Source organism: Lactuca sativa, chromosome 6 (assembly GCF_002870075.4).
Source record: "Lactuca sativa cultivar Salinas chromosome 6, Lsat_Salinas_v11, whole genome shotgun sequence".
In the NCBI taxonomy this organism is placed as follows: Eukaryota; Viridiplantae; Streptophyta; class Magnoliopsida; order Asterales; family Asteraceae; genus Lactuca; species Lactuca sativa.
The window spans coordinates 163,033,078-163,105,166 of NC_056628.2; the positions used below are offsets into that span (position 1 = coordinate 163,033,078).

General features: G+C 36.2%; 4 protein-coding genes and 1 long non-coding RNA gene across 6 annotated transcripts; 3 read left to right on the plus strand and 2 right to left on the minus strand.

Annotated features, from left to right (window-relative positions):
* Window positions 1-12,271: 12,271 nt before the first annotated feature.
* On the plus strand, window positions 12,272-13,265 carry LOC111904468 (uncharacterized). Its single transcript, XM_023900230.1, has 2 exons — window positions 12,272-12,359; window positions 12,439-13,265. Exons 1-2 carry the CDS (start codon window positions 12,272-12,274, stop codon window positions 13,263-13,265), a joined length of 915 nt encoding a protein of 304 aa, XP_023755998.1.
* A 4,101-nt stretch (window positions 13,266-17,366) lies between these two features.
* Window positions 17,367-21,971, plus strand: LOC111904132 (O-fucosyltransferase 29). Its single transcript, XM_023899910.3, has 9 exons — window positions 17,367-18,068; window positions 18,986-19,076; window positions 19,187-19,263; window positions 19,545-19,633; window positions 19,727-19,916; window positions 20,026-20,207; window positions 20,361-20,463; window positions 20,550-20,878; window positions 21,293-21,971. The coding sequence occupies exons 1-9, from the start codon at window positions 17,742-17,744 to the stop codon at window positions 21,675-21,677; spliced, it is 1,773 nt and encodes a 590-aa protein (XP_023755678.1). The 5' UTR covers window positions 17,367-17,741; the 3' UTR covers window positions 21,678-21,971.
* A 370-nt stretch (window positions 21,972-22,341) lies between these two features.
* LOC111904141 (uncharacterized) lies at window positions 22,342-23,432 on the minus strand. Its single transcript, XM_023899917.3, has 3 exons — window positions 23,242-23,432; window positions 23,052-23,167; window positions 22,342-22,605 (listed from the first exon to the last, which is right to left on the minus strand). The coding sequence occupies exons 1-2, from the start codon at window positions 23,307-23,309 to the stop codon at window positions 23,056-23,058; spliced, it is 180 nt and encodes a 59-aa protein (XP_023755685.1). The 5' UTR covers window positions 23,310-23,432; the 3' UTR covers window positions 22,342-22,605; window positions 23,052-23,055.
* On the plus strand, window positions 23,211-24,434 carry LOC122194742 (uncharacterized). The gene is made up of 2 exons (XR_006184460.1): window positions 23,211-23,349; window positions 24,161-24,434. It is a non-coding gene; the product is annotated as an uncharacterized LOC122194742 (long non-coding RNA).
* Window positions 24,435-25,479: 1,045 nt separating this feature from the next.
* Window positions 25,480-35,327, minus strand: LOC111904150 (uncharacterized). Of its 2 annotated transcripts, none has more exons than XM_023899938.3 (15): window positions 35,017-35,327; window positions 31,019-33,404; window positions 30,474-30,896; window positions 30,041-30,366; window positions 29,605-29,954; window positions 29,476-29,528; window positions 29,263-29,370; window positions 27,634-29,165; window positions 27,448-27,556; window positions 27,192-27,372; window positions 27,021-27,088; window positions 26,835-26,944; window positions 26,012-26,755; window positions 25,830-25,923; window positions 25,480-25,695 (listed from the first exon to the last, which is right to left on the minus strand). In XM_023899938.3, exons 2-15 carry the CDS (start codon window positions 33,393-33,395, stop codon window positions 25,676-25,678), a joined length of 6,495 nt encoding a protein of 2,164 aa, XP_023755706.1. In that variant the 5' UTR covers window positions 33,396-33,404; window positions 35,017-35,327; the 3' UTR covers window positions 25,480-25,675. The 2 variants fall into 2 exon arrangements, with proteins under 2 accessions (XP_023755706.1, XP_023755699.1); XM_023899931.3 differs by having other exon boundaries at window positions 35,020-35,326.
* Window positions 35,328-72,089: the final 36,762 nt, after the last annotated feature.

Here is a 72,089-nt window from a genome sequence, read left to right on the forward strand (position 1 = left end):
ATTTAAGACTACACACCATTCATTACGGGAGTTTTCTCAAATCAGAAAGGGTTTTTACGCCAATTTGAAACCACTTTTATATCTTTAAGTATGAAAATATCTGATCATTTTCGGTCCTAGTATTTAGGACCACATAACTTTTATAAGGAAAATATTGGATTTTCCTTGGTAACATACATCTCTTTACAAAGATCGATTTTCAAACTCTTCCTGTCAAAAGCTTATGAACTCACCAACCTTTGTGTTGACACTTTTCAAAACTACTTGTATTCTCAGGAATTCAGTGAAACAGGAAATCAACAGCGTTTTGAGGATGGGACGATAAATCGTCAAACAGTTCATTTTGTATCATAATGTAATTGATTTGAAATATGTAAACATATACATTGGTGTAACATTTTCAATTATATTTATGATGGTTGTATTTACTTTGTGCACTATTATACACGTCGTTGTGATACTATACATGAAGTCCTCCACCCTCGGACGTTTCCGTCATCCTTGGTTTGGGGGTGTGACAATATGTATTTTATACCTATAATTATGTTGGGTAAAAGATGGATAGATTAAAGATGAGATGAATGATGAGTGATGAAAAATAAGATGAATGATGAGCGATGATATATGAGTGGTAAAAGATAGTGAGAAGCGATGAGCCAAACGATGGCCCTATAATCTATCAGAGTATAGATGACAACCACAGACTATTCTAGACAGTCAAATGGAACACTAGCAGGCTCGCAACTTGTAGGTGTTGTGAACGATATGTTCACTCTGTGTACTCTAAAAACCCATTGACATGTATTACGGGTGGACTGCCAAAAATAATATTGTAAATAAATGAGATAAACCCTAGCAGCTATGGACTTAGCGCTTGTTGGATGAACCCTTGAAACTATGGACTTAGTGCCTGTTATATAAACCCTGGAAACGATGGACTTCGTGCCTATTCCTTAGGACAATTCTTAGGAATAAATAATGAGGAATAGACAAATCATAGAGAAGATACTTAAGAATAAAGAAGATAAAGGGGATGGGTAAATGGGTTAATTGTTTGATGATGAAACATAATAACAATATTATTGTGGGTTGAAAACCCTATGTACTCACCAGGTTTCCTAACCTGACCCACTTAGTTTATTAGTATCACAGGTGTCGATATGAAGCTACATTGCACAGAAAGATTAAGGAGATGTAGATCACTAGTGTAAATGAATGTAAGGTCTGTTTATGCTTATGCTTTTGTATTGATGATGAAATCCCAAAGTTTTAAAATAAATAAAATACATTTCTTCGGAAAAGCTTGGATAACATATTTATCATGTTTTTTCTGGGAACAAATTCCGCAATGCTTTTCTTTAAAAGGTTACTCTGATTTGAAAATAAAGCATTATGCAAATCGGTCTTTTCTGGACGTGAAAATGAGGATGTCACAATAACCGCCCGGTTCACTGTGTTCGCTACTCCAACGTTGCAAAATACAAGTATTTCGTGGTGTCGTTATGGATTGGTACAAACAGTGTTACAACCACATAAACCTCCCATATCCCACGTGATGTTTGCACTGACTTTCCACTTAAAGCCAACATCTCTCCAGTGCAAACGTCATCAGGACAATGTTTCAAAATGGTTGTCTAGAAAATGATTTGACTCTGCTATGGCTTAAGATCTTTTACAAAACATATCTTTCAACACATAGGTCACCAGAAATTCCGGATATGGTATACACCTACTTAAGGTAATTACCCTTGCCCCTCTATATATATTCCTTGCCTTTTATTTAATCATATATATATATATATATATATATATATATATATATATATATATATAGAGAGAGAGAGAGAGAGAGAGAGAGTTAGGTTCAAATGTTTTCACTATCTGTTGTGTGTCTGTATGATTGATTCTGGACCAATCATTTTTGTTATTTTAAGAAAGTAATTAATGCTTATTAAATGTTGAAGATGTAATTAATACCTATTATATCTTCAACATGTAATATGCATTAATTACTTTCTTAAAATAACTAAAATGATTGGTCCAGAATCAGTCATACATGCACACAATAGATAGTGAAAACAAAATAACCTAACCCTATATATATATATATATATATATATATATATATATATATATATATATATACACACACACAAAGGTCCATTTTTATTCTTCCATATTATTATGCATAATTTTCATCATTTAATTATTATATAATACATCATTAGCATGCAATTGTCCTGACACCATAGAAAATCTAATATTATAAAAAATAGTGTGCAATTAACTCCACATAACACAATAATCCAGAGATTATAAACTAGCATAAATATTTTACCACAATTCATAACAGGTTAACAAAAATATCATCTAGCATACAATACATCCTACCACCCATATCACGTCAAGATAACATGTCTAGCACATAAAAATAACATGACATTTCATACACAAGCTAGACTAATTTGGATCAATCTACTCGTTATCAAGATTTGTAAGTTCTCAACAATGTACTAGAGTTGTAAAGAGGATTGAGTCGCCTTAAATCCAAGAGTAATGTGCAATGAATAGATAAATATCCTCCAACACCACTATTGAACACCCTAAACAATTATATAAAATCTTGATCGGAAATTAGCAATCAAAACAAAAAACAGAATCAAAGTTTCATATTTCTAAAATTTCACAATCTGATCAATATTCAATGTTTTGAGCATAAAACAAAATCTACAACTACAAATGGACTGTTATCGAAGTCACTCGAAACTAAAATCGATTTCCTACAACCTTTGTTGCTCTGTTTCATTGTCTAACTCAGATCATATTTGACTCTACGGCCCTCGTAAGACAGGTTAATAATTCTATCCAGATTTCTAACTTTTTCCAAAATCACCATATTTGTGCATAAACTCTAGGATACATGTTTCCATTGAATCCAATGTAGAAATTAGAGTTGAGGAATCGATTGATACCTTTTGGAAATCTTGGGAACTCTAGGAACAAGATGATGAGGAAAGACCACTATTACACCACTTCAAAAACCACCAAAAAGCCGCAAAATTACCAACACACCTTACTGATTACTTTCAATCTTTAAGCAAGGAAACCTCTCCCACAAACTATCTAAAATTAGGTTACAAACTCAAATTTTAGGGTTAGTGTCACTCAAATACCGCATAAATTATAATCTAGGCCCTCAAAATATGACAAAATGACTCATAAACCCATGATATTACACATTGGCTCTCATAATTCAACTTTAAACCAAAGAAAATGTTAGTTTAAGAAGAAAACTTAACGGAACACTAACCTTGTCAATGATAAGAAATTTGGGTTAACTAAATCGTATTTTAATAAGATGTTACTATAACACATATAAGCTCCGTGTATTTTCGATTGCATTTTGGTTAGGTATGTTATTGGATTATTAGTCTTATAGAACGGTGTTTTGTTATTATATATTACAAAATTCAACAAAAAAATTTATGTTTTCATGGAATTTGACTTCTCAAATCCATGTATTTGATTGTTATTTTTAGGGTTAACTACATATAAGTCACCGTATTATGTCTTTTTTGGTTTAAACAATATATTTGTTTTTATTAAAGCAGTCATATTTAAAAAAATCCACATCGACCACTGTGACCCGTATGGTTGGTTTAGCAGGTGGTCATGAAGAGGTGGCTTTATTTTTTTCATTGAAGCTACCAAAATGAACAACCTTTTTCTAATTTGACAACAATAACAACAAATTTGTGTTTTTTTTCTTTTGCAAATATGAGATTTTTTTGTTGAAAAAAAGTTGTTAAAGGCAGGGTTATTTTGTCCTTTTCCATTTTTTTGTATTTTTTTGTATAATTTGTATTTTTTTGTACAATAACAAGTTTTTATAATTTGACAACTTTGATATATAATAACACTAGTTTATAACCCGTTGGGAATCACGGTTATAAAATTAATTAAACTTTAATAGTTAAAATTTAAAATTATTAATAACTTATTTTAAATAAATTATTAATTAAGAGGTTTTTTCAGTTGTATAAAATTATAATCATTGATTTAAATAAATATGTAAAATTATATTACTTTATAATTTGTATTAATTTTATTTTAATTTTTATTCTAATGTTGTTAATTTAATGTAATTAGAATGAGAAATTTAAAATTTGAAATTTAAAATGGAGAATCAATATGTTGACAAATGATATGCATTAATTATAAGACATAATAATGTGAAACATGGCAAAAGAAAAATAAAATTTGCATTAATTATGAGGCTTTATATGGTGACACATGTCAAAAGGAGATTAAAAACTACTCTTTTATTAGAATAGGGAGATCAGATTTTTCGTCTTATGTTGCATTTTTCTATGATTGAAAATAATATGTGTCATTTTTAGACGATTTGGTATTGAAATATTTTTAGTGTGTCATACGCCCCAAAACAAATACCATATCCTTCGTTTGGCTCTTTCTCTTGCAGGCTAAAACTTTCTCCACTTTATAGTCTTACAAACAAATAAATTGCTAGGTATTTCACCTTTAAATAAACAAGTAGATTTAAATCTATGATATTTACTGTTGGAAGAATTAGGGTTTATGTTGGAGATCCTATGTCTGGGTTGCAAGAAATTTAACTTATGATAATCCAACATGACACTTACGAATATAGGCACATAAATCGTAAGCCAAATTGCTAGAAGGATTCTATGTTCATCTGAAGAAAAAGAGAGCTAATAATTTGCGTGTCCCTCTTCTCAAAGAGAAGAGTCGTTTATATAATAAACGTGATTAGGGTTTGCCTTTTAGGGTTAGCCGTCATGGGTAACTTTGGAAGCAAGTCAGGGAAATCCGAAATTTAATGAGGATTTAGGGTTTCCAAAACCAACAAATTTCATTAGTTTTACCATAATCACCCTAAAGAATTCGATTTTCCCACTATGTTCCCATATTTAAAATTCAGAGAGTTTTTTAGGCGCTGCCCCTCGACCCCGCCCGCTGACCCCAGTCAGGGGCTCTGCCCCTTGGACCCCGCTAGGGGCGCTGCCCTAGACCCCGCCAAAGGGTTGTTGCCTTTTTGGAAACCCTGGACCCAGGGGTGCTGCCCACAAACCCCTGACTTGTCGTTGAACCAACTTCTAATTCGATCTTATATGTGTGCACTCTGCATGCATATATTATAGTACAAAATATGAAGCCCCTTAGTTCACTTGTTAGTTCCAATTACATAAAATGACATGGTGACACTAAAATCGTCGACATTTACTATAACAACTATACATAAAGGCTAAGGTGGTAAAAAAACATGCAACACCCTAATTTCGATATAAAATACACCTATTGAAAAACAATAATAATTTAAATGCAAGCATGACTTGATACTTTACAAGTGAGGAGGACATAAGATATGAAATCATAATTATTAAGTGCTAATTTAACTAAGATCATATAAGAGAGTTTGAGTGTAATCTTATTATTTTCTTTAACTATAAACTTTTATTAAAAGAAAATAACAAAAAGATTAGAACTAGTTTGTTCAATAAGTAAATCTTGCAAATTACTATTTCAAAACGAAAATAAAATCTCACAATAAATTTTTTATATTCATAAATATTAGGAGTAATTTGTTTGATTAATAGGTTTGTTTGATGAACAATAATTGTCTAATTCTAAAAGAAAATGTAAAACTTAGAAATATGTGTATTGTAATGTGGAAAGACAACAACCATAAAGATACAAACATTTGAAAAAAATTTAAAAGGTAGTTAATTTTTTAAAAAAAAGTTCAAAAATTTTGAAAAAAAAAGAACTAAAAATCATTTTAACATCTTTTTTTAACAAAAAAATATTGTCTCTAACAAAAAAAATTAATACAAAAAAATTATTATTGTTGTCAAATTATAAAAAAGTTGTTAATTTGAGTGGTTTTAGCAGGAAAGAAAAAGGCATTTCGTCATAATGACTCGTTAAATCGGCAACAGAAAGTTGCATTGGATTTTTTTTCTCTCCAAATTGGACGTTTTTAATTAAAAAAAATAAAATATAGTGCCTAAACTATAAAAGTGTACAAAATATGAAAACTTTTTGTATGGTTAGTTCTGATTTTTATTGATTTATAACTAAAAGAAGAGAATATCAATTAATCAATCCGTCTTTAACCTAGAACCGAAGAAAAAAAGAAAAAAATCTCAAAAATGAATTGTAATTTTAAGCTTGAATAGTCTTTTAGGCAAAGGCCAAAACCAAAAAGCATACTCACCTTATTGTATGAGCTCATATTATGAATTTTTCTTCATCGATGCCCATGTCCTAAACTCTTACATACATAGTGATTATAATAACGTCTTTTGGCAACCATACTTCACGTCTAAACATGTACCAACCATTGCTTAGTTTGTATGAGGCAAGGGCATAAATGGAAGGGGATTATAGCTTACCAAAACCACCACAAAAATGGTGCACAACCATAATAAATGAATAAAGGACCACTTAACAAGACCATTGTTATCAAGGTCCCCCACCAAAGGCCTCTCCGAAATAAATTGACAATCTTTTGAAGGTGTGCCTGTCTATTACACTGGCCTACAATTTGTCAATTTTGGAATAATTAATGACATCATCTTTTTTGTTCTACTTTAAACGTTTCAATCTTAAACTTCATTTTTTTCCTCTTGATTCTATGATATAAATTCATGTCGATAAAAACCATAATCACCACCCTATGCTTGATAGATACTTGTTAAAAAGAATATATGCTTTAATCTTGGAAGTGACATTTATTTTTAATGAACAACTTTCAATCATTCAAAAGAGAGTAAGCATGTCCATTTAAGTGGAGTAAAAAGAAGGATCCACAATCTCCCACCACTCGAGTTTGAGGCCAAATAGAAAGAAGCAACATGATAGGAATTTAAAAGATGGTCATATATAGTCTCAATATGTCCACTCTTTTTTTTTTATCTATATTAACTATGATAGGAAATTTATGTCATACATTTCATTGATGCTCGAATTTTGGTCATTATATAGTTGTCAAAAAACATGATGGAACAACATTGTACCCATAAAAGTAAATAAATATTTGGTTGCCAATGACCAAAGTTGCTCCAAAAGGTCAAATAATTTCACTCAATCCTTCCTATTTTATTGAGACAATGTTCTTCCATCAAGTTTTTTGGTTGTCGATTACTAAAGCTTGAACGACGATGAAACATATGTCAGAAGATATCGTATGGATTCCATCCGGGTCTAAATCATGAACTAGTCTTTGATTATCAAAGACCAAACGTCAAATAAGGTCACGCAATCCCTCCCATTTTATCTACACATATGTTATATTTTTATATTATAATTAATACTAACTTTTTAATAATAGTAATAAAGAAACTAATATGTGCATAGACTTGATAGAAAAAGTACAAGCATCCCTGTGTAATTTGTTCACAAATAAATCAACTTTAAACAATTCCAAAAGAAAATTTTAACATGACGAGTCTTGTCGAACTTGGTCAGTTGGTGGTGAAATCCTTGTATCGTCCAAATATCGTATCTTTAAATTATCATATCAATACAGTAGCGTTTTTACCCTTAACAAATATTCCAATATCACTTTGTCTCACATGTATACATACAAACGTGAGAAGGACATAGAAACAAACACACCATTCTACCTTGTCTCGAAAGAAAACAATTAAATATGTCACATTTTTTAATACAAGCAGCTTTATATATATACACTATAGTACAAAATATAACATATTTTATTAATAATATTTAATAATAAAACAAAACACTATATAAAGTATATAAATCTTTCTGTACATATATACCGTTGGTTGCTTGTCAAAAAGCATCACATTTCCTTAAAGAAATGTTACTCACAAACTTCCAAATAGTGTGCATTGATGCTTACAGTTTGATCCATTTCATGTCAAAAGCAAACTGCTTTAAAAGAAAACTATATTTTTGACCACTTATTATTTTTACAAGTATATATTTATAATATAAATTAACATCTTAGAGTTTATAATATAGTTTTATAATCATATAATGCAATAGGTATCAAATAAGGTACATTAATTTACCAACTAGTCGATTTATATTTTGATTGTATAGTGCATGTGTTTAAAATCTAAGTTAACTGAAAATATATTCTTTACATGCAAATTATCCACATGAATAATGAGTAATAAAATATTTAAATGCGAAGCTAGATGTTTCAAAGCATTTTTATTATAATTTTTTTATTTTCTAAAATATTTACTCTTCTTCTAATATATGAGACGAAAATAACTTTTTGGTAATCTTTAATTATTATTTATTTCTTATAAATAAACATTTGTTAATTTGTGTACTATAATATATGAATAATTAATTTAAGTTTATTTTATGTTAGTAAATATATTATAGATATCTAATAAACAACTAAATAAGACTATATAAAAGTATTACACGAAGATAGCAAGTTCCACATGCAAATGTGGCCATATAAGTGGCACAAACAAATCTCAGGCCTCGAGTCTCAAATCCCAAATTTGGTAACTATGTTACTACGTCTCAACCCATCTTAAGTGGATATACATTATCATAATCAAAGTCTCATTCGAAAACGAAGTAGTTTGTCCTCGTATCAAAACTCTTTACAAAACTATTTTAATGTACATGTATTACATTTACTCATTCATATAATATTATTATATAGACACTCAAACAAAGGTAATTTTCAAAATACCACATATAGTAAAGAACATGTGTTATTAGATAATAAACTATCCCATAAGTATTTTAGACCTTCTAAACATGTGTTATTAGATAATAAACTATCCCATAAGTATTTATTTGTCACATCCGTTTTTGTCTCTTTTTTTTTCTTCATCTTTTCCAACTCACAACACACGGAAATTCTATATTTCTCAACTCACTCAACCCACTCAATTAAAAAAATACAAAACAACTAAGGTACAAGTTTTAAAACACATGGTACAAGAGAAAATGAGAGAGAGAAATTAGAGAGAGGATGAAATGGGTTAATGAAACCAATTAAACAAGGGAGTTGTATCTTGGAGGTACCGACAGTAACTCTACTGTTAATTAAGATTTTACCTTGATTGTTTTGTATATTTTTTAATTGAATGGGTTGAGTGAGTTGAAAAAGATAGGGTTTCCATGTGTTGTGGGTTGGGAAAGATGAAGAAAAATAAAATAGAAATTTTGATGTGACAGTAGGTTGAGTGAGTTGGGAGACAATGACTCCCTCATCTCTAATAGATGAATGTGAGGTCAAGTATAACCTAAGGAAAGATAATAACTCCAAACCATTATCATTAAGAGCATAAAGAGTCACTAGTGGGTTGGGTTGTAGGATGTACCGGCATCGGCAGTACCATTTGTTTAGGACACCTTGCATCAAGGGATGAGCGGTTTGGAGTATTGACTTTGATTCTCCAGGTTTGTGAACCCGTAAGTTGCATGCATGTGAAAAGTAAATATGATAATTCAAATGTGAAAAGTAAACCATCAATTGCTACTTTTTTGTATTTAATGCATCCTTTGCTTTTTTTTAAGGGTAAATTACACGGATGGTCCCTGTGGTTTGGAGTAACCTGCGTGCCTAGTCCCTGAGCAAGATTTTTAACTCGGGTGATCCCTAATGTTAAAATTCGTAACCTGCCTGGTCCCTCATTTAACATTCCGTCTAGTTGCTTCGTTAAAACACCCCACGTGCAAGGCATGCAGGGGCATTTTTGTCTTTTTAATATTATTGAGTTACCGCCATGTTGTATACAAAGAGGCGATCATTTTCTCAGTACTCCATCTTTCCGTTGAGAAAACCCAGACAAAAATTTCACAGTCAAGATAAGAAAACCCTAATCATGATATCTTCGTCTCTGAAACACAATGGTGTTGTGGCGTATACGTGCAAGTATGGAGGAAATCGATGTTGGACGTCGTTACTGTAAGTATTCTTTCACTCTCAATCTTCTATAACTTTGATTTTGTTGAAACCTAAGATGAAGTGGGTTATTTCATAGGAGGGGGCATCCGACAATCTTTTCCATTAGCTTGTATCATGGTGGAGAGTTCACCAAATTTCCTGGAAGAAAGTACATCAAAGGAAAACAAATGTATGTGGACTTACTCGACATGGATACTTTCTCAGTGCATGACATTGATGAAATGATGGAACAATAAGGCTATGTTGATGAAGGTATACCTTTGTACTATCACTTTAAATGACCTTTATCAGATTTAGATTTCGGGTTATTTGCTTTGGGTAGTGATCAGGATGTGAGACATCTGGGTACCTTCATTTCCAATCATAAGTTGATTGAAGTCTATATTGAGCATGGAAAAACCCAATTACATACGTACACAATGTCCCCAAATCAATCAAAAATTCAAATAAAGGAAATTATTGAACCTCCAACATGTTCTCGTAGGCTTTTCTTAGATTGGTATGATAGTAGTGAAGAAAATGTTGTTGGGGATGCTTCTAAAGAGGCTAATGTAGTGGACCTCACTGGAAATGACAATATGGAGTTAACTGTTATTGATTATGGGGATAATAACAATGAAGAAAATCCATGTGTTGATTTTGAAATTGGGGACAAAATTGACCACACAAATGAAGTTGAATTTGAGGATGGTAACAAGGATGGAGAAGATCCATGGGCTGAATTTGAAAGTGGGGAAAAATTTGAGGACATAAATGAAGATGAATTTGGAAGCGGGGACAAATTTGGGGATGATAGTGGTTATGAATCTAGTGAGTTCGATGACATAGACTTTTATGTTGACAATGACAACATATTAGATGATGTAGAAGTTGACATGAATTATTTCAATGATAACATTGATATGGATGCAGAGTAAGTTGGAGGTAAGAATGGCAATGTGGTAGAAGAAGAGAATGAAGTTGGGGAGCTTAATGAAGTACTAAATAAAGAGGTTCTTATGTCAGGCTCATCTTCGAATGAAGGACCAGTTGCTCAACGAAAGAAGACCATCAAAGCTATCCAAAGAGCTCACGAGAATGATGAAGCAAATGTTGCTAAACCATTTTATATCCTTCAAACCTTTAATACAGCCCAAGAGTTTAAAGAAATAGTTAAACTCCATGCTATTGAGACAAGAAGGGAACTTGATTTTGAAAAAATGACAAGAATAGGGTAAGAGTTGTGTGTAGGGGGACAATACCAAAACTGGGAAACTTAGACAATAGTGGGGAAGGTCAGCAAGAAGTCAACAATGAAGAAGAAGAAAAGTGCCCGTGGAGCCTCTATGCTAGTAAATGGAAACGTGACATAAACTGGATGGTCAAATCTTACAACAAAGAACACCGGTGTCTCCAAACGCGGAATGTTAAAGCTTGTACTTATAAGTTTCTTGCCAAACAAATTGCAAGTCAGGTGGAATCTAACCCAACTATTCCAATTCGTGCTTTACAAGAACAACTACAACGTGATTACCAAGTGGGACTTTCCAAGATGAAGGTGTTTAGGGCTAGAACTGAAGCTCTCAATCAGGTGCGAGGGGATTATGTTGTTCAGTATGCTTTATTGAGAGATTATGTTCTAGAACTTCAAAAACATAACCCAGACACGACTGTGAAGATTGATGTAGAGAGTGAACCAAATCCAAATGCAGAAACTAGAACTTTCAAGCGCATTTACATCTGTCTTGGTCCTTTAAAAAAGGGATTTGCTGCTGGAAGAAAAGACTTTCTTGGTCTCGATGGTGCTTTTATGAAGGGTCCATACCCAGGACAAATACTTTCAGCTGTGGTAACCTTTTTTCATATGAACTACATTTATATCCATTGAATTATATTATAAAAAGTTGTATTTTAGGTTAATTGTGAAATATTTACTTATGTAGGGAATTGATGGTAACAATGGAACATATCCATTGGCTTATGTTGTTGTGGAATCTGAGAGTACCAACTCATGGACTTGGTTTCTAGCTTATCTAGGGGATGATTTAGGTTTAGGAACCAACTCGAATTTTACATTTATGACAGACAGGCAAAAGGTATTAATTCGAAGTTGTTTACATTTACATTCAATACATTATATATGGTATACTTTTAATACATATTTTCCATGTATAGGGAGTGTTACCTGCTATAGCAAAGTTGTTTCCATGCGTTGAGCATCGTTATTGTCTTCGTCATATCCATGAAAACATGAAAACTAGTTGGAGGGGAAAGCAATTCAAAGATTTGTTATGGGATTATGCAAAAGCATCTACTGTTCAATAGTTTCAACGATCAATGGAGGAAGTAAGAAAACTTAATAATGATGCGTATGAGTGGCTTAAAAACATTCCTCCTCAACATTGGTCTCGTTCACACTTTACAGGTAGATTTTAATGTTAGATCATTAGTTTGTAACAAAGACTGATGCATTATTATTGATTTATCTGGTAGAGCTCATACAGATGCTATGCTTAACAATATGTGTGAATCTCTAAATAGCAAGATTGTTAAAGGTCGTGATGTACCAATCATTACATGTTTGGAGTACATTAGAGAGTACTTAATGAAGAAAATTGTAACTATGCAAAAGGAAATTGATAAAGCTACAGGCCCCTTGACTCCTACAGCTACCATATGGGTTGGAAAATTGAAGAAAGAGGCTACACAATTAAGGTATGTTTTCTGTGGTAATGGGAAATATCAAGTCAGTAAAAATCTTATGGAACAGTTCGTGGTAGATATGGGCCAACAGATATGTTCATGTACAAGGTGGGAAATAATAAGGATACCATGTGCACATGCAATAGCAACTATGTGGGAGATGTTGAAGAACAAAGAAATTGATAAGATACCAGAACATTGGGTGAATCGAACATATTGGTTAGAAACATGGAAGAATATGTATTCTTTTACAATTCAGCCAATCAATGGAAGGAACATGTGGGAGAAGTCTACATGCCCTACAACCTTATTCCCTCCAAAACACCATGTGCCCATTGGAAGACCAAAGAAAAAAAGAAGGAGATCTGCCATGGAGGTTGAGGATTTGGTGAAAGGTAACCAATTGTCAAGAGAACAAAAGTCAGTGACATGTTCTAAGTGTAACAAAAGTGGTCATAATGCAAGGACTTGCAAGGGACAGAAGGCTGGTGGTGTTGGAAGTGCTAAAGTGAAGGCTAGTGGATCACAAACTTCAAGGAATGTTGGTGGTGCTAGAAGTGCAAAAGTGAAGGATGGAAGTGCAAAAGTGAAGGCAGGTGTTAGCAAAAAAGGGAAAGGTGTCCCATAAATGTGGCTTTTAGGTGCTTATGTATTGTTTTGGTTGATGTTGACAAACATAGTCTTAATTTGAACTAGGTTATATGTTGTCATGGTTGTGTTGATTGCTTTTGAAAAACAATGTTGTAATTATAGTATCTAGTTTTAGCAATGTACTTTGCCTTTGACAAACAATGTAATCTTTTGATTGCTTTTGGCATTGCTTTTATTTTGGTCACCTATTTTGCTCATTTTTTGACAAACAATGTAATCTTGTGATTGCTTTTAACATTGTAGTTTTACACGGATGGTCCCAGTATACCTCACAAATTGTAAAATACAATGAAGTTCAACAAAATATCATTTTCATTGATAAAAGGGTATACCAATAAGATTCATTACAATGCATTGATAAAAGGGTACCATTGATACAAATAACATTCATTACAAAGCATTATAAACAACAGCAACTACATCAATTGATCTTAAACCTAACACTACAACTTGTAAACAATTATCCCAAAAAACAAAACCCAACTGATTATTAACAATGTCTTCAGATTCCGATTTTGGACCTCAAGTTCTTGAATTCGGACTTCAAGCCCCTCATTTTTTATCTCCGCCTCATCATCATGCTTTTCATCATCTACCCACTTAATAAAGCCAGACCTTGGTCCCTGTACTGTCAATGGCTTCGATTAGCACATACACATACTAGGGTTAAAATAGAAAATCCCCTAAAACAATACAAGATCATACCTCTAACGGGCAAGCATAAAATGCCCTACCTGGGTTTCTTTTCGTAGTTGAAGTTCGTATAACGCCTATCGCACCACAACTGCATTTCACCATTTTTAATCGGCTGTGAGAAGAAAGGTAGGAGGAGAACAATGCGATTGAGAAAGAAATGAAGGAGGAAGACGAATAAACCATATTTAAAGACTGGGTGATATGAAAAGAAAAAAATACCCCCAACGTGCTTTTCACGTGGGGGGTTTCTAACCACAAAATAGACGGAATGTTAAATGAGGGACCAGGCGGGTTACGAATTTTAACATTAGGGATCACCCGAGTTAAAAATCTTGCTCAGGGACTAGGCGTGCAGGTTACCCCAAACCACAGGGATTATTCATGTAATTTACCCTTTTTTTTAATATAACTTTATATAAATTTATAATACTCACAGTTCACTTAATATAAATTTGTGTGTTTCTGTGACAAATTTTAACAAGAGTGTATTTTTAAAGGAAAAACTATTATGTTTTATTTTGTTTTATATTTTCTATTTTTTTAATAGTAATTCTAATCTAAAAAACTATTATGTTTTATTGTATATTTTCTAATTTAATTAAATAAAAAAGAATGATGTGCCAAGTGGGTTGAGATAGATAGGATTTTCATATGTTGTAGGTTAGAAAAGATGAAAGTGAAAGAAAATGGAAAAGCTAATGTGAAAATGGATTGAGAGGGTTGGAAGGGAAGGACTCCTTCCTCCCTAATGCACCCATAATTAACAAATTAAGATTATTAAACTTGATTAACACATTTGACTTCTAAACACCATGACCTCAAGGCAACAATAGAAGCAACGAATTAATTTTCGAATGCCCCAAGGTTAAATTAGAAAGCTTTTATGATTTTTCTTAGGATAGTACAAGATCAATGAGGAATTCACATGACTCAGTGAAAACAACATGTCTTTATTTTTAGCCAAAAAGAACAATATACTCTTTTAAATCTACTCTTAACACATTAAACACCAATTCTGATGACTTTTAATGATTGACTTACATAATAAACTTAGTTTAATCATTTAATAACCTTCGTATATTATCACTAATTTGATCAGATCATAGATTAAAGAGATCATTTCATAAACTCCAATATACTACTTTAAACTCAAAGATGATCACTAGATTGTATCTTCACTCATGATTTTCTTAAGGATGATAAAAGTTAAATCTTATTACAACCTTATTATCATAATCAATTTCTGAGTCCAAAGAATTAATGGTGTTTTGTCAAAATCATGGTTAAAATTCCATTAAAACACAAAAACTCAATTTCAACCCAGTTGTATATTTTGTGAGTTCTAAATTATATATATGATATAACATTGTGGGATTGAAATCTCTATGTACTCACCAGATTTCCCAACCTGACCCACTCCAGCTTATTTGTATCACAGGTATCCATATGAAGTTACATTACACTGAGGGATTAAGGAGATATAAATCACTAGTGATAATGAATGTAAGTTCTGTTTATGCTTGTGTTTTTGTATTGACGATGACATCCCAAATGTTTTAAAATGAATAAAAATACATTTATTCGGAAATGCTTTGATAATGTAATTATCATGTTTTTCTGGGAACTAATTCCGCAACGATTTTCTTAAAAGAGATACTCTGATTTTTATAAAGCATAAACAAAATCGGTCTTTTCTGGCCGTGAAAATGGGGATGTCACAGTTGGTATCAGAGCATTAGTTTAAGCGAACTAGGAATAAGGATTTATTTCTACACTTCAACTTAGAATGTTAAGCTATGATTATGAGGAGTGTGTCTAATATATTTTAGGTAGTACACCTAAATAGACGCAAGCACTAGCTTATTTAGGGAAAATGCCTAACATGCTTTTATGCGCTAAATGATTTGTGATGCCTTATGCTATCGTTTGATCAGATCTATGGTCTGTTGCCGACCAGATCTAGAAATTTTATGTGCTCAGGATTCTAAACGTTTAATTACGATATTAGAACTGACATGTAACTTTTGGAGTAATAAGGAGGAATACGCATCTAAATCTTCCTCTATCTATATTCTCGTCTCAATACACCGAACGTCTGCTTTGGTGTATAGAATGTCATGATAAGGACTCATAGCAGACTGAGCAAATTGAGGAAATGAGAAGGCTTACGATATTGAATGATACCTATCGGAAGATATTTTAAGAGTGATATCTTGCCTTTAGAACACATCTAAGAAATAATACGTCTAGTACGGGAGAAGTACACTTTCGATTAGCAGAAAGAAAGATTTTTGGTATAATAATAGATGTTTGTAAAGTCTAGTAGAATAATAGATGTTTTTAAAGTCTGTATTATTCATGTTTATGCTTATATATTGTATTGACGATGACATTCCAAAGTTTTTAATATAAATAAAATGCATTTATTTGGAATGCTTTGATAATAATTTTATTATGTTTTTTGGAATAAATTCCGTAATATTATTCTCCAAAAAGGATATTATGATTTTAAATAAACATAAACAAATCGGTTTTTTCTGACCGTGAAATTAGGGATGTCACATTTGAACTTAATGTCTTCGAATTCTTTTGAAGATCGAACATCAATTTTAGACCATTATAGAGCGACATATTTATCCACATTTTAAATCTTAGTTTTGTTTGAAGCCATCTTGTTTTCCACAACTTCCATATTTAAATATATTTCTTCATTGTTCATTGCCTTCAATTTCTTATGCATCTGTCATTAGTATATACGCAATGCTTATTTGGAAGTTCATGATCAATCCTAAGAAAATACTTATTTTTTCTTACTTGGTCCTGCATATTCCATAAGAAATTAAAAGAATTTCGTCAAAAAGAAAAATAAAGACATCGATATTACCATCCAATCAAGACAACCCCTAAACATTCCACATGTATTATCCTTACTCCAACTAACTGTAATATTCACTTCCTTCTCACGATTTCATCTATACGAAGAGTTTCATTCACATGGATTTCATTCTTGTAGATCATTTGGGTCAATGAAGGACAGAAGGACAATGCGGTAAAAAATCTCAAATCGATTGTCCGGATTTTGCAATGGGAAGAAAGACAACTTGAAGGACATATTGTGGACAAATAAATTAGGTCACTTGCCACGTAATCATCCATGTAAAATGCCAATTGACAAATGAAAATAGACAGTAGCCAATAAAAAAGATCTAACTTTGGACAAAAGAAAAAAAATATATATATATATATTTGTAGTATTTCAACTTTATTATAACAAAATAAAGAAAAGGAAAAAATCATTTTTTGCAAAACAAACGGAAGATAATGCATCTTTCGGTGTGTAGTTGAACGCCGTTATGGCTGCAAAGATGTTGCATCTGACAGACACAATCCACTGACCCACCATTATAAAAATCTCGAAATCAATTCGAAAATTTTCCCAGATTAACTTACGTAATCTAAATATTGTTCTTCCCAAATTACAAAATCCAAGACACACGCTCTTTCTCTCACTCTACATTCTCTTTCTTTCTCTTTCTAGATTAGAACACCCAGTTTACTTTCCAAGATATTGGAACTCCCCAATTTGATTAAAGATTTGCAATAAAGAAACCACTGATTTTGAGTTTTTTCAATTATACACAATCACAAACATTCATTTCTACTGTTGAAAAAGGAGAGAGTAGGTTTTCTGTGTGGAATGTAATATGAAATTGTGGAGAATACAAGAGCAGTATATTATATTATTCGATTTTAATAAATGGGGGTAGCAAAAGCTTGGAGATACACCGGAGGAGTTTTGGTGTTGGCTAAAAACCATCATCATCATCATAATCATAAAAGCAACAATCTGAAGCAAAAAAATCAGCAGCATTTGTTGTCTCGGCATCATCATTGTTTGCTATGGCAGCCGCTGGACACCGAGGCGGCGGTCGGTGGACAGAGGAGGCGGATCTCGTGGACGGTGGTTTGTGGGGTGTTGCTGTTTGTTTTGGGGTTGATATCGTTTTTTACAGGTCATGTTGCTTCTGATCTTGAGTGGTATTCACATCGACTTGTTAAGCGCCGATTGTGGACGCACAAAGTGGTAATCTCTCTCTCTCTCTCTCTCTCTCTCTCTCTCTCTCTCTCACACACACACACACAAAACATTTGTCACGAACTGTAGGAAACAAATTTGGTTGTTTCTTCTTTTTTGTTGTTTTATGTTTTAATCTCAACAATGTTATTTGTTTGTTCTTCAGACATGGAGTTCAGTTGAAGAACATATTTTGTTTGTTTGTGGTGTTTCTTTGTTTGTTGTCTGTAACCCCATTATAAACGAGTTTTGACCTTCAATTTATTGCGAAAAAGCTTAAATTTCTTGAACAAATTGATATCTTGAAGCTTAATTCTGAATTTCTCTGCGAATTTATCCAAAGTTTAAAACTTTTATGCAAATTTTCTGGGTTAAGATCTTGTTGAGTTGTTTCTTGAATCTTTATTTGAGTTGCATTGCTTGAATCAACAGTTTCTCTTTCGTTGTGAAATTTCTTGCTTATTTTTCTCTTTAAAGGTCTAATTTCTTGAACAAAAATCTCGAAGCCAAATTCAAAACTTCTATGAGAATCTTTTTTATGGGGTAAGGTTTGAGTTCTTGAAAGTTTCTTGTGTTGCATTGCTTGGAATAGCAGTTTCTCTTTAGTTGTCAGATTTATATTCTTTTTCCTCTTTTAGAACTCTAGTTTCTTGAAGAAAAAAGATATTTTGATGCTAAATCTGAAACTTCCATGCGAATTTTCAAGGGCAAACTTTTGTTTCTTCAAATTTATTGCACCCTTCTTTTTAGAGGTCTAATTTCTTGAACAAAAGTGACATTTTGGATGTTCATATTTTCGTTTAAACTAATTACCATAATCAGTTTTGAGTGTTTAGATAAAAGGGATTATGATTATTTAAGGTCAAAATAGTCAGACTCTTTATTTATTTCATTTTTAAAATTTTTTAATTTTACTTTAAACTTAGGTGCGGTTTAGCCCTGGACCCGTTGACATATGGAAATCCAAGTTCTCAAAATTCTATTATGGATGCAGTGAAAGAAGTCCTTATTATGCGCGTAAGCCTTCTTACTTATTCTAAATTCTAATGATTACTCAAAATTTGTCCCACATTTATTTTAATTTCATTTGGAGATTTTTAAACCATAAAAAATTATGATTTATGCAGCTCCTGCTCGACAAATGCTTTCAAATGGTTATCTACTAATTGCTGCAAGTGGTGGATTGAACCAACAAAGAACAGGGGTAAATATAAATGTGTCCTTTTCTTAGTTCATTTGGGCATGCACAAACACACAACACAAAAAAATCTACCCAATTTCATCATTTTATCAATTTGGATTTTGGCCACTTAACTATTATTATAATTCTTTTAATAATAGTCTTTTGAATGGTCAATCACTACAGATAATAGTTAAGTGACTAAATCGATAAACTAATGAAAGTACAAATGCTTTTCAATATTTTGTCATGAAAATATATATATATTTTTCTTTATTTTTTATACACCAATTTCATTCTCTCAGATTACCGATGCGGTAGTTGTTGCACGTATTCTAAATGCTACTTTAGTAATTCCCGAGTTGGATCATCATTCGTATTGGAAAGATGATAGGTGAGTAATGAGTTGCGAGCTATTAGTATTACTTATTAATTCATGTCACTTTTTTGTGGGAAGTAATTTCTAAATTTCTATTTAAATTTGCAGTGACTTTGCCAATATATTTGATGTGGATTGGTTTATATCTTTTCTCGCGAATGATGTTCCTGTTGTTACGCGGGTCCCGGATAAATATATGAGATCACTTGAAAAACCACCGTACACAATGCGGGTCCCACGGAAATCAGAACCTCGATTTTACCTTGATGAAGTTTTGCCCATACTCTTGAGGAGACGTGTAAGATATTATTTTGAATTCAATAAACAAAAAGACTTAAAATGCAAGAATAGCAATGTTGTAATCGGGTAGATTTTCTAATTTGATTAGTGATAATTGATTTGTGCAGGTTCTTCAATTAACAAAGTTTGATTATAGGCTTTCTAGTGATCTAGATGAAGAGCTACAACGGTTGCGTTGTAGGGTGAATTATCATGCTTTACGTTTTACAAAACCAATACAAAACCTTGGTCAAAAGATTGTTATGGAAATGAGGAAGATGGCTACTCGATTCATTGCAATTCACTTGAGGTCTCTAAAGACTACTACCCCTTCATCATATTTTCTTTAGAAGGAATAACAACATACTTTCTTTTATTTGTTTCTATTATAGGAGTGTGCTTTTAATATTTTCTTTATTTAGTTTTGTGCTTGATGTTTAATGGTATGTAATTTTATTTATAGGTTTGAGCCCGATATGCTTGCATTTTCGGGTTGCTACTATGGTGGTGGTGATAAAGAAAGATTTGAGCTCGGTGAAATTAGGAAAAGATGGGTAACATTACCCGTAAGCATCCATCTTCCATGTCTAAATTAGTAAATTTACCTTCTTTTGCTTGATTTTCTTTTAACTATATTTTACTTATGATTTAGGAAACAAGTCCTGATGGAGAGAGAAAGCGAGGGAAATGTCCTCTAACACCTCATGAAGTAGGTTTAATGCTACGCGCACTTGGTTTTGAGAATAATACGTATCTTTATGTTGCATCGGGTGAAATATATGGTGGAGATGAGACTTTGAAGCCTCTTAGGGAACTATTTCCAAATTTTTACACAAAGGAGATGCTTGCTAGTGAAGAGCTTCAACCTTTTCTTCCATATTCTTCTCAACTTGCTGCCATTGATTACATTGTTTGTGATGAGAGTGATGTTTTTGTCACCAACAACAATGGGAACATGGCCAAAATTCTAGCGGGGAGAAGGTAAAAATTCTACAACTCTTCTCGTTAATTGCATGTGTCTAATTTGAATGGCTTTTTTACGTGATAAGGATGAGGAGGGCATTTACTTCTTTTCTTTGATCTCCTCTAGTAAGTCGTTCTTTATGCATTAAGTAAAAAAAAGAAACATCTGTATATAGCTTACAAGCCCAAGTCTTGTTCCCATTAAGTCCATTATAGAAAACATAATCTTCTAAATGTCTTTTTATGTCATTTTATATCTTTCAGCTAGCATATCAGCTACTTTTTACCAAACGTCATTTTTATCAGTTAGTTTTTCAGCTAGTAAGCTAAACATAGCCTAAGTAAAAAATAAACACCACCTAAGTATTTGACAATTGATTTGATTATTTTAAAAGAAGCAACTAATTATTCTTATCTTGTGGCATTGAAAAGGAGGTACATGGGGCACAAGAGAACCATTCGACCAAATGCAAAAAAGCTCAATGCTTTATTTTTCAAACGTGAGAAAATACCATGGGAAACATTTGCTAAAAAGGTGAAAGCTGCCCAACAAGGATTCTTGGGTGAACCAGATGAGATGAAAACGGGTCGTGGTGAATTCCATGAATACCCTTCTACTTGTATTTGCAAGAAGCCCTTCAAGTTTTCTGACCTTGATAGCAACTACAATGCAAACCAAACCCTCACAAAATCATCCTTCAACCCCGAAGCAGAAACCGAATATGGACGCAATGAAGAAGATCAAGGTGTGCAAATTATAGTAGATGGAGGAGGTGTGGTGGAAGAGAAAGGTGATGTTAACTTTTTGTCTGACTAATGGCAACAAGAAACTTTGATAGTTTTGTTTTTGGATATATGTCTTGGGCTAAGTTGGCTCAGTGTTGTATTTATATATTTTCTGATTGCCTATTTTACCCTTGTGGTGTCATGTTAGGGTTTTGAGTTTGAGTTTTAGAAGTGGCATTTGGGTATGAAATGAATCTGTGTATAGACAAGTGTCGACTTCTTGTGATAGTTTCCTTTTTTATATGGTAGGAGTAGCATATGGGTGTTAGTTTACAAGATACTTGAACATTCGGTTAATTGATAAGTTTAGTTTGGTTTTGAAAAATTAGGGTTTGATTTTGAATCCATAATTGGCTTTTCTCATATTTCATCTAAAAGATCTTCCAATTGCATAAACAAACATTTAACCCTTATATTCTTTATATATCGTTTGCATATCCACATAACAGAAAGATGTTCATTATGATTCGTAATTTTTCAAAAAAAAATGAATTTTTGAACTTACAATATACTTTGAAAAACCGTAACCAACTAAATATGAAAAATCTTCAAGGCAAAAAATAAATTCAAAATATTTTCATGAATTTATCAATCCATATAATATACCCTTTTAAAAAATTCCCAAAAAGGAAGGTCCAAATTCAAAGCATGACACAAAAAGAATACAGATGTGCTTTGTGAAGGAAAATTGGACATATCACCAAATCGAATTCTTTCACCCCTTGATTGATTCCTCAAAGGAAGCATAGCTAAGAATCTCCTCGAGTTACATATAATTACAAAAATAGGTAAAAAAATAAATAAATAAATAAAGTAGAAAGTATGTTTTTATATTTTCATGGTTAACAGAAACATGTAATTTTATCTTCCACAAGGATAAAAGAAGAAAATATGAGTTAATTTCTCAAACTCAAAACTAACTAATCGAAGCTACGATCCTCATCCAAAACAGAGTAAACCTGCAAGAACAACAAATGAAACTCAATAGAGAAACTATAACCATAGTCAATGGCCTCAAAGTTTGATATCACAGAGTCTGAAATTCATCAAATTGATACCAAAACATTGTTCTATTGGTAATGACTAATGATTAATGAGTTTGTAACCTGTCAAGTTCAATGCTTGCTAGAATTCATATCATATTAGGGTAGATAAGTGACCATTTTGACACTCAAGTGAAGATAAAGTAAAGTTTTTTTCTCTAATTTCCACCATCATACAGTTTTAGGAAGTTATGAAATTGACTTCACATCGTGAAAGTTGATAGCAATCAGATCAATTGAGAAGAATTGGAAGTTCCAACTGTGCCCTAACATTGTGGTTTTCTAATGATGTGAAATGATATACAAGGTTCACGAATGTGGTGGTGTGTAAGAACTAAGAGGAGTGAAAACGGAAACTTTACCGAATCATGAGTGTGGAGGAGTAGATGAGGAAGAATCAGGGTTTCCACGGCGGAGATCTGCAATTAGATCTCCTAATTCCTTCCGAGAAGATTCTCTGCCGAACATGAAGCCATACCTAAGAAGGGGGTGATTATGAAGAAAAACATCGGGAAAAATGGAAATGAGATGAAAAAAGGATTTGAAAATTACCAGAAGGAGACGGCAGAGAAAAGTCCGGCGGTTGCAACTGTCTGGATGAGAGTGAAGCTCTTCACCATTTTCCGCTCTCAAAGCTTCTGTAACCGTCGTAGGAGTGTGGTATGTCCGATCACCGATGTCGCTTCTTTTAATTTTTATTATATCTTTATTTTAGGTTTAGGGCATAATTTTAGAGATACTCACAAAAAAATAACAAAAAAAAAAAATCATATTATTTGGAATATATTAAGTAAATGTCCTAATTTTTTAGTTTTTAGAATGATCGTTATGGCCTTATGGGATTTCGGATCTGTATATACTATATAATATGTATTCTCTTTCAATTAAACCAAGCATTTCAACTAAATTTGTACGTATTGTATCAACAAAATTCGGTTTAGTAGGTTATTTGAACTTTTATAGGAATTTAATCGTTATGTATCATTTCGAGAGAATATAATGAGGCATTTCAAAATATTTTTCGGATTTGGAGTCTGAAATAATACATCTTTTTTAACATTTTTAATCAAAAATAACATCAATACGTTTTATTTGTTTGCTATATTTCATGGGGTTAACCCAAAATTTTATACTATTGGATGTGTTCGGAATGTAGTATTTCGTGCATCTATTTCGAAGATGTTCCTTGTATTTTAAAAATATTATTTGTATTTCAGAGCTCTCCATGTGACGGTTCAATATGTTTAACTTGGATATTTTTTTATTGTGTTGATACATGGTTGTAAAAGATAAGGAATGAATCTGAAATAGTAACCATGTCCACGATGCATTTTTTAATTCTCCTAGCACTAGACCTTTGTGTTTGTGCCATAAATTTATGGAGAGACTGGGGTTAAATGTAAAATATGCAATGATATAACATCCAGATTGTTGGAGGTATTTAAATTATTGTATTTTGGATTTTGGGCAGTGTCACGTTGTGGTGAAGACATCTCACGACTTTCTAGAAATCAGATATTCACCGACTCAGACTTTCTAGAAATCATATATTATGTACTCTTTGCTTGTTTCCTTGAACAAAATTTCCACTTTTGGATTATGTTCGGTCTTAGCGTGAAAATTCATGAGCAAATGTGGACAATAAAGTTTGTGATATGCATTTTGGAACACATGTATAATTTCATGTCAATGGAATTGACATTATCGGATATTATGGCTAAATTATCAATACCCTTATTACATTCTTTCGAACTTGATGAAAACCATATACATTGTTCCAACTCTTTGTTTTTCCCACAATGTATGTAAAGGGGAAATATGGTTGTTTCGCCCGTGTTCCACGCTAGGAACATGGTTTTAAAGTACTCCTTTTCAGATGGACACCATCTATTATGAGTAGCGGTCACATAGTTTTAAAACGTCTGAATCTACAGCATATTGGCCTTTTAGTTACAAAATGAAAGTACAAACTAATGTTGTATGCAAAATGAATCTATCACTCAACCGATGGAAGCAAAAAAAAAAAAAAAAGAACTCAAACTGATCATCGTCTTCCGCTTTAATGTCTAGAATATGTGTATAATGTCTTAAATGTAAGAAGTCCGAATTCTTTTAGGATTATGATGTCCATAAAGTAATATTAAAACGTACAATGTATCTATTAAAATAATCTTAAATGTAATTTATAACCGGTCAATTTTTGACTCGTTTATGTCATCTCAACATCATACCAGACGCTTCGAAATGCAATCATTTCTTTTGGGACGAGACACGTAATGGATCCATCATAGATGTTTTTTAGATGGTTCTAATTGTGGTCGATAGTCTTCAACTAAGGAGGTCCAGAGTTTCCAAAATCTATACTAATTTGCCCGGTAATAATTAATAGAACTGTGAAAATTTCTAAATATATAAAAACCTTCTTACATATCATTTAGTAGGGCTTAGACTTCGTCTCATACACCAAAGAAAAGCATTGTACTTGAAGGAAACTTTTATTGTGGATGATAAACTTTATTTTGCCAAATAAAACATATTGTATTTTGAAAACTCATTATGTAAGGTAATTGTTAACTAATAGTCAAATCAACATACTTTAGCGTAAGCTTGTTGTAGCTAGTCAAACATAGCTAGCCTAAGTTGGGTAAACATTGTAACACCCCTGAAATTCCAAGGCTAAAAACGTAAATTCAACCAAAAACTTAGCATTAAATAACAAAGAAACAACACCTAATTTTATACAACAAAAGCTGAATGCAAACAGAATAGGATGAAATCACAAGGTCAAGGTTTTAGTGTCTGAAACTCTTTACCACCATTTTTAATGATATATCTGTAACCATACAAGGTCCATATAGCGCCTATCAGGGGCAATTTGGTAAATATATAAACATCTTCTACAAGCTTTGCGTTTTAAGACCTTGGTAACCACTGTAATATCTAGTTCTACAATCTCTCGTTAATTACACACTTTGGAGAAATCGCCTCATCCAGGTCTAGGACTCCCTGTTACAAACATTATATTTATTTTAACAAGTGAAAGGGAAAATCTCATTTCCATAACTCAGCACAATAACTTGTATTTATTTTATCAAAGTGGGATATAAAAAAAGTTTTTTTGAGATTTGAGTAAATATTACCTTTTGACATACCCTTGTTGTGGTTTCTTTGACTTGCATATGAAACTGTAGGCATCTTTGAGATAGTCAAAGAACTCTGCAAACCTTCTAGAAGCTGTGTAGTAGAAAACAAAATTTGAAAAAATGAACAAAGCTTAGGAAATACATGTATAAAAATTATAGGGTGAAAGTACAAGACTGACCCTGGAAGTTGGCTGAATTTTACGATTTGACCTCCGTGGTTCAGATTCTGAAGTCAAATTCTCTTTGACTTCCAGTTTGGTTGACTTGTCATTACCAGATGGAATTTTCCTCTTGTTTAAACGCTCAGATACCACAACCTTCTTTGATGTTGAGCTTTGCTTTGGTGTATTCAATGGAGCATCTTTGGAAGAAGAAGAAGAAGAACCAAACCCTATATCCTTTTGCTGCTGACCTGGCATGTTTTCATCAGCACTAACATTTTTATCACTCACAGAGGGTTTTGATTTGTCCTTTTGAGCTAAAGTTCTGACAATCGTTGGAATTGGTGGTTTTCTAGTAGTTTTGAGTGGTTTGGATTTAGCTTCAGCAATTTGTTTTTCTTTAGATTCGTTTGTGAAAATCTTTCGGAGTGGATTAATATTTGTTGTGGTGTTATTATTATTATTTTTACTGCTTCCATCTCCAACATAGTGCTTGCTCACATCCATGAATTTTTGCTTTTTCCCTGGTTTAGGAACACCAAAAACCACCCGTGACCTTTCCTTTTGAAAACCACTCCTCATTGGTCCACGTGTCTTCTGTTTGTTGTCATCCATGGAGGTTTTACCTATATCAAAGGAAGTGTTTTGGGAAGAAAAGGTAGGTATCCTTGATTCTTGATGTCTACTACTTGTCTCAATATTATTCCATGCTTTATCCTTTTCTTTATCAAACTTCTGTCGTTTTTCTTGTGGTGTATCACCCTGTAGGAATATATATATTTTTTATATTATATAAATAAATAAATAACTAAATGGGGAAAAGAAAGAGAAAGTAACTAACCTCAGAAGAATGGCGTCCTTTCAAACTAGACCACTCAATCCACTTGTCATCCTTCCAGACAAGAGTTGGCCTCACATGCCATGACCTAACAATTGATGTCTTTCCTTGAGCTGGAAAAAGGGCAAAAAGGTAAAATTTCAGCATGTTTTATAAATTTTGAAGGAAAACTCAGATAGCAATACCTACCAGGAAACTGAACAGTTAAAGAAGTTAAATCAATCTTATTTGTGTCCACAACAATTGCTTCATGCCAGCTACAAAAAATAATAATAATAAATACAGTTTGTGATGATTAATAATTTAATATACATGAAAGCATTACGAATGAAAATGTAAGGAGTTGAGTTAAATGGTTACCTATCTTGTACCCAAACATCAACTTGATCTCCACTACACCAAGCATAATCTGAAAAGACTGTTCTGCCCCTCTTTCTACTCCCTTCAAATCGCATGGTGGTCAAAGGATGTGCTATACGAATCCTGGGTGCCTCGGTGCCTTCAACTTCAAGTGGGACCCATTCCATTAATTTCCCTGACCCTAAAGAAAAAAAAAACAGTAGAATGATTAATCAATAAATCAATATACAAGAATAAGTAATTTGTAACATGTTACCTTCATCTGATGGAATTTCAGTGTAACAGACAAAAGCTTTTCCATCTTTCAAAGTCAGTACATTAGCTGCAAACCAGGCACCTTTGTTCTTGTTATCATCTTTATACACCTAAAATCAGACAAACGGGTTGACAAAAAATCAAACAAGCTGTTAGAATCAGAAAAGTGAAATACTAATTCCCTTACCTCAACAAGACAACCCTCTTTAATGTTGTTATCTTTCCATGTGGGTGAAGTGCTTTGTGGCATCATGTCCACGTCAGCAGCATTAGAAGCATCACTTGGTCCAATCTCCAAATCAGGAACTGCCCCAATGGTTTTGGTCAAGTCAATACCTTCACGAATCCTAGCTGTACTTTTATCGTTTTCATAGCTTGTAATCATCATCTGGTTCTTGAACAAATCATCATGTTTCAAAGTCTGAATCTTTTTATCACTAGAAGCAGCTTCAACATTCTGTTTTTTAGATGCCTGTGGAGTTTTCCAGTAACCCTCGGGACCCGCTTCAACCAATTCACTTATAGCCAAGGGTTTACCCATTGCAACAATCTTCCCAGCTTGTGAGACAGCTTCAGCTGCCAGCTCAGCAGCTTTGACAATCGCATCTAGATTCTCAGCATGCTTTGAAGCAGCTGAAGCAGCTTCAATTCTCTTACGTGCAGCTTCTCTTGCAACAGATATGACTGAAGCAGGTGTAGTAGTTTTATGAATTTCAGTTCTACTTGATAACAACACTTCATCAGCCATTAACCTTGCTTGTTCTGCAACATTTGATGCGATTTTAGCAGCATATGCAGCCACTTTAGCAACAGAAGCAGCAGCTGCAATGGAAACAGCTGAAGAAGCTAGCTTTGCTTCATCATCTGAAGCCAAACCAGAGCTCTTTTGTCTTTCTAATTGGCTCCATACATGTTGGCAGTGTGTGACTGCAACAGCAGCATGTTCAGCAGCTTCTGTTGCTTGTAGTTTGGACTCCTCAATTTTGGTCATGATTTCCTCTTTGGTTACAGTTTTCTCTGTGTTTCGGTCAACAGGCTTAGGTTGACCATGAGTAGTTTCAGGAGATAAAGCCGAGAGAAACTGATTGGTTTTGGGTGTGATGGAAACAGGTGTGGAGAAGGGGACAGGTGGAGGAGGAGAAGAAACAGGTGTCTGAGTCAAGTCAACAATATTAGGAGTCGGTTTTTTCCTTTTTCTGGTTTTTGAATCATTTGAAGGTTGACTAGATGAAACGATTGTGTTCTTGATGTGGGATATGGAAGAAGGTGGGATAGGAGAAATGATTGGAGAAGAAGAAAGGTCCACAGGAGTTACAGATAACCCTGGAGCACCTGATTCTTTAACAGTGGTTAGTTTTACAGACTCTGTTATAGGAAGTGAGGAAAAGCGAGCATTGAATGGAGAAAGTGGTGAAGAAGCAAGCCATTGACCAGGGAAAGGCCCCTGAGATGGCCAGGATTGATTATGTCCAGCAAAAGTCTGCACCCTTTGAGCTTGAAAAGGGTGAAGAGGAGAGAGTGTTTGGCGATAATCAAAAATAGCACTTCTTGGTGTGGGATTAGTCTGCAAACGATCATGAGGGGTAGAGATATTCCAAAGAGGAGAAGGAATTGGATTCATGGGACTAAGACTAACAATTGATCCTGTAATAATAGGTGTAGAGAGCACTTTGCTTTGAGCAGTATCAGTTTTAGTTTCTTGTTCAGGATCTCTGTTAGCTGCATTTCTCAAAAACAAAGTCAAATTCAGATGAACACTACAATAGTAATTACTAAATCAATAACGAATTTGAACAGCTTTAATGTCATGAGGTACCTGAGCGTGATTGCAAAGGGGTTAGAGGGTTGTTGACCTGAGTCTTATGACCATGAACACGTTCTATACAAGCATGCCAAGCAGCCTCCCAGGCTTTCCTTCCAGGATCTGCAAATATATGGGAAGAGGATGACAATAATATAAGATTTTGATTTGATTCGGTTAAAAATGACAAGTGTAAAGTGTATTATATACACTGTAAAGTAAACTGACCTGATTGTCCAAATGCAGCAATCATGTGAGGCTCTTCAGGTGACATCCCAGATCTGAAACATGTTTCAGACATGATTACAAAACCAAATGACAGACATACATGTGTATATGTATGAAAAGTAGACTTACATTAATGATCCATATACTAGAATCTGTGCTCGCAATTGCACTTGTTGAATGTCTGTGAAAGACTGGTGGGGTATAGAGGTTGGAATATTCAGATCAGGCTGATTCTCAGAGGTTATCAATGGAGAAGGCGATTTTTCTGTTCCTGAACGTCTTGTGGGAGTTGTTTCCTTTGAATGATTACCTTTTTTGGCAGTTTCTTTTCCAACTGATTTTCTTCTTGGCTTACGTTCAGAAGTTTTTTTGGCTCCTGATTCAACGGGTGCAACACTAGGCGTTTGAGGGGTAACCAGAGTGTCTTGATGGGGTTTGTTAGAATCCAAAAGCCCACCAGAAGAACTAACAGGTGACACCTTCATATTACAGCCAGTGTTATCAAGAGTTATGGTGCAATGCAACAATAAACAAGTCATGTAAAGGACAAAGATATAAGGAATACCTTTGAGAAATCAATATTCTGAATGCCCGTTTGTCCAGTGACCTCAAAAGTGAAGCTTTTTCCTTCTTTTCTAGCACTACTTGAAGAAACCGACAGAAGTCCTCCATATCCTTCATTACTTATCTTTGAAAGTGGTGTATTCTCCATAGTACCCTTAGTGACCTCGTGCTTATCTTTTGCACTTTGAGAAGGTTCGATGCTTTTTGTGTCTAAAAATGAGAAAATTTGAGGTTTATCTTTATCCAAAGAAGCAGAACCACCTTCAGTCTCATGTACAGATGGAACAGCTACACTAACAGAAGCCTGCTGTTCATTTGAGATGTTGACTGCAAAAACAAAGTCAGGTAATCAGAACAACAAAACAAAATTGCATTTCAACAACTTTGATATGAAAATGAAAGAATGTCATTGTAAAGGAGCAAGGAAGATTCACCTGTTAAATTTAGAGGTTCCACTCCTCCTTCTCCTGCCATTGATTCTTTAGGATCCAGTAAACCTCCAGCATCAGCATTATTGGCCTCTTCTGATAAATCATAGGAAAGAGGGGTTGTCTCCAATGGCTTAGAGCACTTGAGATCACTTTGATTAACATCCACTGTTTGTTCACTTGGGCCCACATCAGAGCTTCCAACAGGAAGATCATCATGAGAATCTGAATCTTTTTTAACCAATGGTAATGGACTACTATCAACTTGTGGGGCCCCTTTCTGGCAATTTCCTCCTACTTCAGCTTTTTCTTTATTATCATCATGCAATAAGCTCACCCCTAGTATAGGTGATCTTGGCTGGTCTTCAGCAACTATATCAGCTTCCTGTGTGACAGGAGATGATATTTTACTTGATTCCACATCAGCAACTGATTATGCAAAATGAAACAAGAATTAGTTCTGATAGATCATGAGTATCTGCATTTATATTGTATGTTTGAAACTCCAAATAAAAACCTAGATAATCTACAATAGTAAATCCTATACATACCAGCATCAGGTAGAGCCACGATATCAGGTTCAGATATTTGAGTCATCACAATAGCCTCTTCACAAACTTCAGTAGACAAAGAAGATTCATCATTCTTTTGAGTATCATGAGCTCTATCGACATCCATGTCCGTATCCTTATAATCCAAATGCAATGTTGTGTCTCCTCTCTCATTGAAAGTAAAACCTTGATCCATAGAGACATCTTCTGGCTCCAATGATTGAGTTTCTTTATCACCCACATGTGCTAAACCAGAAATCTTGACAGATGAGCTTTGATTTGAATCCTCTGTGTCAATGTTTGGAGTAGCATTTCCAGACAAAGATGGTTCAACATTCTTTTGGCTATTAGGAGCTTCAACTTCATCTATGTCCATATCCTTAGACTCCAAAGGATCTCTTGCATCCCCTCTCTCACTGAAAGTAAAATCTTGATCCATAGAGGCAGCATCCAGCTCTGATGACTGAGTTTCATCACCCACCTTCACTACATTAGAAATATTGACAGGCAAGCTCTGATTTGAATCCTTAGTGTCAATATTAGGAGCATTATTTTCAGCCCCTTCATCCTCACTTGAGATGTCTACAACAGGCACTTCAGCTGAAGAGTTTGTTGATAATAAAGTGCTACCAACATTATTGTTGTCACTTCCTTCTACCTTTGAGACAGAAGGATCTTCTTGCAATTCATTAACAAGAGATTCACTTGCCAAATTACTACCCTCTTGATTTGCATCATCAGATATCTTAGCAATATGCTCTGGCTCACTATTATGAAAGTTAAGATCACTTGCATTTTCATTTCCTGTTTCAAGGACTTCTTGTGTGTTATCTTGACCCTCCACAACACTTGCATCAACATTCTGAGAGGAACCTGCAACTCCATCTTCTACCTTGGAGGCAGAAAGATCTTGCAATTCATTAACAAAAGATTTACTTCCCAAATCACTATCCTTCTGATTTACATCATCACAAAGCTTATCAACATGCTCAGCCTCACTACTATGAAAGTTCTTTGACAGATCACTTGCATGTTCATTCTCCTGATGCTCCTCAATACTTGCTTCCTCTACCTTGGAGACAGATGGATCTTCTTGCAATTCATTAACAAAAGATTCATCTGCTAAATTAATATCCTCCTCTTTTGCATCATCATGTATCTTATGAATATGCCCAGGCTCACTACTATTAAAATTCTTTGAAAGATCCGTGTTTTCAATGGGCGTTTCAAGAACTTCTTGTGGGTTCTCAACACTTGCATCAACATTCAGTGAGGAACCTGCAATTCCACCTTCTACCTTGGAGACAGAAAGATCTTCTTGAGATTCATTGGCAAATGACTCGTTTCCTAAATTATTTCCCTCCTCATTTGCATCATCAGATATGTTATCAATATGTTCAGGTGCACTACTATGAAAGCTCTTTGGAAGATCATCAGTGTTTTCATTGTGTGTTTCAAGAACTTCAACACTTGCATTCACATTCTGTGAGGAGCCTGCATTTCCACATTCCACCTTGGAGACAAAAGGATCTTCTTGCAACTCAACAACAATGGGCTCATTTGCCAAATCATTCACCACGTGATTTGCATCATCACAAATCTTATCAATATGCTCAGACTCATTACTATAGTTCACTGAAAGATCAGTTTCATTTTCATTGAGTGTTTCAGGAACTGCTAGAGGGCTCTCCTGACACTCTTCAACACTTGCATCCACATTCTGTATAGTATCTGCATTTCCACATTCGACCTTGTTGACAGAAGGATCTTCTTGCATTTCATCTGCCAAATTACTACCCTCCGGATTTGCATCATCACACAAGTTATCAGCTTTTTTATCACCAAAAGATAAACCATATTTGTCACTTACAACTACAGAATCTAACTCCCCAGGAGAAATATGAGTCTCTTGAGATTGAGAAGTAAATGTAACATGAGATTGCTCAATAAAATTCTCCTGGAACTCATCTTGATCATTTCCATCACATTGCTTCAAGTTGGGATCCAGTTCTTCAGCCATTGTTTCTTCTAGAACTTTTTCTTCCTGCCCTACTGATTTCAAAAGCATTTCAACAGATTCTGAAGATGTTGCTTCAGACCATACATTTTGACTTCTTGATTCAGCCACACTTGAATTAAATGGTATTGCACTAGGTCCTTGTGAGTATTCCTCAATCCACTGATTATCTTCCTGACTTGTGATACCCAAAAAAACCTCGTTTTCAACCAGACTATCAAATCTTAGATGCTCTTGTAAGTTATCATCAAAGTCAAATTTGGGAAGAGGATATGAATGCAACACAGGAGAAACTTTGGAGCTCCCTTCCCCAGTTAAGTGCAGATTTTGTTCTTGAGCATCATTGTCATCATAATCCATTGAGTATCCCTACAGTTGAAATAAAGTAGTAAGGGAGATGTAGAAACAAAAACAAATTACATACACACATAGATAGGTAAACATATTTGAAGATAAAAAAATGTGTCAATGATGCTCAAGATCAAAATCTTCAAATATGTTTACAATAACTACACACACAGAGACTGGAATGAGTTGTTGATAAGGAATGAAAAACAAATGTTTAGTTAGCAATCAAAATGGAAACATAATCCACAAGAAATTCCAACTTTTTTTTCATTTCATTGGGTATAGGAATGAAATATGTCAAAATTTGCCCTTGATGAATTACACTCCAGACCAATTAATTCTCTATCCAACTTTCCCAACTACAATTTATAAGGGAGTTTAATATATGATTATGATTTTTTTAAAGAAACTAGCTATGTAGATCCTATATATCTACCAAATCTCCTTAATTACATATTCACATTTGTATTATGACCAAACACCTTGTTCCTGATGTAGTGGTCCCATACAGCACTATTGACTATTTAAGACTCCTTTATATTTCCCCATCTACTATCTTACTTATCTTGTTTACTACTTTTTTCCTGGATCAGTATACTTATTTCTTAAGATGGGTTTGTGTGTGATTCTTGTTTGGAGACATTTATTTATCAAAATACAAATCCTCCTTTGTCATTGCCATAGTTTGAACAACTACCTTTTATCATTTCATTTTACATCATCCATATAATGAGCTCTAGCAAGCAATCATCCTAAATATGCATCTCTTCCTAACTTATACTTCTCAATCTGCCCCAATTGCATAGAAAAAAAAAAAAAAAAAAAAAAACTTAAAAGATTTACATTCAAGGGAAAAAAAATCTATCGTTGGATGGACATTGTCTTAAAGGAAATATTTACATCAGTTACAGTAGAATCAATTTATAGTATCATAAGAAAGAAAAAGGTACAAGCTTTAGCTCAAGTGCAAAATCTTCATTTAAAACATAAAACCACATTTCAAAAACTAGCTAAAAGCAACAAAAGCCCTTTCAAGTTTAAGTTTAGGCCTCATATGAATAACTATAAACCCTTTGCCACAAACAGGAAAATGCATAAAACAAATCCATTCTATGAGTCCCAAAGCAACCTGGCCCTCTTCTCAAAAAGATATTTATTTTATAATGAAAGCATTCAAAAGAACTAACCATGATAAGTTTGATATATGATAGTTCATCTAACAGTTAGAACGCTTGTTTACACTCAAACATACAAGAAACAAAAATCTATGAGAATATGGTCATCACCCATAAATGCACACAAACACTAACCGCATGCAGGCCATCAGGCACAACTTTATGTTCATTTCAAACGACTCAAAAAGGTTTATTTTTACTTAATATATATCTCTCTCTCGCACTCAATTCCACTAAAAATTACTTGAACGAAATCAAATTTGGCAAACACTAGATAACATAAAATAAACCCAAATTCACGCTAATCATGTTCAACATATTATCTGACATACAAAAAGTGAAACAATATTTGTGCAACAAACTCACTCTATCGTCAATGAAACAACACACGTTTACAGAGAAAAAGGAACTGTTGTTACCAGAAGAAGTAAATGTAGAAGAAGAGGATAAGATATTACTACCTCCCTCCATTCGGTGATTGAATCTGACCGTTTGATTAAAGCTGCCGGTGCTTCGCACAAAAGTCCCTCTAGGGCTCAGATAGCTCAACTTCTTTCAAATTAAACAAGGAAAACAAACCCTAATTTTACACGGAAACACTAGACTCGTCAATGAATTCCAAGTTATGCGATCCAACACTGATTTTCAGAAATGAAATTGATTTCTAGGATGAATGAAATGAAGAAGTACCGCGACCTAGAGAGAAGGGGTAAGACACTCTTTCAGTGTTTTTGAAGGCGTGCGCGAGAGGATGGCGATGGAATTTGAAACAGTGTTGAGGGTATTTTGGTAATTAACGATTTAACGTGGAGGCATATGATTTGTTGGGAAATGGAATGGCTTTTTAGAGATTTTTGCATTTGAATTTCAGTGATTACTCGTTGAGTCGTTGGAGTGGATTCCTTTTCTTCAGTCATTTTTTTTTTATTTATCAAAAGTAAGAAAATGGTTAATTTTTTATTATTTTCTATATTTTTATTTTTTTAAATATATTTTATATAAATATTATACTCGTTTTCTAAGAAATTAAAAAACATGAATTTTAATATATTTTTATAATTTTTAGTATATATATTTATTTTAATAAAACTTAAAAAAAGAAATAAAAAATTAAATTAAATACACTACAAGAAAAATGACTTACAGTCACACCAAAAAAGAGTGACCATATGCGTATAGTAACATTTTATTTTTTCAATAAAAGTGTGACAGAAGGTGACGACATCGTATGAGTCTTATGGTCATTTTAAAATGTAGTGTTCGTATGATATGAAAAAATGTGGTCGTATTATAAAAGTGTGGCTATTGGGTAGGGAATTTTGTTGCTAAAATCAATCATTTTATCCAATATTGTGGCGTTAAACCGTCAGTATACACATTTTTTAGTAATTGTAGTGACTGTTTATCACCAACGAAGACATACATTTTGTTTCAATGTGGCGTTTTGCTAATAAACTGTCACACAATTCAAAGTTTATTAACACTATTGGGTATCTTTTGCAGACATGCAGTTACAGTGAACATGACAATGTTCACTAAATGACCACAAATAATTAATTTCATAAGTGGCGATATGCAGATAATTAGTCACAAAAACAATATTTGATTGTAACCATTGCCCATACAACTGCCACATGAGTTTATCGTTAGTGTGGTCGTACCTATTATTTAGTCACTCGAAAGATTGTTTATTGAGGTTTTAGTCACGTCAATTTAAGAAAAATATGGTAAAAGTGTTGTTGTAATCAAGCATTTTGTCCAAAAATTGTGACTATAAACTCTTTATAGACGCACGCATATTTTTTTATAATAACTATTGTTCATCTAACAACCATGTGAATTTATTGTTAGTGAGATATTTTCAATTATTTAGTCACACATAATAAATTAAACCATGACATAACATTACTCATAGTCACAATAAATTTTTCATGACGGCTACTGTTACTTGTAGTCACACATAATATAATTAAATTATCACTATTAACTGCTTATAATCATTGTTTTTTTTTTCTTTTATCAATACTATTATTATTTTCAGTCACACACTTATATTATAAAACTAGGTTATAACCCGTGGGCACCACGGACGAGAAAGATAAAATTAATTTTAATTAAATTATAAGTTAATTATTGACCAATGGTAATAAAAAGATAAATAAATTATAAATATAGTTGTTTTGTCTGTAATTTAATAATGATACGATGATAGGTTGAAACTATAAAATCATAATAGTTTGAATATCCGGTCAAGAATTTGTATTTGTAGATAGAAAATTATGATTTTGTATAATGGAATAAAATTATGAATATCACTATAAAAAATACAAAAATTCATGAAAATGACATTATATGAAATTTAAAATATATTGTAATTTAAGATAAATAAGTACATAAAATAAAACAATTATATATTCAAATGGGGAAGTAATGGTCATATACTAATAATAAATAAAATTGATATAAATAATAATATTATAAAAAATATTTATAAATTAAACTTTTTTATACACAAATATCATCATAAAAATTATTATTATTATTTCTTGAAAATAGTGATTTCACCGATGATACAAAAAGTGTGTGGAATGTTATCAATATAGTTTTGTATTTTGTAAGCATAATCACCCAACAAGCTGATAACAAATTGCAAACCATCGGAAAAAAAATATTATTTAAATTAAATATTTCACAGAATTATCCATGTGTTAATAAAATTTAGTGAAATTTGGTCCCTAAGTTAATATATTATCAAAATGGTCCCTGTATCACTAACTTTACAACATAGTTACCGTGTTACAATTTTTAGTTAACTTTAAACAATTCTACACTAAAATAATACATTGCTAAAAATTACATAATTACTCTCTTTGTTACTCAATTGACAGAACATTCACTCTGTATTTACAAAACAACCCATGTGTTATAAAAGACTCATATGTTACAAAATAGCCCTTGTGTTACAATTTTCGTTAACTTTTAACTATTCTACTCTAAAATATTAATGTATTTTATACTACATTGCTAAAATAAATACATAAATGCTCCCTATGTTAAAAAATTGACAGAATAGCCCATGGGTTACTAAATTTACAAAACAGCTCTTGTCTTAATAAATTAAGTGAAATCTGATCCATATGTTATTCAATTGACAAAACAGCCCCTGTGTAACACAAATTTTGAAAACAATCCCCATGTTAAAAAGATTTACATAATGGCGCCATTGTAGATTTAGCAAACACTTCCGATCACAATTCTACTAAACTTTCCAAACCTAAAATTTTCAAATTACAAACTTTTTAAGTACTTGCCTTTAAACAAAGTTTGAATTTTAAGTTTATTAATATGTTATCTATATATAAATGGATGAAAGTACATTTTCATTACAGAAAAAAAACAAACAAATTGCTTCCCTATCAGGTATGATTCCCTACCAACCATACTTTTGACAGTATGTTGCTATTATAGGAAAAAAAATGAAAGAACCGAAAAATTGATAAACCAAACAAATAACCGATGCAACTGAAAAAAAAATAATGTTTGAAAGTTACGTTCTATAAAAGAAATGAATGAAAGTAGAATGTTATAATGCACAAATAAATGAAAGTATGATGCTATTATTGAATAGAAACACTTTGGATGGTCAAGATTCATTATGATACTTATTGGCTAGAAAATTATAAACATATGACGTTTAGAACCAAATAAATGAAATTTTATAAATTAAAAAGTTCAAAGCATTTCTTTTAGAATCTAAATGTATGTACACAATTTGGATACTGAGTACCGGTTTTGACCTCTACAAACTATGTCTTGTCAACCTAAACCCCCATAAACATGAAATGTAGAAATTTTAGGGAAAGTCCCATTTTCTACATCATTTATGGTTGTGATAATAACATGCAAACAAATATAAACAACATCCACAAATTCAATTTCAGAGAATAAAAATATATATATATAAAAATGGATATATGCAAGGAATAGCTTTGTACTTCTCATTTTTTTCCTTATCATAGAATAGTTCTTCCCATGGATCAATACCATCTAGAAATTGGCTAAAATTCAAGAAATTTAAAAGAATCAGAAATAAAATATAAGTTTCTTTTTGTTATACACAATATTAATTGGGAAAAAGCGTCGAACAAATAAACAAAGGGTGTTTCTTATCAACATCAGGTTATCAGTTTCTTCTACATATATAAGATCGTGTTTCAATAAATAGGGTGATTCTTAGATAAATAACTGAAGTAACATTGGTATCATAAATAATTTAACATGCATTAAAAACACTTGTAATAATAATATCATTACTACTTAAATGTGCAGTAAAATAATTTTAATACATTAAAGAAATATTGACCTTGTTAAAAACCTATTCCTTGAATAATAAATTCAATTGTGGATGAAAGCTAGCTTAATCAAACTAATATATTAGTAACAAAATATATATTGAAATCCATTTTCAGGAGTTAAAATCAATTTACCTAATTTTGAGAGTTAAATGCAATTTGTGAACCACAATTGGAGAAATAATATAAACATTCTCATATTAAAACCAACGTCACTATAATATCTCTTATAATATCTTTTACCAGGAATATTTTTTTTCTAACTAAACGTGAGCCCTGAGATTCATGTCATGTTATTTGAATATGAAAACTAATATCCAAAATCAACGAATTCGCCTTTCCGCACCCTACTCAATGATAAAAAAAATGATTTTTTTTTAAGTTTTTACTTATAACTGAATTTGTATTACATTTTTATTTTTCTTTATTACAATAAATATAATTAGGTATTTTGTACTACCAATAGAAAAGAGGAATAATGGTACCTCGGTAGCAACATTAAGTTCTCATTTTCCCCAGCTGTGATGTGTTTAAAACCTTAAAACCTTAACTGATGTGAAATTACTGGTGGCTGCTATTGCTAATCCTTGTTGGTCCATTTCCTTTATACATACCTTATATCATCATTGTTGTTTCTGTGGCCTTGATTTCATTGGAGATCTGCTCAAGTTCAAATTTCATCATACACATGCTGCTAAATAACAATATTAGGCATGCTTTCTTAATTAAGTGGTTTCAAAGTTCAATATTTTAAGTCAATTAGTAGAGATCAGATTCATTAACGTTTTCCATCAAAAGATGGGCTGCATCTTACTCTAGTTCTTTCAAATGATCATATATCATTATCGGGAATAGAAATTAAGTGGTTTGAATGGTTCAAAAGGGGACCAGATTCATTAAGGCATTTCATCTAACACATGGTGTGCATCTTAATAAAGACCAACTATAAAACAATAAAAATCATTCTTCAAACCCAAGCTCAAGCATCAAGATTGAAAAAATAAGACAATATTTATTCCAAGTAAAATTATGTACATTGAAACATACTTTAGCTCACTATACCATTAACGCAAACCCATTTAGAATCCAAACCAAAATCGAATGGGTACAGGAGAAAAGAAACCGGATAATTAGAGAAGATAAGAAATTGTTTTTAAGTGGATTAGCAAAGAACCTGCAAACCATGAGTAGAAATTGATGGTGGTTTCTCTTCTTGGAAGAAGAGATGACCTGCAATCCATGAGGAATAAGGGGAAGAGTTCAAATGGCATGAAAATTTTTCTTATTACTTCATAAAATTACTATAAAAACTCTTCTATAAAATGAGTTGAAAGAACTCACAAGAGGAAATAGAACCCAAAATATATGCAATCGTTGAAGCAAATCCTAGAGGTTAGGATTAAACCCTTCAAATCAATGCGGGAAAGCTTGTGGGTGGAGGAATATTTGTAATCGATACAAGCTGGAAACAATTTTCTTCTTTGTATATTTGGATGTTTAATTATCAACATATAAAAAACGATGATTTAGTTACCGATTTATAGGATTTCAACTAAGAAAGAAGATATGTAATTTAAAATTATGCTACAGAAATGCCTGATTTTTTGGGTTGGACATAGAAAGTCTATGAGAATTTCCAAGATATTAAAACTAATTTGCTTAATTTTAGAAGATGAGTTACTGACGATTGAAGAAATGAATGAGCGGGAAAAACAGTGCAAGAGTTTCTTCAGTATTGACATGTGGCATCTTGCTTGTGTATAAGATTGACACGTGGCGTTTAAGGGAGGTTTTTATTAAGTAGGGGGATGAAAATATACAATACAATGTAAACAAAAAACAAATTTTTACTAATAATAATTCAAAATTCTTACAACAATACAAATCCAAAAAAAAACTAAAAAAACTAAAAAATATACACAAATGTTAAACCTAAAAATAAAACTTCTATATTGTTTTCTTAATAACATTGATCCTTAGCTTGCTTTATCGGATGAATATTTGTTGCCTTCATCATTTCATTAAAAACTCAATCCACAAATGCAAACCTTCTATTGCCAGAGCTCATTCACCCAAGATTTGGCGTGTCGTTTCCTGACATGACCATCATACCAGATTCCATAATGAATTTCAAAAACATACAAAATAAGAAACTACAATTAAGAACTAATTGTTAGTCACTTTTACACGATTCCTTTCATCAACAATGTCATAACCGCATAGACAAACTTAATATAATATCACTCATTAGGCTTTTATCACCGTGGAATGAAGGTTAACATATAAAATAAAATTATGGGTACTCACTATTCACAGAAGAGAACCTTACAGAGATAGCATAACAATCATGATCATGGATAATAAGTGATTTGAAACATATATTTATGAGAATCGAAACTAATTGAAGTGGTGGGCATAAACATTCGAAAAAAAATTGGCAACAAAATTCAAGACATAAACCAAAACAAGGATGGTTTCAGAACACAGTCAATTAACATCTTCCAATTCAGTAAAATAAAGTCAATTATAGACCTTGAAGCTCTAATACAATATCAACACAAAACTATATGTATTCTTATTCTCAAAGGATTTCATTAAATTAACATCATATCAATGATTGATGCTTAATTAGGAAAAAGAAATATCATTTATCTCATGTGTCAAAAATGCATACTACAAGGCTTTTTCATGAGAAAGCAAACAATGGTCACATGAATAGACACTCATAAAGAGAAATCAAAGATCAAGAAAAAGAATGGAATATCCACAACCAATGGAAAGGGTAGATTGCCAAAAAAAACATGAGCAATTTAGCAATGTAGGAGTCATACTGTAATTGATTTTTCATAGTCTCCTACTAACTTAGCTTGCATATTATTATGTATCTGGGACCCACCATGTAGCAAATTTCCTAAATATCACAGTATACTACGGTATCAAGTATAACAGATTATCATTTGTAGCAATGTGTTCTTACCTCAAACAGAATTTAATGAGATTCAATTGCTTTGATGTTGGCCTCAATTGCGATAGGTGGAACTGTATAAAAGAGGTTATCCTGCATTACAGGAAAACATAATTCTTATGAAACCAGTTAAACACTGAAGTATTAATGTGAGCATTGTTTCTCTCAATTTAGTATGAATTTTTTGGTGAATTGGCGTCAAAAAAGTATGAAGCCAAAAATACAATGAAATGGTGAAAAAAGTAGGCGTACGTATTGGGGAAAAAATGGTCAAAAATACCAAGGGTGGGGCAGGACAACGACAAAACGAGTGACTACCGGAGATGGTAGCGTGAGCCATGGAGCGATGGTCAATAATGGACCTTGGATCATTGATGCAGTGAAAACACACACAGAGATGGTCGAGAATACCAGGGGCAACGTAGGTTAACAATGTCACAAGCGACAACCGGAGACGGTAGCGTCGGCCATGGAGCGATGGTCGATAACGGAGGTATAGATCTATGCTGTCGTGATGAATGCAAAGAGGATTGGAGTTTCTGGTAGTCCTAAGTGCTTCAACTTTCGAAGTTAATCGATATTAGGTTTAAAGATGAGGGAAGAAACAAAATCTAATTTTTTTTGGATGGAGGGAATCTGAAATTTCTGGAATCGAGCAAGGGGAATGACAATCGAGAATAGCTCGTCATCATTGTGAAGGCAGAAGACAATGGAATCAGAAGGGATTTCCCCTATTTGGTGAAGAAGGGTGTGGTGTCTGGCTAGTGTGGGCTACAGAGCAATATAGCGGAGCAGGGGTGGAGGGGCGGAGAGGTGGGAAAGTAACGCAAGGAAACATCTATGACCGCATGAGAACCCTAGCGGTTAAATTTTTTTTGGGGTTAATAGGAATCAGGGAACTTTAACAGGAGGCGTGTGATATTTCAATTTACAGGATTACTCGATCATAATGCCACAAAATCTATTGTAGCACCTGGTTCCTGGTACGTAAATCTTATTTGAGTATTCTCTTTTTTTTGCCTTGGACTCGGCGAGTCATAGGTCCGACTCGCCGAGTAGATACGGGACCCGGGACATGTTTAAGTTGGCGACTCGGCGAGTCCATATCCTGGACTCGGCGAGTCACCGTTGTTGGATGAAACCCTAAGTTTCAGGGGTTTGCACCCTATTTAAACCTCATGTCCGCCCCAAGCCAGCCCCCATTCACCTCAGAGCTCCCAACCCTCATTCCAAAGCTTATTTCCTTGAGAGTTTGAAGCATTTTGTGTGTTCTTGAAGGATTTGAGAAGGAAGTGGAGTAGATCAAGAGGAAGGGAAGGAAGCCAAGCATCTTAGTGTTCTCTCAGTGATTTCTTTGAGGTATAACCTGTTTTCCCTCTGTTTTTATGCTTATTTCTCCATTAAGTCTTTCTTGAGCCCTTCCCCAAGCTTGTATGTGCAATATAATTCGTAATAAGTTGATTGACCTTTAGATCTAGGCATGATTGAGCCCCAGGAGCTCAGATCCGTTGCCTTTATGGACCCATGTTGCTTGTTCACCTTAGATCTACCCTTTTGAGGCATTTTGAGCCCTAAATCCCTCATTGGTGAGTATCTACACGTAAAGTTGGAAACTTTACGTGTCATTCATGCTCTAGGAACCCAGATCTGTGAATGGCATGGACTGGAATCGAGAAAAATCGCATATATAGTGATTGCATGGCGACGACTCGGCGAGTCGTTCATCTGACTCGACGAGTCTGCTCGCGAGTCTCCGAGTTGTCCCCTTTTCGTTGTGTCGAGTGTGTGTGGTGAGTCACGGGGTGTGACTCGGTGAGTTGGAAGCCAAACTCATCCATGGAGGAACTCGGCGAGTCCATGCCCTGGCTCGACGAGTTCAAGGCAATCTCCTTAGATCAAGAACAGACTCGGCGAGTTGTTCATACAACTCGGCGAGTCGCAGCATAAGTGTTCATCGGATGAAGATGAACTCGACGAGTTGTTCATACAACTCGGCAAGTCTCCGCATAGTGTTCTTCGAATGAAGATGAACTCGGCGAGTTGTTCATACAACTCGGCGAGTAGGATGAAGGACTTGAACCTCAGTTTAGAAGAAGAACTCGTCGGGTCAACGCCTAACTCGACGAGGAGGATTTCCGGAGCAGCAGTAGGCAGTCAGTTCTCGACCAGATCAACAGCTACTTCGAGGTGAGTTACCTTCCAGTAGCGGTGGGTCTACGGCCACAATGCCAGCCCACCAGTAGGAATTGTATGTGGATGATCGTCTCCGTGATAGTCATCTAGGGTTACTACTACCTGTTCCATGCTTATGTGTTAGTATGATGTGATGCTATGTGTTAGTGGTAGTAGGGGAGATAGTCCCCAAGATATCCGGTCGATAGGGCCGAAGGGGTAGTTATACCCAGCCATGCCAGATAGATTCTTATATTGTGGTACGTATTATGTAGTAGTAGTAGAGGGGAGAAGTAGTCTCCGGTACCCGGTCGAGAGGACCGAAAGGGAGGCCAGCACTCAAATATGCTAGGCAGTATCCGGTCGAGAGGACCGAAGGGGAGGCCAGCACCCAGGTATGCTAGGCAATATCCGGTCGAGAGGACCGAAGGGGTAGGTCGGGCACCCAGATATGCCTGACAATAGATGTATGTTATGTGATTATTTTGGTATGTGGTACAGTGGGGGAACTCACTAAGCTTTGTGCTTACATTTTTCAGTTGTTGTTTCAGGTACCTCTTCAGCCAAAGGGAAGGAGCAGGCCCGGTAGCAGCATATCACACACACTTTTGTTTCCGCAGTTACGAGTTTATTCTGGGATTGACACTCTGATATTTTGGTTGTTTAAATGTTGAGGATTTCAATTTGGTTTTCGATGTGAAATGGTTTAATTATACAATGTTTTAATTATTAATGATTTCCAAGTAATGTTTTTACAAACAAAATTTTTGGACGTGAAAAATTGGGTCGTTATAAGTTGGTATCAGAGCCCTGGTTTGAGGGATTCGGACACACCTTCGGGGGTGTCTGAACTCAAATCGAGGGATTAAAAGATTTTCAAAAAGAAAATGTTTTCTAAAAGTTAAGAAAAGAGTTTTGAGAAAGAACGAAGTGTGTGATGTGCGCGACCGGCCGAGCTCAAATAAGTATTCCCCAAAGTACCCATACAAGTTTATGTTATGTTTATCAGCTTTTGTAGAACAGCATGCTAGAATAGGACTAGGGGTCTAAGAGTGATGCCTTATGTGCCTGCTTTATGTGCTTCAGTGTATGAAAATTGCATGCTAGAATCGAGTAGACAACAGTAGGACAGCCTGTTAGGGTATGCCTAATAGTATGAGTTAGCTCTGTATGCTAGATCAGTTTTTCTCTATGAGAGCGGATTTACTTGAGATTGTTCCCTTAGTTCGAATGTTGCTTGCTTTGTGCTTTGTGGGACTTTGAGTGGTGGGAGTTAGCCATTAGGTGAATACGTCACGTCACATGTGAACAAGGTTGAATAATCTTAGAGTGCTGGATTTGGCCCTATTGCGCAGCTCTCGTTTGAGTCTAACCGTTGTAGGGATGAGCCTGTTACTCGAAGGATTATCCGAGGCTCACCACATGTGATGGTATTCAGGTAATGGTTAGTTGGCACTACTAAGGGGCCTTTAGCAGCTGAGGACCTGGTAGGGTGGAGTCTGAGATTTCCCTAGGGCAAGCCTAGGGTGAGTATAGCAGCGATCAGTCGTGGTGGAAGGGGTCTGGTGGAGTCGAGGCACTTGAAGAAGGTACGGATAGATGTGGAAGGTAGTATAGGCCCGTACTACTAAAAGCAGAGGATCCGTACCCGAACCAAGGAAGGCCAAAACGAGACCAGGGAACTTGTGGTAGATGTGATCCCTCAAGAAGTATTAGTATCACTAATGGTTATTATTCATGTATTGCATAATGGTGGTACTTCGATCGAGGCCGATAGATGGCGGTTCAGGAGAGGGGTCAGGTTTGAGATCAGGTTCCGAGCAGGTAGATGAGGGACTACGCGAGTTCATCGCATCAGAGATCACCAGGGGTATCCTTGAGTCGACTCCCATTATCTTCGGGTCGATCAAGGAAGGGATCATCGAGTTGATGGAGGATCGCCTCAGGGCGTTCAGGAGCGACATGGCATCTGGTCAGTTGGGATCTCGCACACTGTCCTTTAAGGACTTCAGGGGCAGTGGTGCGCCGGATTTCCACGGAGTGAAAGACCCCATTGTCGCCAGACGATGGATTGCAAACATCGAGTCTGCACAATTGACTAGCTTCTGCCCCGAGGGGTCGAAGGTGAGGTATGCAGCAGGGTGTTTGCGAGACCGAGCTCGGGACTGGTGGGAGTCAGTGGGTGACTCGTTGGGAGCCTCAGCGATCGAGGCCATGACTTGGTCAGATTTTGTGACCAGATTCAGGGCAGAGTTTGCGCCGGCTGTCGAGCTTCAGCAGCTAGCCCAGGAGTTTTTAGACATGAGGCAAACAACTGAGACTATGGCGGAGATCACCGCCAAGTTCCGGGAGAGGGCTTTGTTGGTGCCCCAGTATGCTGGTGACGAGGATATGAGGAGGACCCATTATCATGATATGCTATGAGCTGACATCCGGGAGCATGTTAGCTTTTCAGCTTGCCCTACCTTGGACTCCATGATTGCCAGGGCAAGGGAAAGGGAGATAGATTTGGAGCACCTCCGAAAACGGAAGGCAGAAGTGTTGGATAAGGTGTCTAAGTCCATAACTTATTTGGTATATACTTGACCCGACCGGCATGGTCCATTTGGGTTGCATCTCATCCAAACTATTTATGGATAATTTTATGAGAGTTATACACATATGTTTATTGATATATTATAAGTTATAATATATTAATATGAAGTTATGTTATTTAATTAGTATTAGTCTTAAATTAATTATGAATTAATTTAGAGATTAAAAGGAAGACTAATTAGATTATGGGCTATTGGTTTTATATGGTGTGGGCTAACACTCATTTGTTAATGGGCTAGGCTTTGATGGAAGTCCATGGATGATCCATGGAGCTTTTAACCCATGGATCCTTGGAAAAGGAAAGGTCATGGGTTATTAGGGTTTCACCCTAACCATGTACACTATATAAGCATGCTTATGGTGCATGAAATGGAAACTAGTGAACTAGTGTGTGTGTGCTTGTGTGTGGCCGAAAAATACAAAGTGTGTATACTCTCTCAAAGTTTTCCAAGAGTTTGTGGTGTTTTGTGATTCCATTTGAGGCATTCACACTATTGGTGCTTGGCCCTCAAACTCCTCAAGAACCAAACTCATAAAAAAGGTATGTAATCTCTTCTAACTTTTTATGTTGAAATGTTCCCCATGCCATGTTAGATAGGTTATAAACCTTGGAAAATTATTATTTTGCATGTATTTAGACAAACATAGATCCAAGGTTTATTAGGGTTGCATGCACACTTAGGAAGTGTTAGATTGCTCAAAACCCAACAGTGGTATCAGAGCCTAGGCTTGCTTGTTTGATACTTGATGCAAAATAGTTGAAAAAGTCGAAAAACTTGCTGTCTGACTGATGAACTCGCCGAGTCCATGGGGGGACTCGCCGAGTCCATGTGTATCTTCAACCTACTCGCTGAGTAGGTTCATGCACTAGACGAGTAGGAGCGACAGAGTGCAGATTTTCGACTTTTGCTGCTGGAAATGGACTAGAAACATTACCCTAAACTGTTTTGGTGTTTTAAAACTTGTTTTAGTTGGTGTAATGGTTGTTCTAATCCATTTACAATAGCATATATCAAAATTCCATGATTTTATGTGTTCATATAATTCTTGAAATTTTGATGATCATGTTCATGTTCTTATGAATTTAGAAGATGATAGGAATTATTTGTTGAATTGCTTAGAATTAATTATTGATCATTTATGTGTTTTAATGGAGTCCATAATTTGTCCTCAAGTTATGGATATCCAAAGGTCACTTTCTTTAACACACACATTTAAACACATAAGTTACATGAAAGTGAAGAGTCTTCATTTTTATGAACCTTTAATTCATAAGTTATGAAATGAAAAGTTTTGGATAGTTACAAAACTTGTCCTCAAGTTTTGGAATTTGTAAAGTTTCACACACTATAATAAACTTTAATTCCAACCCTTAGAGTTTTAATAGTTAAAATTCAACCCTTATACTATTTATAACATTAATGGTTAATTATTATATATATGTATAAGAATAAGTCGTTCTACCGTTAGTAGGCCTCATTCACGAAGCCGGTCTATAAGGTGGGTATAAGGTTGTTGCCTATAAAATGGCGACTTAATGGGTGTCCACTCTCACCCACCGCTTGCTTGACTGGTGGAGGGTCGTTAGCCGAACGGGTAGGACAATGACTTTAAATCCTCATTAAAAGTATAATGATTATTATAAAGTAACTAAACCTTTTAATTCGCAATCTTAGTTATTTTAGGAAAAATGTGAACATGGTGCTAGTCCATGGAATTCACACTTTGTACCTTACCAAGTCGTTGGTGGAGCGTGTGTGGTTAATCGACACACTAACTTGGACTAGTAAGGATCACGAAGGGTGACTTAATGTTTGTCATAGATCAATTGAGCGTGTGTGGTTAACCGGCACATTGATTAGGTGATAATATTAAGGGTACCAAGTGAATTAGCATGGTTATTCACACCTTGTTTTGTGATCCTCGGCATCCCAGTCACAAAACTTGAAGGGCACAATCGAGATTGAAACATGCCATTGAAAAGTTCAATGAATCTCAAAAGAATCTAGGAATTTCAAATCCAATTAAAACCTAATAATTCATTTTGTTTTTCATGGTGGAAATTGGTGAATCGTCATTCACCTACCTTTCAAATATATTATTACTTAGATTACGGCATCCCTCTTCTAAGTATAATATATTGTGATTGGGTCCTAGCCTTAATATTACATTTGGGTGTCTTATTAAGGATTCTATATATCTAATCTAAACTTGCTTTCTTCCTTCAGATGTCTTCCAACACTAATGCTTCAGACTCTAACCCAACTGGTTCTTTCTCCCTCATGAATCTTTATGGGAGGGTCATCTTTGATGGTTCCAACTTCATGGATTGGATTAGGAACATCAGGATGGTTACTCGTTATGAGGACAAGGAATATGTCCTCGATAAGGAGTTAAAAGAGCTTGATGAGTCTACTGCTACTCCTGAGGAGATCGCTGAATTCAGGACACATGAGAGAGATGCTACTAAGGTGGCATGTATCATGATGGCCACGATGACAGTCAAGCTCCAAAAGTCATATGAAGATTACTACCCTTTTGAGATGCACCAAGACCTGATGGAAAGGTACCATCGGAGTGCTCGTCAGGAGCGGTATGAAATAATCTCCTCCATAATAACTACCCGCATGAAGGACGGTGATTCCGTCACGGCTCACATGCAAAAGATGCAAAGGTATGTGGACCGTTTGCTGAAGCTGAATGTGAACATCCCTGAGGAGTTGGCAATTGACATCATTTTGCACTCCTTACCTTCTTGTTATGACCATTTTCGTATGACATATCATATGAACAAGGAGGAAGTTACCCTCAGCAAGCTTCAAGGACTCTTGAAGACCGCGGAAACCGGTCTTAAGGGCAAGGCGGTTGTTACCTCTACTACTCCTACTCCAACATCTACCCCTGTTTTGGTTATCGGGCAAGGCAAAGGGAAAAAGAGGAAGCACCCTTCGAAGGGTACCAAGGGAAAGTCTCTTGAAGGCTCCTCATCGAAGACCAAGAGCGGTTCTGTCACTCCTTCCGTCATTCCCAAGGATGCTGAATGTTTCTATTGCCATGAAAAGGCACACTGGAAGCGAAACTGCCCTAAGTACTTGCAGGATCTAAAGGATGGGAAAGTGAAACCCACCCATGCAGGAATTTACACTATATTGTCTAATTACTCATTATATTCTAACTCTTGGGTTCTTGATACAGGATGTGGTATTCACATATGTTCTGATATGCAGGGCCTAAGAAGAAGTGAGGATGTGGAGCACGAGAAGATAAACTTGATCATGGGGAATAGGAAGGCTTTGCCTGTTTCCAAGATTGGAGTTTATACTTTGTTGCTTAATAATGGGTTAAAATTAGATTTCAATAAATGTGTGTACTTGTCTGAAATGGCGAGAAATATTATTTCTTTTCATGCTTTGTACAAACAAGGTTTTACCTTTTCGTTTGATAATGAACGTGGTGGTATTAATGCTTTCTTTAAAAATGTGTTTTATTTTAAAGCGTTACCTTGTGATGGTGTGTATGAAACTGTGTCGATTGTAGACAACTTAGGAAATAATGTGTTTTATATTGATTCTTCTACTAGCCTAGATAAAGCATCATTGTGGCATTGTCGTCTTGGACATGTAAACAAGAAATGCATAGGCCAACTCCAAAAGAGTGGAGTCTTGGAGTCATTCGACCTTAAATCGGATGATAGTTGTGAATCTTGTCTACTTGGAAAGATGACAAAATCACCCTTCACTGGAACTTGTGAAAGGGGTGAGGGTTTGTTGGACCTAATACATACTGATGTATGTGGGCCTTTCAAAACCGCCACAAGGGATGCTAATCGGTATTATGTGACTTTTATTGATGATTTTAGTAGATATGGGTATGTCTACTTAATCAAACATAAGTCAGAAACCTTTGAAAGGTTTAAGGAATTCAAACATGAAGTAGAAAATCAATTGGGCAGGAACATTAAGATGCTTCGATCCGATCGAGGTGGTGAGTATCTTAGTACCGAGTTCCTTGACTATCTTAAGGAGTGTGGGATTGTCTCACAATTGACTCCTCCCAGGACACCACAGCTGAATGGTGTAGCCGAGAGGCGTAATCGAACCTTGTTGGACATGGTTCGCTCTATGATGAGTCGAGTTTCGCTACCAATCTCTTTTTGGGGGTATGCCTTAGAGACTGCCGCCCATATCCTTAATCTAGTCCCTACAAAGAAGGTTACCAAAACACCTCATGAGATGTGGACTGGGAAGGTTCCCAATTTGAACCACATCAAGATTTGGGGCTGTGAGGCTTTCGTGAGGCGTGAGACTCATGATAAGCTCGAACCCCGAAGTGAAAGGTGTATTTTCATCGGCTACGCACAGAAATCCTTCGGTTACCTCTTCTACAGACCCAGTGAGAATGTGGTCTTTGTAGCAAGAAGAGGGGTATTTCGTGAGAGAGAATTTATGAGCCAAGGAGACAGTGGGAGGCAAATTAATCTTGAAGAAATTCAAGAAGCAATTGGTGAAGGAACCTCAGACACTAGCAGTCAACCTGAGGAGGAAACTCCTGTTGAGCAAGCTGACATGTCTATACCTCCGAGGCGTTCCACACGGGTTAGGAACACACCTTCGTTTTATTATGGCTTTCATATTACTACGGAAGGTGATACGTTTATCAGCGATAGTACACTAGTAAACTTGGATGAACCTAGCAGTGTTAAGGAAGCCATGGCAGGCCCAGAGTCTGCTAAATGGAAGGAGGCTATGGACAGCGAGATACAATCCATGTATGACAATCAAGTTTGGAACTTGGTTGACAATGTACCAGGCCGTAAAACAGTCGGGTGCAAATGGATCTTCAAGAAGAAGACCAACATGGAAGGAAAAGTGCATACCTATAAGGCTCGACTGGTTGCGAAGGGTTTTACTCAGACTCAGGGTATTGATTATGATGAAACCTTCTCGCCGGTAGCAAAGATTAAGTCTATTAGGGTTATGCTAGCCATTGCAGCATTTCATGATTATGAAATATGGCAAATGGATGTCAAAACCGCTTTCCTTAATGGAAAGTTGGCTGAGGATGTGTATATGAATCAGCCAGAGGGTTTTGTCAGTGCAGAGTACCCTAATAGAGTATGCAAGCTTGAGAAAACCATTTATGGATTAAAACAAGCATCTCGTAGCTGGAATCTTTGTTTTGATGAGAAGGTAAAAGAGTTTGGCTTCTCGAGAAGTGAAGATGAGTCTTGCGTGTATGTCAGAGCTAGTGGGAGTATAGTTAGCTTCTTGGTACTGTATGTGGATGACATACTACTTATAGGAAATGACATCCCAACCTTGCAGGAGGTTAAGTCCTGGCTTGGGAAGTGCTTTGCTATGAAGGACCTAGGGGAGGCTACCTATATCCTAGGGATAAGGATATTAAGAGAAAGGAGTAAAAGACTAATTGGACTTAGTCAGAGTACCTAATTGGATAAGGTGTTGAAAAGGTTCAACATGCAGAATTCCAAGAAAGGAGATTTACCGATCCAAATCAATGCCAAACTAAGTAAGACTCAGAGTCCGAGTACAGAGGCAGAGATAGCTGAGATGAGCCAATTACCGTATGCTTCCGCTGTTGGCTCGATCATGTATGCTATGACTTGTACCCGCCTTGATGTAGCATTTGCTTTGAGCATGGTCAATAGGTATTAGGGGAACCTTGGCAAGGCTCATTGGACCGCGGTAAAGAACATTCTCAAGTATCTGCGGAGGACTAAGGATTGGATCCTTACCCTTGGTGGGAGTGATGACTTGAGAGTATTAGGGTATAGTGATGTTGGTTTTCAGACTGATATGGATAACTTCCGCTCTCAGTCGGGCTGGATCTTTACCTTAAATGGAGGGGCAATTTCTTGGAAGAGTTCCAAGCAGGAGACGGTGGCTGATTCGACTTGTGAATCAGAGTATATAGCAGCGAGTGAAGCAGCAAAGGAGGCGATATGGCTAAAGAACTTCATCGGAGACCTTGGAGTTGTACCAGCTATTAAAGAACCTATGGAGATTTTCTGTGACAACAATAGTGCAGTTGCCTTAGCCAAGGAACCAAGAGATCATGGCAGATCCCGACACATTGATAGAAAATATCACTTCATAAGACACAAGATTGAAGAAGGACTCCTCGTGGCAAGGAGGATATCGTCGGATGAGAATCCTGCAGATCCCCTTACGAAGGGACTGACGAGGGTTAAGCATTTTCAGCATGCGAGGCGCATTGGGTTGAGGGACGGTATTAGTTTTACAGATTAGATAGATTTCCTGAAACTTGTAAAATGTAATCGACGTTTGATGATGAATAAAATTTGTGATTTATTTATGAGTAAAGTGTTACTATCATTGTCAATTATTTACTATTGTTTCAGTTTTACATGTTTTGACTTCCAGAATAATTAATTTATTCAAACCTCCACAATCGGTCATACGTCGGAAGTAGGTATGAATCAAGATTGTCATGAATTGGGTTTGTAGATGGATAAAGGTGTTTAGACATGGCAATGGTTGCTGCAACATTCATGAGTACTCATAAGTTATGAGTATTGGTATAAACCCACACTCACTTGTATCACTTCATGGAATTTATCTCGAGTGATCGTGAGACGATAATATCATATAAGTCTTCAAACCTAGAGATATGAGTTGTTACCTATGAGTTGGTTGTGCATTGATTGCATGAAAAACGCATCAGTAACTTGATGTTATAAATCGTGCCTTTGTGTACAATTCAACAAGTAGTAGAACAAGCATATGAGTCGAAGTTTATCTGTTCTTTCTAAAAATATAAGCGATATCTGGGCCCCTCGATGATTTTGTGTTGACCCATGTACCGGGCCCGGTCAGAACTAAACTGATGTGTTCAGTAAAGTTCTTTGTCAAACAAATCGGAAATCGAGAAACAAATGCCAGACAATAAGCAAGACATAGTTCCATGTGTTTGTCCGGCTGATATCATGAGAACAGAGGATTATATGATCACTTTTCTTTAAATGGTGCTTCATAGTTCAACGGAGTTTTCGAGAGCTACGATTGTTGGTTGGTTCCTGAAGTTATATAGGCAAATACAGTTATTAGACTTATCCAAGTGGGAGTCTGTTGGATAAGGTGTCTAAGTCCATAACTTATTTGGTATATACTTGACCCGACCGGCATGGTCCATTTGGGTTGCATCTCATCCAAACTATTTATGGATAATTTTATGAGAGTTATACACATATGTTTATTAATATATTATAAGTTATAATATATTAATATGAAGTTATGTTATTTAATTAGTATTAGTCTTAAATTAATTATGAATTAATTTAGAGATTAAAAGGAAGACTAATTAGATTATGGGCTATTGGTTTTATATGGTGTGGGCTAACACTCATTTGTTAATGGGCTAGGCTTTAATGGAAGTCCATGGATGATCCATGGAGCTTTTAACCCATGGATCCTTGGAAAAGGAAAGTTCATGGGTTATTAGGGTTTCACCCTAACCATGTACACTATATAAGCATGCTTATGGTGCATGAAATGGAAACTAGTGAACTAGTGTGTGTGTGCTTGTGTGTGGCCGAAAAATACAAAGTGTGTATACTCTCTCAAAGTTTTCCAAGAGTTTGTGGTGTTTTGTGATTCCATTTGAGGCATTCACACTATTGGTGCTTGGCCCTCAAACTCCTCAAGAACCAAACTCATAAAAAAGGTATGTAATCTCTTCTAACTTTTTATGTTGAAATGTTCCCCATGCCATGTTAGATAGGTTATAAACCTTGGAAAATTATTATTTTGCATGTATTTAGACAAACATAGATCCAAGGTTTATTAGGGTTGCATGCACACTTAGGAAGTGTTAGATTGCTCAAAACCCAACAAGAAGAGGGTCAGTCAGGAGGGGCTTCGGGGAAGAAGCCCAAGGGATCAGATGTGGGGCCGAAAGGCCAACAGGGGCGGGGACGCTGCATGAAATGCGGCAAGACGCACAAGGGGACGTGCAGGTTGGGATCATCAGGCTGCTACAAGTGCGGCAAGTCTGGGCAATTTAGCAGGGATTGCACTGCTCCGGCAGCAGTTATTCAGACATCGGAGTTGCTGTGTTTCCACTGCAACCAGAGGGGCCACAAGAAGGCCAATTGCCCCCAGTTGACAGTTTCAGCGCCGGTGAAGGCGCCAGCTCCAGCGACCCTGCGGATCACGGATGGCCAACAGGGCAAGGCAGAGTCTCCGGTGGTGAGGAGCCGAGCATTTCAGTTGACTACCGAGGAGGCACGCGCCGCACCCGATGTGGTGACGGGGATGATTCTTTCCCTTTATTTTTATTTTATGATGTTATGATATTGATATGTGCTCGGTATATATATATATATATATATATATATATATATATATATATATATATATGTTTTAGGATCGTTCCATGTGAACGGTATCCCAGTTCAGGTGTTATTCGACTCGGGTGCATCCCGATCATTTGTGTCCCTTGCGCTTAGCAAGAAGTTTCCTGAGTCTTCGGGCATGTTGGATTGCCCTTTGGAGGTAGAGATTGCTGATGATCGATCGGTGCGAGCATCGATGGTGTTTCGGGATTGCGTATTGCGTCTGTTTGAGGAGCGCTACTTAGTAGACCTGGTTCCCATTCTGCTGCGTGGGAACAAGGTGATTATAGGCATTGATTGGTTGAGCCCTAATGGGGCGGTGATAGATTGCGCGCAACAGCTAGTGCGTGTCAGGACCCCAGGCGGGGGAGAGTTAGTGATTCATGGCGAGAGGCTGCAGTATGTTCAGCAGCGAGGGCGAGACGCTACCTTCAGCAGGGATGTGCAGGATATGTCGCGTATGTGATGGATACCCGGGAGGCGGGTAAGGCGACAATGAGCGAGGTTCCGGTGGTGCGAGATTTCGCAGATGTTTTCCCAGAGGAGCTTCCTGGGATACCTCCGGAGCGACAGGTGGAGTTCAGGATTGACCTCGTTCCTGGTGCGGCTCCGATAGCCAAGGCACCGTATCGGTTGGCTCCTCCCGAGATGCAGGAGTTGTCTACGCAGCTGCAGGAGCTGCTAGACAAGGGATTTATTCGTCCTAGTAGTTCACCCTGGGGAGCCCCGATCCTGTTTGTGAAGAAGAAGGATGGGTCGCACCGGATGTGCATAGACTATCGGGAGCTGAATAAGGTAACGGTGAAGAACCGTTACCCACTCCCGATGATTGATGATCTCTTTGACCAACTTCAGGGAGCGTCTTTGTTTTCCAAGATCGATTTGCGTTCGGGATACCATCAGATGAGGGTCAGGGAGGAGGATACGCAGAAGACCGTGTTTCGGACGCGCTATGGCCATTATGAGTTCGTGGTGATGCCGTTTGGGCTCACCAATGCTCCTGCCGCGTTCATTGACCTCATGAACCGCGTATGCAGACCGATGCTGGATCGGTCTGTGATAGTCTTTATCGATGACATCTTGGTTTATTCTAAGACTCAGGAGGAGCATGAGGAGCATATGAGAGAGGTGTTGGAGACCCTGAGGAGGGAGAGCTTGTATGCCAAGTTCTCCAAGTGTGAGTTTTGGTTGCGCGAGGTGTGACATCCCCAAAATCTCGGCCAGAAAAGACCGATTTTCATTTATGCTTTTAAAATAATTTTAGAGTAAATCCTTTTGATTTGAAAGAGTTGCGGAATTTGTTCCCAAAAACAAAACATGATAAAACAATGTTTACCAAAGCATTTCATAAAAGAAATGTATTTTCATTATATAATCAAAACTCGGGGTGTCATGTTCCGATACAGACAAATAAGCATAAACGATAACATTACAAGTCATTCAACAAATATATACACATACAGACTTGTAAACAAAACAACTTGATGGTTCATCCATCTTATGCCCTCGCGCCACTTCCTGTAATACAAATAAAACTGAGTGGGTCAGGCTTGGGAGCCTGGTGAGCATATAGGGTTTTCAACCCACAATAAATAATTATATTTAATTCCACCAACCAACAATAACCCAATTACCCATTCCCGTTATTCTCACTTTATGTCCCTAAAATAACTAACACAAGGGACCTAGTCTAAGAATATTTCATCGGGGCGACAACACATGCTTCGGGGGTTCCTCAGCAATATAAGTCAAATAAGGCAACTATGAGGGGGATGGAGTACAACAAATGAACACCCGAGTTCATTAACACCTACAGGTGGCGAGCCTGCTAATGTTCCACATGGATGTCTAGAAAAGTCTGTGGTCGTCATCTAAACTCCGCTAGATGACTAAATCAAACAACAACGAGGCCTCTCATCTGTTTATTACACACCAACTATCTACCCATGTTCTACCCAACATATTAGTAGATAAAAATATACATTTTTATACATAGTTTAAAAACCTGTATAGCATGCTTTAATCAATACATATTCCACATAACAGATGAGGCACACACACATAACACGTATTTCATAGAGAAATAATCAGATCTATAAGATAGAAGAAAGTGAATACACATTCACACATATAAACAACAATATACTTAATACACTCAAACCATACTTGTATTATTATCGTGTTTATGAAAGGTAGTATACACTCACTTGATCAGAAGATGATCGGACAGCACTACGGCTTGCAGAAGTAGTAATTCTCTGGAAGATCTTCACAAAAATTGAACTTCTCTCGGGCAGAGCTTCGGCTCGGGGAATCGCACTTCTCGGGATCTTTGGGATCTCGGGACTTGCTTCGGGGCTCGAGAATATTACCGGGGCTTCGGTGTACTTCTGGCACGCAAATCGAGGTAAAACGGGAGAGAGAAGAGAGAAAAATAGCAAATGAGCCGGCTGCCCTCGCATCCTATTTATAGGAGGCTGGAGCCTCGGAGTACGCGGGGCGTACTGGTCCGAAATCGTCATTGCTTACGTATCCGAAGTCACTTGAGTGCGAGGTGTGTCATGCTTCGCGGTACGCTGGACGTATAGTAGTACGCTGGGCGTACTTCGGATATGCCCGGTGACTCCCCCTTCGGATAATACCGGGTTTTATAATTAAATTTAAATACAAATTATTTAATAAACTTCGGAAATTCATATGTTCTTCATACCAACTCCGTTTTTGACGTTCTTTATATCCACGCGTAGGTGAGACTACGCTCTACAACTTTCGTTTAGACTCCGTCGGCTAATTTTAACTTTATTTCTATTATTTATTTTTAATAGGCCGGGACAGAAAAACTTCGTTATAAATTCATAACTTCTTCGTTTGACGTCTGTTCTCGCCTAACTTTTCATCGCTTCGATACCAACAACGAGACCTTCGATCCTCGTTTAGATTGCTTCGGCTAAAAACCGCTCGATCTCAAATCGAGTATTTCAGGCTGCATACCGCTAAGCCGAAACTTCGATAAATCATAACTTCCTCATACGAAGTCAGATTTGGGCGTTCTATATATATTCGGAAACCTCGTTTCAACTACTACAACATTAACCAAAGATATCAAGTTTATTTTACACTTTAATTTTGACGCTTATTTTTATTCTTAATTAATCAAACCACATAATTAAGCAATTAAGCACAAAACACATAATACTCAAATAATACATTCTTATTATTTCAAAACGGGTTACAAAGGTTAACCTAGACTATTACATTGCTAAAAATGGCAAGCCCGGAAACACAGGCGTTACACAAGGTGCAATTTCTCGGACACCTCGTCAACCAGAACGGGATTCTGGTCGATCCGGCCAAGGTCGAGGCCGTGATGAGATGGGAGGTTCCGAAGTCTCCATCTGAGATTCGGAGTTTCCTGGGATTAGCAGGCTACTATCGGAGATTTATTCAGGATTTCTCCAAGATAGCCGTACCCCTGACGCGGCTGACGAAGAAAGTCGTGGTCTTTCGGTGGGGACCTGAGCAGCAGGCTGCATTTGAGACACTGAGACAGAGACTGTGCGAGGCGCCGATCTTAGCCCTACCAGAGGGCGTAGAGGATTTTGTGGTTTATTGTGACACATCCATTTCAGGGTTGGGCGCAGTACTGATGCAGAGGGGGCATGTCATTGCCTACGCTTCGAGGCAGCTCAAGCCTCACGAGGCGAACTACCCGACGCATGATTTGGAGTTGGGGGCGGTGGTTTTTGCCCTCAATATTTGGCGACATTACCTCTACGGGGTTCGATGTACCATTTACACTGACCACAAGAGTTTGAGGGACCTCATGGATCAGCCGAATCTGAACATGAGGCAGCGTCGGTGGTTGGACGTGGTGAAGGATTATGATTGCGAGATCCTTTACCACCCGGGGAAGGCCAACGTGGTGGCCGATGCGCTTAGCCGCAAGGCGGCGCCAACCAGGGATATGTGCATGAGGATGACCGTAGTAACTCCCCTGTTGGAGCGGATTCGGGAGGCTCAACAGGAGGCTATCAAGGAGGAACATCGGAAGAGCGAGCGTGTGGTGGGTTAGGTTTCCTCCTTCAACTATGATAGCCGAGGGCTATTGACACTACACCGTAGGGTGTGGGTGCCGTATCACGGAGGCGTGCGCCAGATCTTGATGGAGGAGGCGCACAAGTCCCGCTTCTCTATTCATCCCGGGGCGACGAAGATGTATAGGGATCTTCGTCTAGATTATTGGTGGCCCTGCATGAAGCAGGATGTGGCATGGTACGTTGAGCGGTGCTTGACCTGCAGGAAGGTCAAGGCCGAACATCAGAGACCGCATGGCAAGATGCAGCCGTTGGATATTCTACTGTGGAAATGGGAAGATATCACAATGGATTTTATCACGAAGCTTCCCAGGACCGCGCGTGGAGTGGATTCGATTTGGGTCATCGTGGATCGATTGACCAAGAGTGCTCACTTTATCCCGATTCAGGAGAGCATATCGGCCAAGAAATTGGCCGACATCTATATCAGGGAGATCGTGGCGCGACACAGGGTGCCAGTATCGGTTATCTCGGACAGGGATGTGCGTTTTACTTCCAGATTTTGGAAGAGATTTCATGACGAGTTGGGCACTCGTTTGCATTTTAGCACTGCCTTTCACCCGCAGACGGATGGTCAGAGCGAGCGGACCATCCAGACCTTGGAGGATATGTTGCGGGCGTGTGTGTTAGACTTTGGTGGTAGCTGGGATACCTATCTTCCCTTGGCTGAGTTCTCCTACAACAACAGCTACCACGCGAGTATCGACCGCCCTCCATTCGAGATGTTGTACGGGAGGAGCTGCAGGACCCCGATATGCTGGGGAGAGGTTGGCCAGAGAGTCATGGGGAGCACCGAAGTGGTGCTCAAGATGACCGAGAGGATCCAGCAGGTTCGGAGCAGGCTTCAGACTGCTCAGAGTCGACAGAAGAGTTACGCCGACAAGCGTCGATCCGATTTGGAGTTCCAAGTCGGGGATATGGTTCTCCTGAAGGTGTCGCCTTGGAAAGGTGTCATTCGATTTAGGAAGCGGGGCAAGTTGGGCCCGAGATTCATCGGACCGTTCAGGGTTGTAGCTCTGGTGGGCAAGGTGGCGTATAGGCTGGATCTGCCAGCCGAGCTCAGCCAGATCCACAACACTTTCCATGTTTCTCAGCTGCGGAAGTGTTGGGTTTTGAGCATTCTAACACTCCTAAGTGTACATGCAACCCTAAATACCTTGGATCTATGTTTTCTCTATTATACATACAAATATGAACATCCAAGGTATTATCCTAATCTAGCAAATAAAATAATGAATATAACAAGATAGAATACATACCTCTTTCATGTAGAAAGTCTTCATGAAGCTTGAGTGCCAAGTGCCCCAAGTGTGACACCTCAAATGGTTCTCACAACACCAAACACACTTGGAATAACTTGAGAGAATTCTACACTTCATGAAAATCGGCTAGCCCTCTATTACACATTCTAGTGTCATACTAGTGGCCGATTTTGTCAATAATAAGATCTTTATATAGTGTTACAATTAGGGTAAACCCTAATTGTCATGACTTTCCATTTCCTTGGATCCATGGGTTCAAATACACCATGGAGCATCCATGGACCATCCTATGGGTTTTAGCCCAACTTGATTATCCATGGAGCATTAGCCCACTATACAAGTATGGGTGATTTACACAATCAACCCATATATTTAATTAGTCTTCTTTTGATCACTTAATTAATCCTAGATTAATTCTTGATCAATACTAATTAAATAATCTTATTATTCTTATTACTAATATACTAGAACTTATAATATATTAATAACCATAAGTGTCTTATTTCTCTCATTATAGTCTATCCAAATGCATGATGCCATGCAACCCAAATGGACCATGCCGGGTCGGGTCAAGTCTTACCAATTATAGTTATGGACTTAGACATTAATCCAACAGTCTCTCACTTGGATAAGTCTAAAACTATTATTGCGTATGACTTCAAGAACCAACTGGCAATCGTAGCTCTCAAAAGCTTCTGTCGAACTCTGACGTTGTAGATGAACTCTGACCTTTGTCAGTGACTTGTCCATTAGATAAGGGATCATATATTCCTCCATTCTAGATATCATATGGACTGAGACATGGAATATAATCATTCTCTCTGTCCATTTGTTGTTTCCCGATTTCCGATTTATGACGACTGACTAATTCAACAAATCAAATCAGTCCTGGCCCGGCCGAGCACTTCCATTTGTCATCATCAAATCATCGAGGGGCCCACAGATATCGCTTTTATCCCGAAGGTAAAAGGAATGGATAAACTTCGACTCATATGGCTTGTTCTACTACTTGTTGAATCATACACAAAGGCACGTTTTATAGCACCGAGTTACCAAATGCGTTTTCGTGCAATCAATGTACAACCAACTCATAGTAACAACTCATATCTCTAGGTTTGAAGAATATAAGATATTATCGTCTCATGATCACTCGTGATAAAATCCATGAAGTGATTCCAATGAGCGCGGGTTGAATCCAATACTCAGAACTTATGAGCACTCATGAGTGTTGTAGCCCTTTGTCCAACACCTTAGACATCTACAAGCCAACCCATGACAGTCTTAATTCATATCTACTTCCAACATATGACCGACTGTGGATGGTTTGAATAACTTAGTCATTCCGGAAGAATAACCTAGTTTATTCGGGAAGTCAAAACATGCAAAGTGAAACACAATAATAATTGAATCCAATATGGTATCAAAACCTATGAACATAAATAAAACACCTTTTATTTATCACCATATGATTACACATTATTCATTGTATACTGTTTCAGCTATCAACTTTATTCTTGAATTTAAAACCATAGTTGTCCCATGCTCCAAGCATGTACACTATGTTTTCTAAACACTAGTCATGCCATACACCAAGTATGCATACTATGTTTGTCTATGATCTTCACTTTGTGAACTAGATCAATTGAACATAACTCCAATGATCCTCTTTTCACAGTCCCAAATCCTTACTGTAAATGCAAGAATTCCAAATTCATGCCATTTACTGAAATCTGTTAGATTCTAAACTTATATGCATTGATCCTCTAGTAATGATTATGCACAAAGTCAGAAAGACTTGACAACAATCATTACAGAGTATTCCAAAGGAGATCAGCTCCTTGGAAACATCCTTCTTGCATTGAGTTTCCTAATCTTAAACAGATTGAAAATTCTAACTTTGAAACATTTCCAGATTCCATTTTAACTATCACTTCTGAACAAGAGTTGCCTCCTTCCAGATTAGGTCAATATGGTCCTTCCAGAATTATCACTATACTTCCAACTGTCCTTGAGCAACCAAACTTTGGTAAACCTTAGATTGTCCTTGACAATTGTTTAATCCTTTTAGTCATATCCAGTTCTAAACCTTTTCCCTTCTTAATGCCCCAGGCATTTGGAAAATTTTAGAACGGATGAATATAGCACATGTAATCAATCCTATATCTGAAGCATATGGGACACGATTCATGATGTCTCACATAAAGACTAAACCAGTCTTTTGCTATAACATTTCCATTTCAATTTGCCAAGTTCTCATAATTCAGATTATGAAAAGGGATTCTGTAGTTATAATAGAATTTTAGAACGCAAATAATGGTCCCATATACAAAATTTCCTTATGTTGAGCCATTCCAACATGAAATTCATATATATTTCCATGACTAAATGATTAAAACCTCACGATCTAAGCTTATAGATTTGAGATGAAGTATAATTTCCTCTCCCTTAATTATAGCAAAACAACCTTTTTCCCAATTGAAACCTTTTGTTTTCTATAATTAACATTGCTAGCTTGCAATACTTATCATAATTATCATGCTCCTACTAACATGATGATTATTAGCATAACACTTATGCTCCCACTAGCTTTGACATGTACTCAGAAATCAGCTGGACTTGTAGAAATCAATACTTCATTGACTTTCTTACCAAAGTTCAGATTTCTGATACTAGATTGTTTTGATAAGACTTTATCAAAATCATACACCTTCCCTTAGATAGCACACTTGTGTGTCTAAAAAATTATGAAGAGGGATGCCGTAATCATAATGGTTAGACCTTTTTGCCACTTCTCACAAGTCCAGGTTAGTGTGCCGGTAAACCACACACGCTCCACTAACGACTTTGAGAATGCAAATATCACAATTGCTATCTAGCTAAAATCTACTTAGTGAAAGTGTTTCCTCACCATCATTTTCATGAATCGGAGAGAAACCTTATGACACTTAGATTTGCTGGTGTATGTGTTCTTATCCATGTGAATTGTCAAAACTATAGTCACAAAACAAGGATAATGACAAATCCAAACTCATATGGACTTATCTCAATCTTAATTTCTTGCCACCTGGCAGCTCAAGGGCCTGCCATTGCTTCCAAGTTGTTGTGCAACTAATTGAGAACTCTAAGAACTCAAATGCAAAGCCAACTTTAACTGGAATGGGCACATAATATGTCAACACGATAGGTTATAAACCTCAAGTCGTGTGCTAGTGAAGAACTTCAGGTTTTATTCTTGATTTGTTCTTGATACTTTCAAGACCTTTAAGACTCCTACTGTCCTCTTGACATATAAGACTCCCTTTTCAAACATCCAAGAGATAGTGCGGATTCTAATCAAGACAAACACTTCACACAATTGGCCTTAGTTGGTCTTTGTTTTATCCAAAACATCACAACTTACCAATTTCAAATGTACAAGAGTAGAAAACTTTTACTCTTACATTTCACAAGTGTTTTAAACCTTCTTTAAGACATGTCACTCAAGTTACAATCTTGGAGTATGACTCGAAGACTTGTATTGGAACGAAGTATGACTCATCTTGATTTAACCACTTCAATAATTCAAGTTCCTCTTCTTAGTCATAAGAATGCACTAAGATTTCCTTAGAGAACTAATTGTGCTATGGTTTCTTAATCATTAAGATGATCACAGAACTGATACTAAAGTACTCTCCCATCTTTTCAGATTTAAGAAACTTTTATCCTTCTGCCTAATTTGATTCTTCTTATTCGCTCTGCCTTACATTGGAACCTTTTTCCAATGTTTCAGAGTTACACTTAAGCTTGTAAGTATAATCATATTTACTGAACTTTTGTAAACTATGACGAATAGTTTTATCAATCTTTTGTGGTGGACTTAATCAGTGCACAAGAATGTGTACTCGATCCCTTAGTCCTGTTACTTGACTCACACATCCATGTGAACAAGTAATTAGTCTTAATTTTCCAATACTTGAAAGTTCTCATTCATCATGCTATACAACTTGCATGATTCCAAGTTCCGGTCTAATTGAAACTTGGGTGATGAGAATCTTTCCTTATTTGGTAATTTAGACATTACCACAAATGAAAGAATCAATTTCATATTTCCACTCTTGCTATTAATGGAATCATATAAGCAACAATTTTTCCTCAAATGCCATTGTAAGGATATTTTAAAATAAATAAAATCAAAATTTTTCTTTTATTTTAAAACTTTGCGGAAAAACTTATCGTTACAATCCATATGAAAACTTGTTGTTATCTATTCCTAAGCAATATCTCATAACTCCTAAGAAGTAGCTCAAGAATCCGATCTTCAAACTATGCGATAGAAATCCATCTACGCCATCAGATTCAACATAGTCTTTCTTTAAGTTACTTCACTTTTCTTTGATTCTTAAAACATCACCATGTGACCCAGTCACATCATGTATCAAGAACCTCAGAATAGAAACTTAGCAGAGTTAGATAGTGGACTTTACCTGAAGTAGAGTCAAACTTATTGACATTAACATCCTTAGGTAAATTTGGCAGCTTCGCAACCAATGCCCCTTTCTTTGGCAATATAAACATATGGACCCTTTGATAATGGTACACGGGACTATCACAGACTTAGCTTTTCTCTTTACCATTTGGTCAACCGAGTTGACTATGGTCGATCCCATTCCACTAGGGAGAGAGAGCTTTACTAGATATCCAATGTCATCATTGTCAATGTCCATAAAGTTTTAAGGAAGTTGATCTTAACAAAATAGATAAGATCATTAAGGGTCTTGTCATAGTCTGTTTCATAGGTGTCCCAAAGGAACTCACTATGTGACTTAGAAAGTGATTGAACCACCAACTTTCTCAAGACTTTGACACCCAACTCTCTCGTCTTGTCAATATGTGACTACATCTCCAAAATGTGATCACACCTAGACCTTGCCTTGCCAATAGGGCTTGAGTGACCTTAAACTTTTCAAGAACTTGTGGGTTAGGGAGAATAATTTGAAGAGGTAAAGAAGTATGATATCCATGGGACATCAGCTTGTTTCAAGAGATTTGGGAAGATCATAAATGTCTAAACCAGACATGTTTTTGGGAGTTATTCAAGATAGTTGATCTTAAGTCCTTAATATGACACCCAATATGAAATATTAAGGCTAGGACCCAACAAACTATTTTATAACTTAGAAGAGGTATCCCGTAATCCAAGCTATAAAATATTTAAAGGTAGGTGAATGACGATTCACCAATTTCCACCAAGATAAACGAAATGTATTATTAGGTTTTAATTGGATTTGAAACTTCTATATCTTTGAGATTCATTGAACTGTTCAATGGCATGTTTCAATCTCGAGTGTGCCCTTCAGGTTTTGTGACTGGGATGCCGAGGATCACAAAACAAGGTGTGAAGTAACCATGCAAATTACTTGGTACCCTTAAGTGTTTACCCCTCAATCGATGTGCCGGTTAACCACACACGCTCCATCGATACTATGATAAACATTAAGTTACCCTTTACCTACCTTGTTAAATACGAGTTAGTGTGCCGGTTAACCACACACGCTCCACTAACCGACTTAAACAAAGTGCAAAGTGTAATTTCATGGATTAGCACCTTATTCACATTTTCCTAAGTAACTAAGATTGGGTATTATTAAGAGTTTAGTTACTTAGTATTTATCATTAATACTTTTAATGAAGGGAGAATTATAGTCCTGTCAAACCCGTTCGGCTAACGACCCTCCACCAGTCAAGCAAGCGGTGGGTGAGAGTGGACACCCATTAAGTTGCCATTTTATAGGCAACAACCTTATACCCACCTTATAGACCGGCGTCGTGAATGAGGCGTACTAGCGGTAAGACTGACTTTACTCTTATACATATATATATTATTAACTTATAATATTATAAAGTATAAGGGTTGAATTTTAACTTTTAAAATTCTAAGGGCTAACTTGGAATTAAAGAATTCATAAGAGAAAACTTTACAAACTCCAAAACTTGAGGGCAAGTTTTGAAACTATTCAAAACTAATTAATTCCATGATTTATGTGTTTAAAGTAGTTTTAATCCAAAAACTATTCAAGTTCCATAACTTGAGGACAAGTTATGGAAGACTTTAAACTAATAAAAGAATTAACTTTTCTTTATTTTATAACTTATGGAATTAATTAAGGTTACACTTTTTTTTAATTTATTATTTAATGAAGAGACTCTTGAACCTCCATAACTTAAGGACAAGACTCTTCATCTTTTGTAACCATTGCCAACTTTTATGAGTTTTATGAAACTTAAATGTGACTTTTCATATAACTTGAGGACAAGTTACAAAAACACATTTTAGAATCACCTCTTAGATTAATTTGGATTGAAAACAACTATTTCACTCAACTTTCTATTAATCTAAGCAACTCATAAGAACAAGATAATTCAAATCAAACTTTTTCATGTAATTAGTCTAAACCTTAAACTAATACAAAACATGAATCTATTGACAATTATCTTTGAAATTGGATTAGCATGAACATTACCACATCAAAAACAAGTTTATAAGTTCAAAAACATCTTAGGGTAATGTTCCTAGTCCAATTCCAGCCAAAAAAAGTCGAGTTTATGCTGTCTGAGGGTCCAACTCGTCGAGTGCATGAACCAACTCGGCGAGTTGGATGCTTTTTGCCTTGGACTTGGCGAGCCTGCTAGGCAGACAGCATCAAAACTCGTTTTTTCAGCTCCTTTTGCAAGTATAACAAGAAAAAAAGCCTAGGCTCTGATACCACTGTTGAGTTTTGAGCATTCTAACTCTCCTAAGTGTACATGCAACCCTAAATACCTTGGATCTATGTTTTCTCTATTATACATACAAATATGAACATCCAAGGTATTATCCTAATCTAGCAAATAAAATAATGAATATAACAAGATAGAATACATACCTCTTTCATGTAGAAAGTCTTCATGAAGCTTGAGTGTCAAGTGCCCCAAGTGTGACACCTCAAATGGTTCACACAACACCAAACACACTTGGAATAACTTGAGAGAATTCTATACTTCATGAAAATCGGCTAGCCCTCTATTACACATTCTAGTGTCATACTAGTGGCCGATTTTGTCAAGAATAAGATCTTTATATAGTGTTACAATCAGGGTAAACCCTAATTGTCATGACTTTCCATTTCCTTGGATCCATGGGTTCAAATACACCATGGAGCATCCATGGACCATTCTATGGGTTTTAGCCCAACTTGATTATCCATGGAGCATTAGCCCACTATACAAGTATGGATGATTTACACAATCAACCCATATATTTAATTAGTCTTCTTTGATCACTTAATTAATCCTAGATTAATTCTTGATCAATACTAATTAAATAATATTATTATTCTTATAATTAATATACTAGAACTTATAATATATTAATAACGATAAGTGTCTTATTTCTCTCATTATAGTCTATCCAAATGCATGATGCCATGCAACCCAAATGGACCATGCCAGGTCGGGTCAAGTCTTACCAATTATAGTTATGGACTTAGACATTAATCCAACAGGAAGTGCCTAGTGGACGATTCAAAGGTAGTGCCGTTAGAGGATATACAGGTTGATGACAGCCTGAATTACATTGAGCGCCCAGTCGCAATCCTCGACAGGAAGTCGAAGGATTTGAGGAACAAGAAGGTGGAGCTAGTGAAGGTGCAATGGCAGCACCGCAAGGGTTCAGAATGGACTTGGGAGCCGGTGGACGAGATGATGGAACATTACCCCGAGCTGTTTCAGGATCGAGCAGCAGACTTCGAGGACGAAGTCTAAAATAAGTGGGGGAGATTTGTAGCACCTGGTTCCTGGTACGTAAATCTTATTTGAGTATTCTCTTTTTTTTAGCCTTGGACTCGGTGAGTCATAGGTCCGACTCGCCGAGTAGATACGGGACCCGGGACATGTTTAAGTTGGCGACTCAGCGAGTCCATATCCTGGACTCGGCGAGTCACCGTTGTTGGATGAAACCCTAAGTTTCAGGGGTTTGCACCCTATTTAAACCTCATGTCCGCCCCAAAGCCAACCCCCATTCACCTCAGAGCTCCCAACCCTCATTCCAAAGCTTATTTCCTTGAGAGTTTGAAGCATTTTGTGTGTTCTTGAAGGATTTGAGAAGGAAGTGGAGTAGATCAAGAGGAAGGGAAGGAAGCCAAGCATCTTAGTGTTCTCTCAGTGATTTCTTTGAGGTATAACCCGTTTTCCCTCTGTTTTTATGCTTATTGCTCCATTAAGTCTTTCTTGAGCCCTTCCCCAAGCTTGTATGTGCAATATAATTCGTAATAAGTTGATTGGCCTTTAGATCTAGGCATGATTGAGCCCCAGGAGCTCAGATCTGTTGCCTTTATGGACCCATGTTGCTTGTTCACCTTAGATCTACCCTTTTGAGGCATTTTGAGCCCTAAATCCCTCATTGGTGAGTATCTACACGTAAAGTTGGAAACTTTACGTGTCATTCATGCTCTAGGAACCCAGATCTGTGAATGGCATGGACTGGAATCGAGCAAAATCGCGTATATAGTGATTGCATGGCGACGACTCGGCGAGTCTGCTCGCGAGTCTCCGAGTTGTCCCCTTTTCGTTGTGTCGAGTGTGTGTGGTGAGTCACGGGGTGTGACTCAGTGAGTTGGAAGCCAAACGCATCCATGGAGGAACTCGGCGAGTCCATGCCCTGACTCGGCAAGTTCAAGGCAATCTCCTTAGATCAAGAACAGACTCGGCGAGTTGTTCATACAACTCGGCGAGTCGCAACATAAGTGTTCATCGGATGAAGATGAACTCGACGAGTTGTTCATACAACTCGACGAGTCTCCGCATAGTGTTCTTCGAATGAAGATGAACTCGGCGAGTTGTTCATACAACTCGGCGAGTAGGATGAAGGACTTGAACCTCAGTTTAGAAGAAGAACTCGTCGGGTCAACGCCTAACTCGACGAGTAGGGACGGGATACAGGACATTCGATTGGATAGGGACTCGGCGAGTTGGAGAGCCAACTCGGCGAGTCGGGTCAACTGAAAGTTGACTCTGGCTTTGACTTATGACATGATCAGGGGTAAAATGGTCATTTTACCCAATGGACAGTTAGCAGTGATTGATTGAGTTTGTTGTGGGAATTAAAGCCGGAGGATTTTCGGAGCAGCAGTTGGCAGTCAGTTCTCGACCAGATCAGCAGCTACTTCGAGGTGAGTTACCGTCCAGTAGCGGTGGGTCTACGACCACAATGTCGGCCCACCAGTAGGAATTGTATGTGGATGATCGTCTCCGTGATAATCATCTAGGGTTACTACTACCTGTTCCATGCTTATGTGTTAGTATGATGTGATGCTATGTGTTAGTGGTAGTAGGGGAGATAGTCCCCAAGATATCCGGTCGATAGGGCCGAAGGGGTAGTTATACCCAGCCATGCCAGATAGATTCTTATATTGTGGTACGTATTATGTGGTAGTAGTAGAGGGGAGAAGTAGTCTCCGGTACCCGGTCGAGAGGACTGAAGGGGAGGCCAGCACCCAGATATGCTAGGCAGTATCCGGTCGAGAGGACCGAAGGGGAGGCCAGCACCCAGGTATGCTAGGTAATATCCGGTCGAGAGGACCGAAGGGGTAGGTCGGGAACCCAGATATGCCTGACAATAGATGTATGTTATGTGATTATTATGGTATGTGGTACAGTGGGGGAACTCACTAAGCTTTGTGCTTACGTTTTTCAGTTGTTGTTTCAGGTACCTCTTCAGCCAAGGGGAAGGAGCAGGCCCGGTAGCAGCATATCACACACACTTTTGTTTCCGCAGTTACGAGTTTATTCTGGGATTGACACTCTGATATTTTGGTTGTTTAAATGTTGAGGATTTCAATTTGGTTTTCGATGTGAAATGGTTTAATTATACAATGTTTTAATTATTAATGATTTCCAAGTAATGTTTTTACAAACATAAGAAATAATTCATACGCCAAAAGTCATATGCCTTAAGCCTTGGTCTATATGTCATAAGTCATAATACATAATAAATAATTCATACACCACATGTCACAAGCCCTAAGCATAATCCCTAAGACATAATACTTAATACATAAGCCTTAAATCATAAGACTTAAGCCATAAGCCATAAACCATAACCAATATGCTCTAAACTCTAACATATAAGCACTACTCCTTAAGCCACAGACCATAAAGTCATAAGCACTAAGCTTGAAGTCCTAAGTTATAAGCACTAAGCCTAAAGTCCCACCTATATCTACACCCAACACCACCCCTAAATGCTAAGTGTCACCACAACCAGACACCCCGACGTACAAACCTACACCAATACATCCCCACCCTACCCTATCCCAAATCCCCAAATATATATATATATATATATATATATATATATATATATATATATACACACACACACACACACACTTCACCCCCACTCACACATATAATCATATCCCCACCAACACTCCTTATATCCACTCCAACCCACCCATACATATACCTACTTCACCATACTCCCACCTATACCCATATACGCATCCACACCTAGACTCACACATTTCATTAATGTTTTTTTTATTTATTAGTTGCAAATTATTAGAAATATAGTTTTAAATTTATACATCATATGCCAAAAATAGTATACTTTTTGTTAATTGTTTTATAATAGCATATTTATGTCACAAACTCATATACACATATACATACACACATACATATTTACATACATATACAAAAAAAAAACAACAACAACAATAATAATAATAATAATAATAATAATAATAATAATAATAATAATAATAATAATAACAATAATAAAGTTAATAATAATAATAACTAGAATTTAAAAATTAAAATGTTGACATTTATTTTTAATTCAGTTGGATATTTCCAACATACTCCGCTCCCCCAAACTTTGGCTATAGTTTTGATTTCAAAGTTCCCCCAAAAATTTGACTAATCTCTCACCACCCGCCAATTGATATCAGTTCCCACTCACACCGAACTTCAATGTATGCTTCACATATTCTATGTTGTGTTTCATATTCAACTACAGCCTGGTTCGTCGTTCTATGCACCACCATCGGTCTAACGCCTCACCACCGCTCAAACAAAGCTTCGCCTTGCTGGCAACCTTCACTGATCTACCTCGCCTTTGTTGTCATCGATTGAGGAAGGCATTAGCGCCACATTCAGTCCCAAAAAAGGAAAAAAAATCAAATTTGAATACCTAAAATCAAAATCAGTTACACCTGAATCCATTTTTTTAGTGTTTTTATGGTTATAGTTGAAGCTTTATAAGATTTATTGGGATTTTGTTTCTAGATTTGCAATTTGGAATCCATTGATCCAAACAAGTTAATTACATCTAGTGGTCAGTTGGTACGAGCATCTATTTTCATTTGTAAATTATAGTTACTTCAGTATCACATATCAACTGTTTGATGATTTGTCCAAATGAAAATTTAGATCACTAATAATGAAGTGTTGGTCAAACTTAGTGCTATGTTCCACCTATTTAACCAATTGTAGCATTGCTTTATGATTTGTTTTTTGGAGAACTAATCATTTATGGCATTGCACCTTAGTGTTATTTGGAAAACTAGCCAATTGTACCAGTGGATTTTGAGTTTTTTTTAACCAACCCAATTTTAGCATTGCACTTTGTGTTTCTTTTTTAAGATCATATCACTCATCTCTTACCACCACCACCACCATCACCACGAGAAGATCTAAAA

Bases quoted from the DNA above. Each gene is read 5' to 3' on its own strand.
- LOC111904141 (XM_023899917.3), bottom strand. From the start codon at position 23,309: ATGGTGAAGAGCTTCACTCTCATCCAGACAGTTGCAACCGCCGGACTT. The intron at 23,168-23,241 runs GTAATTTTCAAA...CCCCCTTCTTAG, and splicing joins TTCTCTGCCGTCTCCTTCTG to GTATGGCTTCATGTTCGGCA.
- LOC111904132 (XM_023899910.3), top strand. From the start codon at position 17,742: ATGGGGGTAGCAAAAGCTTGGAGATACACCGGAGGAGTTTTGGTGTTG. The intron at 19,077-19,186 runs GTAAGCCTTCTT...TGATTTATGCAG, and splicing joins AAGAAGTCCTTATTATGCGC to CTCCTGCTCGACAAATGCTT. The intron at 19,917-20,025 runs GTAAGATATTAT...TGATTTGTGCAG, and splicing joins CCATACTCTTGAGGAGACGT to GTTCTTCAATTAACAAAGTT.
- LOC111904150 (XM_023899938.3), bottom strand. From the start codon at position 33,395: ATGGATTATGATGACAATGATGCTCAAGAACAAAATCTGCACTTAACT. The intron at 29,529-29,604 runs GTAAGTCTACTT...AACATGTTTCAG, and splicing joins CTAGTATATGGATCATTAAT to ATCTGGGATGTCACCTGAAG. The intron at 27,089-27,191 runs GTAACCATTTAA...TATTTTTTGTAG, and splicing joins GATGTTTGGGTACAAGATAG to CTGGCATGAAGCAATTGTTG.
- LOC111904468 (XM_023900230.1), top strand. From the start codon at position 12,272: ATGGAGGAAGTAAGAAAACTTAATAATGATGCGTATGAGTGGCTTAAA. The intron at 12,360-12,438 runs GTAGATTTTAAT...GAGCTCATACAG, and splicing joins GTCTCGTTCACACTTTACAG to ATGCTATGCTTAACAATATG.